Genomic DNA, 72089 nt, shown 5'->3' with positions numbered 1-72089 from the left:
AGTGAAGTGCCCTACTGCATGCCACATACCTCATCTCTCTTAGTCTTCTTTGGTGTGTTACCGCCCTTATCACCACCTTTAGAAGGATGTTTTGGAGCCGTGATGGGATTTTACGAGCACAAAACACACGGGTCGCAGCGAGATGTATACTGTATACAGTATGGCAAGGGACACGAGTGAAACGGGAAGCTACGCAGTTTCTTGCAGAAACTCATTCTCACGCACAATCAACCGCATATGAAATCAGTAACACCTGTGCAATAAAAATACATGTAATGAAAATCTGCAAATAGGCAAAATCGTAAATAAAAAATCCATGAAAAATGAGGGTGCACTGTACCAGTAAAATGTATAGAGACAACCCCCTGTACATTAATAGATGATGTACCTACAGTGGCAGACAGTACAGCACAGTATACAGGATCTGCTATACAACAGTACACTGAAGATGACATACCTGTTCTGTAAGAGACCATCCTGAAGTCTGACTGTGAGTTCTCAACATTGTAGATTTTTCATTCTTTGGAGAAAAGTTGCTTTCAATTAGATGTGCCCACAGGCGACGAGCAGCTCTCATCTTGGCAACTTCCTGTAAAATAATACAATTATAAGCAAAGGAAGTCACTCGGCATTTTACAAAGCACTGATTACTAAAGAAAGTGTAATAAATAAACAATGAATGACAGTAAATATTACAACCAGAATAACAAGAGTTAGGGACCACCAGGGCTCACATTACTATTTAAGACACAGATTTGTGTGTTAAATATACAGTGCCACTAGGTCTAAATGTCAGAACATACACACTGAAAATTGTAAAAACAATAACTAAAAATGGTATGACACTAAATAGGACTAAATGATTTTATTCTATAAAAAAAAATACAGGTCATATACACTACAGATGAGTTAAAAGTGAGAAAATTACAGGTCTGACTTAAAGTGAAGCAGTCACTAACTGCCGTGGTCCAGGCTATTGCAGTCCCTTACATTAACTACCAATCCGCTGCAATTTGTTTAAATCGGGTGCAGCGGCTTTCAACCATGTTAAAGCATCATTACCCATTGTTGTCCAGATAAATGATAATTAGGTGGTGCCTCATTATTCTGTGGCTCATTTTGTCAAGACACATTATTGGGTGCCTCCACTCTACTTTATACCTGAGTAAAATAACGTTAATTTAATAATAATAAAAAATTGAGAAGGTTATCAACAATTTTCTATGACAAAGAACTAATATAAATCACAATAGTTTTCTATGACAAGTTTCTTTCCCGGAAGCCTCCAAATGCCGCCAAGTGTGACAAATCGTTGCCACAAACAGCTGTCCCCATGCCTCCACCAAGAAATCAACAGCCTTCTTCACGTTAAACAGCTTCCAGAACTGTTTGACCCGCACTTCATGGTCCGCCCAATCTTGTTCGTGTTCCTCGTCCTCGCTCTCACTATCGGTGCCACTCTCTAGGTTCTGCAGTTCATCCTTGGTGTTGGTGAAGTCGTTCAGGAGTGGAATAAGTGTTAAAGAAGTTCGTTATTGTGAGAAGAGAATTTGTGAGGTCAGCCTGTAGCACTGTGCATTGTAGGAGTTATTGGGGGATCCTAAGAGTGAGGATCACCCAACCAGAAAACCTCTTTATCCGCCACCTCTCTAAATTTTTTAAAGAAATAATTACTTATCAACACAACTTTTGACATAAATACCTGTTCTAACTCCCCAGGAGCAAATTATATATGACACATCACTCACCATATAAAAATTCATTCCAACGCCCCAGAAGAAGGAGAGACGTGGAGCAAACTGGTCAATAGCAAGACCAGCAGACAAGCCGGTGCGGCAATATTCTAAGCCATCAGCCAAAGTGAAGGCCATCTCCAGCACAGCATTTGCACCAGCCTCCTGCATGTGGTATCCACTGATGCTGATGCTGTTGAACTTAGGCATGTGCTGAAATGATTTTTGTAAGTAAATACAGGCTTTAAAAAATCCACAAAATAATAACACCTGTTTATTAACCCCTACGCCCCGGGATAGAGTGGCGCTAGCCGTACCCCCGTCGCAGGGGTAAAACAAGAAAAATCAACTTTTCCAAAAATAATTTTTGACCTTTATAAATAATAAAACAATAAAAAAGACGTAAGAAAAACTGTGTACAGCAATATCTCCGTTAGCCGGAATCCCTCAAACCCGGAAATCTCCAATAGCCGGAATTGAAATTTGCTCAGAAAATCATTCCCAAAGCCGGAATTTTCCAAAAATTTCCGGCTTTAGGAACAAATTTTCGAGGTTGAAAATCGAGAGAATTTTCTGAAAATGTCTTGAATAAAGACAAAAGTTAACGTATTGTCGGGGGGGGGGGACCTGACCTGACTCAATGTCAGGTGGAGGTAGGGGATTAGTGGTCTCATATTACTGACCTTCTGATAGAATGTCAGGTCACCCTTTCATGGGTGGGGATTAGTGTGTCTCATGACCTGAAGATGTCTTGAAGAAACACAAAACCTAAGTATTTTTAGGGAGATTGTGATAAGTATAAGTATAAATGAGCAAAGTTGTATCCCTTCAACATTACATTACATAACATTTTAAAATATGGAGTGAGAAAGCAGGAAGGTGTGGGTGATTAGAGAGATGGATGCTTGTTGTCTTAATTCCGGTGTGTGTGTGTGAATGTGTTAGCTTGCCCTTGCACATTGTAGGATTTGAAGAAGTTGATGAAGAGTTTGTTCAGGAGTCAGGTGGTGAGGTGACATGCCAAGACTCTTACACAGCACATACAATAACAGCACTACTAAACCATTGTCTTGTAACATTTTACATTATAATTTCTATTTTAAAATTAATTGATACATAAGGGCTCGACTGGGCGACATTTGCACTTAGACAACTGATCAATGAAAAACCGGGGCATATTTCATATTTTTCAGGCTGGGGTCTGCCCCAATTAATCCAATTTATCATGGTTCTATTCTTTTCTTTATTAATTTATTTATTATTATTATTATTATTATTATTATGCATTCTTCACATTTACTGGTACAGTATATTTTATCATTATTATGTACGAAGAATAGTTTCATCCACATGCAAACCATCATCTGGGCGATGTGACGCGTTCAACTGCTTAGCGTGGCAATCACCGGGAAGGGCAGAACTTTCCACACATCCCGTGGGTCAGATGTGTTATGCCATTCCAAGATTGTGTCATCATATCTCGGAATGTTGCGAGTTACTGCACATCACCTCTTCATAGCAGTGACATTATAATTTAAAACCATTCAGGTAGCGAACACTGTAAAATTTACGTTTAGCCCTCGCATAGTGGTAAATGGTGCTAATTTTTTTGCATCATAAAACTGATCAAGCACATATTGATACATTGTATAGCGGCCATTGCCTGTATAGCACAGATTAACAGATATGAATACAATTATAGCACAGGATAACAGAAATACAAATCTTATTACACCTTTCTCTCACAGACCTTTGCTGTATAGCTGAAGATATCTCCAATAATCCGCATTGATGGTGATGGTGGGAAGATGTATGTGTTGCGTACCATGAACTCCTTCAAAATGTCATTCTGAATTGTCCCAGAGAGTTGTTCTTGTTTAACATTCTGTAAGAAAAATTAAGACAAAATAAATACAGTACAAGGTATTGTTTAAGTTATTGACATTATACTCGTCCACTTTTGAGCACTTGTCACACATTAAAGAAAAATAATAAAACATTTACGTACCTCAATAAATTCTACGTAAAATTTGTTCCTTAATGAGTACAGGTACAAAATATTTTGGGTAAAAAAATTATCTTATAGGGATTTCTGAAAATACCACCGCTTATTTGTGTTGTGAAAGCTTCCCTCGTTTATACAAATTTGAGTCCCGGTAAAAATTCAAATCGCGCGGCCCCGGGAGTCAGCTGAGGCAGCCACATCCCCCGAGCACTCTCCCCACAAGGCTGAAGTAGAAGTTGTGTTATGGTTACTTTTTCAACTTGTAATTTTGGGTTTACAGTACTGTATAAACTTAACTTTCTTCATAATTTTTTTATTCAGTTTACAAGCACACACAATCCTACATTCAGATTGTGCACGCACACACACACAAAAAATAAATAAATAATAAATAAATAAATAATAAAAAAAAATTACTGTGTGTGTGTGTGTGTGTGTGTGCTCACAATCTGAATGTTGGATTGTGTGCTTGTAAACTGAATAAAAAATTATGAAGAAAGGTTTATACAGTACTGTAAACCCAAAATTACAAGTTGAAAACTAACCTCGTTAACTAACACAATTGCTCCACAGAGTCGCTCATTAACCGGATACCATTGTTTCAATGGGATATTGGGCAATAGGGTCCAGCTCAGAAAAGTACATACAAAGTAAAGCCAAAAATGCATAAAAGTCAGAAACACTCCTAAAATTTAAATTGTCAATATATATATATATATATATATATATATATATATATATATATATATATATATATATATATATATATATATATATATATATATATATATATATATATATATATATATATATATATATATATATATATATATATAAACTCTTACTCTTAAATCACAACTGTAATGTGATACAGGTGATTAATTTTATCTCTTGTGCAAAAATATATGACGTTTATATTCAAATTATTCACTGTCCTGCAAGGATTCCAGTAATGCAAATTATATTCTAACTTTAGTCTGTGATATTATATAATATAAAAACTTAAAGCTTACTATAAAATCACCAAACCTTTGCTGGGAGGGAGGGAGGGACGAGGGAGGAGGGTAACATGACATGTTTGACAGTTGGCTCAAGGTCTAGGGAAGTATTTATTTGCTTATTTATGTCCTTTAGATTGAGTTTTTGTTTTTTGCTTATAAAATTTCATAGAAGTGACCAGAAAGAATATAATTTACATTGCTGGAATTCTTACAAGATAGTGATTAATTTGAATGTAAACATGCAATAGTTTGCACTAGACTAAAATTTTAGTATTCATTTTGCACAAATATTAAAGAGCACAATTTTCTTGATATTTACTCCACTGGAAACGAATGTAAGCATAGAACAGATTACTGAATTACTGAATTGGCAGACTAGCCCATCAGCTGATGCTCACAACAAAACGTCATGTTCGTAGGGATTTCATTAATCAAATTTTTATTCGTTAACCGAATTGAAGATTCTTATGGGAGGTAATTCGTCAACCGAAATTTCATTAACCGAACCATTCGTTAACCAAGGGACCACTGTATACCATATTACTCATTAATGAGTAATCCATCATGCCACAAGTTGACTTTTGTTTCATGAACTATACACGTATATGTAGTGATCTCTTGGTGAGGGGGGGTAGGGTGCAGTCGGTATCTCCTACAATACCATAAAGACTGGACTGATTCCCATCAGCTTACAGTTGCCATTTAGGGATTTTTCCAAAAAAATTATCCAACAGTATCTGGGATGAAATGAGTGGGTATTAGAGCTTATTGTATCAATCTTTGTGTACAGGTAACTCGCATTTTACGCGCGTTTGATTTAAGCGTTTTTGGAATAACGTGAATGGAGAGCGTTTTCCCAGAATTTTTTCAGCAGAAAATAAATTCTGGCTATTAGAAGTGAAATTAGTTCATGAACAGCAAAGAACCCAACTACTGTAGTTTAGAACCTAACTATTATAAAGTTATTGTTAAACTAAATAAAATACATTATACAGTTGGTAAATTACCTTACAGAAGGGTAGAGAGCTGTCAGGGCTCACCACAGGGGGTGATTTGGATTTTTAATTAGACCATCTTTCAGATATGTGAAGATCATTTTCGGATCATGAAAAAATGTGTAACCAAATTTTCAGATTCAGCACATTCAGAAAACAAAGAATTACCTGTAGTTGCATTTAAAAAGAACTTAGTTTGAGGTATACAGTGAAAGGTATAAGTTAAATAATATTAATATATCTCTTTACCTGTTCTTCTGCAGCAACAATAAACATAGCCATTGTTGGGATAACAGCTCCATTCATTGTCATGGACACAGACATCTTGTCAAGAGGAATGCCACTGAAAAGGGTTTTCATATCCTCAACAGTATCAATAGCAACTCCTGCCATGCCAACATCTCCATGAACTCGAGGGTTGTCGGAGTCATACCTGTTAAAGAATTATACAAGAAGATGAAACAGACAATATGAGGCACCAAGTTAAAATTCTTACCTTACCTTAATATTTGTTCTTACATTCCTCTATATTTGTAGCATCTATACATTTTTTCTTTATATATCCAGTGCATTTACAGTACGTATACTGTACAGTACAGTACAGTACTACAAGAATTGGCCATGTCTGTAAAGTCAAGCCTGCTCACAAAACAAGCATAGATCTTAACCCAAAACTTGCCAGAGCCATATAATCTTTGCAGTACACTTGAGTATTAGAAATACAAAATTGGAAATTATAAGTTTTCAAAGTAGACTACGGGTATTTTCAATTTCAAAACTCCCACCAAATCTCATCAGCTGACCTCAGCTTGGTCAGTCAGTTGATGGCACAGTCCTTACATGTTTCCTAGGCATTGGTTAAGAGTTGTGGATTCTAACCAGGTGTGCTGTCTTTAAAATGTCTGAAAACAGAAGCAAGAGTTACGGTACTGAGAGCAGTCAAGTATACCTGTAATATGCAAGAAGAAAACATACAGTGGTTAGTGTTAAATAAAAGTGGAAATTGTACAAAAAAATTCAAGTAAACCCCATGACCAAGATCTTTGCTTTTTCTGTTTTCATTATGTTCTTATCACTCACAGTCTGTGACACTTTAGCACTTGTAGGAGCACTCACTGCAACAGAGTCATGAATCACTTGTTCTATCTTCATAATGTACCGCACCATGGATTCATTCACAACTAGCCAACTGCAGCGGTGCTCATGACTTCCTTTAACTTATTTAATAATTCAACTTTCTTTGTCAGGGTCACCACTGATTTTTGCCTTCTATGTTTCACTGCACTAGCATCACTAGCACTAGGCAGTTTTTTAGGGCCACTTGAGCTCAACACGAGAGATGCTGTGAACAATGGTTGAGCACAAACAAGACACAAGGGAGAGGAGACGCTGTCAGCATGTGGTGGTGGCTCGCAGTGCTCCTGCACAGGCTCGGAGTTAGCCACCATCTACTTACCATGAATAGTCAAAACTGCAAGTGGTAAACCCGCAAATAACAAGGGTTTACTGTACTATATATATGGGTTCCTGGAGTATTTACATCAAGCTTCTGAAATTATCTATTTGCATTTTGGATTCTTGATATTCAAGTGTACCGTATTTGTATTTAACTTACCCTCGATGAGTCGCTAAATCGAAGGCAACAGAGAGTCCTTGTTGTCCGGCTTTGATGTTATCAAGATAGAACTTATTGCTCTCCTCTACAGTACTGAAGCCAGCATACTGTCGAATGGTCCAGGGACGATTGGCATACATAGTTGGGTAAGGTCCACGGGTGTAGGGAAACTTCCCTGGTATTTCTGGTGTTTGACTGAAAAAATGACAATGGACTTAGTAAAAACTAAACATACAATATTCATATTACACATACTGTACACCTAATGCATTACGCTTTACTTTTATAGCAACATGCAAGTGGTTAGCCATTTATCACAGCAAAACATGAGATAACAATAAGAATGATTGTGATGTCCATTTTGTATGTTTTTCAGTAAACCTATTAGTCTTTCATTGAGAATAACATAGTAATAATAACAAGTACCTGAGCTAAATCTGATAAAACAATGAAAAATAAATTTGATCTTTCAGAATATAATCCCGATGTCAATTTTATTTATAAATACATTGACCTGTGGATTATTTTCAAGACCACCCACGTTAAGATCAAAGTTCTGTACAGGCATAGAAGTGAGCACCTCTAGTTATGTTGGTTTTATTACAAGTGGTTAGAAATGGGATTACACAACAGAAACAGTGAGTAGTACAGTATGTCCACAAACTTTTTAACATCATCAGGAGTGTAGAGAGGCTTAATTGTGATGCCCTCTGGAGTGTGCCACATCAATTGCTTTGCAGGGTCAATCCCCTTGAGCTGTTTCTTAGCCAGCTTAGTCCATTCTGCATTCAGGCCAGCCTCAGTGTGGCAGAATGCTGACAGGCATGCTGGCCCTGCTGCTACTCGACCATTCTGTAAATGATACCTACAGTAGAATCACACAGGGGCATAGTCATAGGGGAGGGGGGGGCAGGGCCGTTTCCTCGGGGCCCGGACTAGGCCCTTTTATATATTATAAATAAGCCAAAAACCCAAAATTATGTAAATATAATATATATGGAAAAGCTGTCATATCTGTAAAATTCTGTAAACCTAAATAAACTCATAATAATCTGTAAAACGCTGTAATAAATCTTTGAATTTGGGAATGATTCACTTGTAAGAGTTGGCAACCCTGCCTTGGTGAGCACCATGAACCTATATATTGTGGGGTTTTTTTTAATCTCTGAATCTAAAACTTTATCATTTAAGAGTTGTGATCAGCAATACACATTCAAAAATTTTTCATTTTATTTTTGTTTCAATAGAAGAAGAAATTGTAAGGACACTGTTGATGTTTTTTATTAATTTACCTTCACTCTGCTCCTCATATAACGTCGCCTTGCTTAACGTTGTTTCTGTACTACGTCGCTACTCTTTAGATACCAATAATTCGTTTAACGTCCCGACGACTCAATTTAATGTCGTTTTTGCGTCGTCACGGACTACTTTTTATGGCGCATCACCCTCTCTCATCTGGCAGTGGAACGCATCTCTCGGCTCAGCGCGCTACCTCTCACTAGCGGAACGTCACAGCATCCCCAAGCGATTTCAAACCAGTCTCTGTTATGCTTCCACATCATTCATGTGTGCTTAAGTGTTTTTGCTCTAGACACTTTACTCTAACCATTTGAAATAGCTTCCAAACACCCATCAAGTGCTACTGATGATGGTGTTGTGAAGAAGCAGCATAAGACCACTAGTCTTGCTACGAAAATGGAGGTTTTAAACCGGGAGGAGGAGCCACCCACCGAGTCTCCGTGACTCGCCACTCTCCTCCTCCTCTCCCACCCTCCTCCTCCGCACCACTACCCACCACACACTCGCTCTACCACCTCTACCCACCAATAAGTTCAATACAAAATTATTTTGTTTATTTATATACTGTATATACTATTTTCTATAAAAAATGCCATTGAATTTCTGTTTATGTAATGTATTTCATGGGGCAAAGGGAGGCTCAGGAACATAACTCCAGTATGTTATCAATTACTTATGGGGAAAATTGATCTGCTTAACGCTGTTTCATATAACATTGCGTTTTAAGGAACGTAACCCCGACATTAAGCGAGGACTTACTGTACCAAAAAAATTATTAAAAATTACAGGTAATTTTAGTTTCAGTCATCCCTGTTTTTCCAACGGTTTTTGATGGGTTTTGAATGATTTTTATCTTACCTACCCTACCCTACCATAACCAACCTAACCTAACCTAGCCATAGAACCCAGAAACTAAATCTAACCTAACCGAAATTCATAAGATTTCCAGGATGACCAAAACTAAAATTTACCATCAATAAAAACCCTATTTAACATGCCAGGAGGTCTGGGGGGCAGCCACACAGCTAGGAAATTAGGTAAAGTTAAGTAGGTTTCTTTGGTTAGGTTGGTGCAATCTTCTAACAATGCTTCAGCTGCTTGCATTTATCACCTAAGGTTAGGTTAAGTTTAATTTAGAAATAATTACTTTTTTAGACATTTGCCCAAACTAAGATAGTGTTCGTTGCAAAACACGAGAGAAATTGCACTACTTTTAAATTAACTGTTCATGAAAAATTGACAATAGATGTCTCCATCTATTACTGCAGACACTTCACAGTACAACATATAAGAGCAGACACTTCACAGTACAACATATAAGAGCAGACACTTTACAGTACAACATATAAGAGCAGACACTTCACAGTACAACATATAAGAGCAGACACTTCACAGTACAACATATAAGAGCAGACACTTCACAGTACATTTATATAAGCGATAAAAGTAAGAATTATGATGTGATATTATAAACAAAGTATAATACGAAGAAATATTTACTGCATGAATACCAAAAGGTACTTATCCAAGAATGACATGACTTACTCGTAGAAGACACTGTTTAGCAAATATTAAGGCCATCTTCCTTCGTCAGCAGAGTCTGTGGTGACCAAACCCTGAGTCTGAGGTAAGGCAGCAGACCTACAGGTGCTGAGATGAGGTGAGGCAAGCAGACCTACAGGTGGTGAGAGTCTCCTAAGCCACAACCGTAGAAACAATAGTGACGTAATAAGATAATATTATGATGTAATTATGTACAGTCTTGTGGTTGATTAATTTTAGTTTTTAGTTTTTTTAGTTTTATCCTCTTCACTGATCAGCTCGTAAGCCGTTTGGGAGGTCGGTCACTTATACTTTACTTCCACTTTATCCTATTATCTTCGCCAGTGGTCGGCTCGTATAATTTCACTCTTTCTTTGCCAGTTTTGTATAGTATCTTCATAGTAACATAGATGATATATGAATAAAAACGAGTTAAGTAGAGAAATACAATTTAAAAAATACAAAGGTAAGAAAGGACGTTATTAAGTAAACGTGCAGATTACAGCAACCCCAAAAAATCCGGAAATTCACTTCAGTTAATCGAAAGAATCATTTTTTATATTATCAATTTCTTTCATACACTTCCATCACAAATTTATAATAATGAAGTTATTGAATTATAAAATGAATAAAATCAGAGTACCTATCCCTGACTCAAGAGTATGGTAAGAAACACTGTAGCGGCTATTTATATTATTGTGAAGGCTGACCACGCTAATCTGGGTTATTTCCTAGCATATGGCCCTTGGACCACCGGAGGCTCCCCTTGTTAGGTGGTCAGGTAAGGTGTATAAGCGTCCATTATAAGAAGGTCGTTCAGATATCTAGATGGTCCGTCCCTCATAACGATCAAGGGTGGACCTCATCCCTACCACCTCATGCTCGGAGTTTTATTCGTTGGTGCAAATCATCTTCGTTTCTTCTGTATTTTTGTTTATTTACCAATATTTTAATCGTTTTCTTTATTAAATAATTAATATTAATGTATAAGAATAATACATCTCGAGTCGTCTGTATACATGTCATTTCTATTCGTGTAAATTAATAACTTACAATTTGCCACTAATACCAGCGACTGTTAGTGGTGACGAAACGGATTTGATATTAGCAAGGAAAAGGAGTTTGGTGACGAAATGGATTGGTGACGAAATGGGATGTATCCATCTCCAACTATGGCTTAGGATTAAAGTTAATACCAGATATCTAGCAGTGTTTTTGTAATGGTGAGAAATGCAGTTTCATAGTCATTCCATCGGATTTATTCAGTGACAAATCTGGAAGCTGTTCACTTGAATCACTTCCAACCCAAATTGACCAATGGGCGTTCGTAATGACACTAGTAAACAAATCCATTTCCTTGTTCCCTGACGTCATCAGTGTAGTTTATGGTTTATATGAACGTTTCACCAGTTGGAGTATCATTTAATTACATAAAATAAATATCTTCTTATTCAAGTACTGTTCCTTCATCAACATAAACTAGAATTAGATTTTGGTCGTAGATAAGAATTCAAGTGAGACCTTAACTACCAATCAAACACTCATATATCTTAATATTACCGGCAAATAACTAAATATCAATCTCGGGAAGAATATCAGTGTTTACAATAAAAACTTTTATATTAATTAATTTGAGGTTCACTAAAATATTTCTGTATTATGAGATATATATTTTGTAGTAAAAGATCGTTCAGCAGAGGCCCTCAGCAGTGTAGTGTAGTCATTAGCGTGTGAGCTGAGGAGGAGGCCAACCCACCCAAACAAACTGTGCTACAGGTTATTTACTTTAAATATTTTATTTATATTGATAATATTTCGTCTTACAAGTCTTTATATTATTTGTTATTCTCGTAGGATATTTATAAATGCAAAACCAGTTACTGTGAGAGTGTGTGAAACATTTGGGTCTTTTGTTCTCTAAATTGATAATTTTGTAAAAGGATAAACTCCAAAAAGTCATCTATGGTCTACAAGGACGAGTTTGGTCAACTGGCCGACGTGACTTTACTACCTACATGCCTTCAATGCTGTGACTAATTAAAAAACTTATCTGTCAGTTTGGTCAAAAGTACATCTGTTTACAATCGTAATTTTTGGTAATGTCTGGATGAACAGCTCTATACCACCAGAAGGAGTTGTTTGATTTCGTTCATTTTTACAGTTTTTTCTTATCATTATAGTAAGTATTTTACAGGAGGCGACATTTACTAGAACCTAATAAACCCTGACCTAACCAACCTAAGAAACCTACCTAATCTAACTTCCTAGTTTGGGGGAAGGACCCCCTGCCATATTAAATAGAAAGTATTTATTTTGATATCTAATATGGTGAATTTTCGATCTTGCACCGGCATTTCTCCCGCTGTTATTAATATGTTTTCGTAATGTTTAGACAATTCTAAAAACCCTTTTAGAATTGAATGAACTGAATGACCTACTGGAATTGATGGAAGTGCATTCTCATTGTGAAGCAACACGGCCTTAAGACTATTTGTTGAGCTGTCAATAAACAGATGCCAATCAGAAGGGTTGTACTCAGTGCCTATTTGCCCAAAAAGGCCATTGACATCAGAGCAGTAACACAGCAAATTGAGTTCCAAAACTTTGAAGAAAGGTTGTAAATCTTAGATGCCTTTTCCTGTACATACTAATCTTGCAACTAGGATCTAGTAAATTCCACTCCTTTAGACGAGATGTCAAAACCTCAGCGTTTTCCTTGGTAAGACCTAAATCCCTGATTAAGTCATCCAGTTCGTGCTGATTAGGAAAATGTGGGGATATGCTTGAGTCTGCTACATTAAAGTCAACATCCTCGCCCTCTTCAGAAGATGAGAAGTCAGCATTTGAAATCTCCTCTAAGGAAGGTGGACTGGGAATTGGTAAATCTTCACAGTGGGACATGGGAGCAATAGATGATGGTATGCTCGGATACACAACAGTTCTTTGATCTTTACACTTCTTGTACTTAAGATATGTTGACCGTGCGAAAGTAACAATTATCATGGTGATTGGCTTTGGCTTGTTCTTTCCAAATTCGAGGTATTGCAAATGGCTTACACTTCTGGTTACCACGTAACCACCCTTCTAATGTCGATCGACAGCTTCCACAGCAGAAATGAGGTGCCCAGGGTTTGTCTTGGTCACCCATAGGCATACCGAAATAAGCATGATATACAATGAAAAACTTAATGCCATGTGCAGTGCTGTGTTTAATCTGACTGGGACCGATGTAATATCCGCAGACATAGCAGAACGAGTCTGTGAAGACAGGTGACAAACACGACTGATAGCCATAACTCTCTGTTTGATTTAATATTGTCCACGGACTGTGTTCCCATACACTAAGTGAGCTGCTTCCACTCTTTGTTTCAGTCATACAGTATTTTGGAAAGTTCCTTACAAGAGCTTTACGCTGCTGTAGAAGTGGGGGAAAATCCAGATTATTAATGAGTTGGGTGATGTGTGCTAATGCAAACATTGATTTTCAGTTATATATTGGTGTGATAGAAGCAAAATATAATAGAAAATAAAGAGTATATTAATGTAGTGAACCTAATGGTAATGGCAGCGCTGTCAAACTTTTGATAACAAATTTGACGAGCAGCATTCTACCTATTGATTTTTTACGCATTGTATATTTTGTAATCACGGGTAAGTGCGCTTGTCAAAACTTTATCTGATTTATTGTTTTGATAGTAAACATTAATATATGGTTTAAGAATATTATTATGTAATACGGGATTTAGGGGATATAGGGATTATAATTATTATATTTGCCATGAAATTAATACTGTATTAGGCTTAGCAAATCTCAATATTGTTTAATTTAATGCTCATGTAAGGTTAGTATTGTGTAGGACAGCTTCCCACCAAAAGTCTGATGAATACCTTCCCCAGACCCAACAACAAGTACTGTACTTACTAGCATATTCCCCTACCGAGGGAGTCCCGACACAGCCTGCCTAGATGACGGCCCGTCAACACTCCAGACATCAAGGAGAATAGACAATACAGTACAGTGTCTGTTAAACTTATTGGTACCGAGTAAACTATAGCACATGACTAAATATACAAGGTGAGCTGTGTCTTGATACACCTTATTGTCATTCATTGTTCTCCTTATAAATAATGATAACTGTATTCATGGTACTTTACTTTCAAAGTATAATGTTTTTTATTTTGAATTATTGAAAAATTGGTGCTCAGGAGGTGCAAGGGCCTACAGGTGCACTAATGTAGTTGAAAATGGGATCAGGTAGAGCAGGATGGGTGTCCTCACCCAGAGGATAAAAGCAAAGATTGTTATTGTGGGTGGATATTGTAGCTGAACAAGCACCTGGGGAAATGGGCATTGCTTATGTGGCAGTCACTCCACTAGTTCTCTGCTTTAGTTCATAACTTGTGCCTGTAAACTTCATTTTAGGCATTGGTCTTAAAGGGAAAGTTGCTGATCTTTCAGTTATGTTGTAGCTTTGGGGCTTCGTCTGGCTGGCTGAATAACATGGAGTCAAAGGATGTTCATTGGTTATAAAATGCTCATGGGTATTTTTTTAAATAAGTAGAACTACAGTCACTCTTATGGGTAATGAGAAGATTCTATAAAAGTTTATGAACATAATATATATTTTCTAGGGGATCAGATTTAGAGAATAGAGCTCCTGCTCTCCATTTGTGTTTATGAGACAGCCACAATGCGAGTTACTGCTAGGGAATGTTACAGTACCTCTGAATACAATGTACTGTACTGTAGTGTACTGTATAGAGAGAAATTACAAATCTACTTACTATAGGGTTTTTCTATTCCTATTGCTGGCAGTGTAATAGTTTTTCTTTTAGAATTAGAGTTAAAGATTTTTATGTATTACAGGAAGGCAGTGGACAATGGATTCGGAAGCAGAATCTTCAGATGTTGTAAGTGATGCCGTGGAGGTAATTGTTGTTGGTTTAAGCTTATTGTAATTGGTAAAATTAACATTATGACATGAATTTAATCTACATCTGTCATTTTTTTGTAAAACATTACGAGTATTTACATGCATATTTATTGTGTATGCTCATGAAATAACTATAGGGTACTCTGATCATTTCATTATAGAGCAAGATAGAAAGATAATCGTTTGATTGCTAAAAGCTTCTCAGAATTTGTTATCATATTAGTTGCTTCATTTGTTGGTGTTTAGTTTGCAGAAGTGATAGTAAGCTGTTTATAATCAATTGGTCATCAAGAAATGACTTGTGTAATACCTTCATTAGAATACCCTTTGCTAGTCCCTGCCATGATCTGGTGACTTAAGGTGTTTCGTGGACAGGCTACACTGGATCACTGTAGATACTGCAAAACAACTCCTTACCCATTGAAGTACAGTAGTACTTCAAATTCCTAGCCATACTATGGTTTTCATAAGGATAGACAAAATAAAAACTGTGGCAGGAGTTTTTAATACCCAAAGACAACATCCAAGCTATAGCGACAATTTAAAACAGATAAATTTTAAGTCTTGGGAGTAAAAATCATGGGAACTGGTGAAGATTATGTTCAAGATTCCTCCTACTGTAATTATAAGCCCAAAAAACCAAGTTAGGGGAAATTAGGGAAAACATATGACCATTAAAACAAGCAGATAACATCACTGTACAAAGTGGTGAAGCATCTGTCCTGTGGAGCCATTCATCTTGAGAGAAATTTAGACACTGAAGGGGGTGTTTTTCTCAGGATAACTAGATGGTCCTCTTGCCCATTTTTGTCCTGGGTCTTAGTGTGCATTTCTTCCCAGCTGAGAAGAGATGTCCCGCCCCCTCCTCAAGAGTTATAGATAGCTGATTGGCTATTGCAAATCTATCCGATTTCGTCCTGAAGTAATGATGTATTTCTAAATGAGTTTGTTTCATAATCGTTGGGATGACCTTTTCTGAAGAGAAAGATATTCAGCAAAATTATATTCACATACATACATTCATTATTTCAAACATGAGCACCTAGGAAGTTTATCAGAAATCTTATACATGAATTAACTGTTAAACTCTGGTAGCAAATTGACGCTTTCAGAGGACGCATTTAGTATATACAGTAGTTATTTTTACCCACAATAAGGCATGCTAAGACAAATTACGTATCAGTAATACTACATTACCGGGTATGGAAAAACTGACATTTTAAAAGATCAGAATCACATTGAAATATTACATGGCCATCAGCAGAGGCAAGAAATATGACTGCGAGCAACTTCATATTTCCCGCCTCTGCTGACGGCTGAGCAGCCAAGCTCCCAATCTGTCACACTCATCCACCAACCTTCAGGAGCCGTGTCATAGTTCAGTGTGATTCTGATCTTTTAAAATGATAGTTTTGCATACTGTAGATTTACTATACGTAATTTGTCTTAGTATGCCTTATTGTGGGTAAAAATGAATATACGGTATATTAAATGTGTCCTCCGAAAGCGTGAATCGGTCAGATTTGCAACAGCCACATCATCACTACCTCACACCACCCCCCTCCCACTCCCCCACACCATCTCTACCTCACCACCCCCCTCCTGCTCCCCCACACTTTCACTACCTCACACTGCCCCCCTGCCCCCCACACCACCACTACTTCACACCACCCTCCTCCTGCCCCCTGCACCATCACCACCTCACACCACCCCCTCCTGCCCCTCACACCATCACTACCTCACATCACCCTTCCTCCTCCTAGGTACAGTACTCATAAAGCACCGGGTGATGAGATGACCATCTTAATCATCACCTTTGAGAAAATATTTGGCGAGTAATATTTTGATGAATGCAAATGACAACAGACTCATGTGATTAATTAAGAAGGACATGGTTGACATCCCAACAGAAGGTGAGCGGTGGAGGTGGTGAGAGTAATGGAGAGACCTCAGCTAAGAGACCAAGGGTTGATGTGTCATCATTACCTACACGCCAATACCTTGACCAGACTGTGGTGCCCATCCTCTTACAAGCCGTCACACAGCTCAACAAGGAAAGGTTAGTGTTGCTTAGTATGTTAGATTTGTATGTTATTAAAGTGTTGTGTTGATTTAATGTGGCTGTGAATGAAGTCAGATAGATAGGTTTGTGTAATTAATTATGTAATAGTTACAATTAATATTGTGAAACACCAAGACAGGATTAGCACAGTTGGTATTGCAGAGGTTCAGAGTGAATTCGGGGCTGTTGTTAGAACAGTATTACAGTACTGCATACAAACTGGACCCCATATCTTTTTCTTTTTTTCTCCTTTATTTTTGTTCTTTTTTTTTTTTTTTTTTTCAGGATTAGCCCACCTGGGCACAGGTCACTGACACACATCAGGGCCTGAGGGGCGAAAATGTAATAATAATACAGTAATTCATAGTAAATAAAATTTATAATAAAAAATAATAATAATAATGATAGCAATAATAATAATAACAACACTGTAATAATAATAATAAAGAAATACAAAGAAATACAAAAATTAAAAAAATAAATTAAATAGTGAGAAGCGCTGTAGTATGTATGTTATGTTACCAAGTAAGAGAAACAATCTAGATCCTGCAATTGTGTGTAAATGAGGCAGAAAGTCAGATCAGCAGCCTGGGACTTGGTCACAATATTCGTGATGCCATATAGCAACAGGGTCTACCGTTAGACAACACATTATGCTTCCAATATCTTCCCAGGCAGTAGTACCTCCCTGTTTGGTAGCTGCCTACTACCTGCAAAAATTCATGAATACAACACCATAACAGGGTGTGGATCCAGAAATATCAAAAGGGGGAGAGGGGGTTGTCGAAGAAGTTGTGGGCAGGGGAACATGGCGATCACAGCAAGCCCACCCAGCTGGGGTGTTTTGGCGATGCTGTAAGGCCACCACCTCCTTCCCCCGATTTTTTTTTTTTTTACCTATATCATGGGCATTTTGAAGCCATGTGCACTTGATATTAGGAGATATTCTGAGGGCAGTAATAATTACTTTTTACTATACACAAATGCCAGAGTAGAATACTGCATTAAAAAAAAAAGTATTAGAATTTTCTGATGAAAAGGGGGGGGGGGTCTGGATCCCAGAATCCCCCACAGGATCCTCCCCTGCATACAGTATTTATTTTTGCCATCTGTGTGTCGGCATAATGAGTAATTTCTTGTGCATAATTTTAATGCAGTTTCACTAAACTATTCAAAGTAAAAAATTACAATATATTCATTAAGTTGAATCCCTTAATGAAGAGCAAGTGATAAACAGCTTTTACAGGTCATCTCTTGTGTTTCAGACCGGGGGATCCAATAGAGTGGCTGGCAAATTACCTTCTTAAGAATAAGCCACAATTCACTAATGGCAACACATAACAGGTGTAAGGAAGGATGTTAAAAGACCTGCAGTACCTCACTTGGGTATATAGATTTTTCTCGCAGACATCTCAAGTTCAAATCATCTACCTAAAGAACATTACCCCTTGTAATAGCATGCTGCCTTTACTCAATCAAACTCTCTTAAGTGTTACCATCAGTATCCTAATAAGCTGTCTCTTTGTAGTGGGAATTACCAAATAAGTCCTATATAAAGTTAAAAAGACATAGGTTAAATTAATACATGAGACCTGTTGTGGTATTTCTTTGATCCCTTTACTGTATAACCTAAATTTCCTTCACTTGTTGACTTTTGTAAAGCATTCACTACCGTAAATCAACAGAATCGAGACCCAGGGTACCACTCACATTATTGGTTAGACTTAACTATACAATTAGTCTTTAACTTCCAGTTGCATCAGTATCCCATAAAAGTAAGACTTTGGGGCAACAGTCATCATTAAGTTTACCGGTACAGTATATATAATTGCACTGGAATGTATGCACTGCATCTTCGTCTGTTACAGGATGGCCTACTGAACTAGAGTTAGGTGTGTTTCCCTTAGTTTATTAACTCTTTCAGTGGTGCAACATAAACTTGCTTCAAGGCCCTGTACCTAAGTAGCACCCATGAGGTGTTCACTTGGGAGACATTTCCCATTAGGTCTTAATGAGTTCCTATAGCTTATTTTCTTTTGGAATGTGACTTATGTTTTGGTAAGTGAATTGCAGTCCCATTAATTATGAGTCCTTGTGAACATTTTGGGGAAAAAGTTGAAATGGCTAAAAACACAATATGATTGTGTGGACCAAGTCTGCTTATAGGTCTGTCAACACTCCAACCTCGGGATTGTCATTGTGTTGTCATGTTCATGATTTTTTGTGTTCATTTGCATTCCTTTGATCCAAACAAATGCCAAGTTTGGGGTAAAATACATGATTATGTGTTATGTATTAGACCAAAGTCCAATTTTGTCTCGGTACATGTTTGTTGTGATTTTGACTCGGGGAAATGTTCCCAGGTAAGGATAAGCTTTTGTTTTTTGACTTGAATGTAGTGCTAGATAATGTTGTTGTGGGGTACATATGCTGTCCTGTGACCCAGATCCCATTGTAGTTCATGAATAGCTTTGTAAGATATTATCGTTGTTAAGGGTGTTTTGAGATTTTAGACTGACTTAAGATATGGTGACTAGGGCCTTGAAATCATCCTTTTAAAATCTCTTGTCTCTCTTTGGTGAATAAAATAATCTGGCATTACCCAAATAAAATATTAAAAGTCATGTCCCAAAGTGAAGGGGATTGAGGGAGATGATTTCATTGGGGGAGCTTAAACAAATTGTATAAGTTAAATCACTGCCACTAACGTTTTGGGTAACCTACATCCCGACCTCACTGACTCATTGAGCACTTTACAGGAGTTGCTAAGGGAAAGGCTGTTAATATGAATTCCTCATTTATATTAATTTAAATTTAGTTTTAATTAAATTGCACAAGTTTTAATTGAAGGTGTGGTATTGACTTTAAAATTTGCACTAGTTTAGTACCACATTGTATACACATTGATTAACTTTAAACCAGCCTAAAAATTTTTTAATTTAATCAAGCTGTTATTTTTGTCAGCGATATATATAGCACTTGGAGAAGATGTGAATTTAAAGAAGACCTCTTTACTGAATCATCTGTTGTGTATTATATGCTCTTTACTGAATCATCTGTTGTGTATTATATGCTCTTTACTGAATCATTTGTTGTATATTCCTGGCCTTTGTTCCACCACTCATCTTTCTAAGGTTTTAATTTATATTAATTTTAATGGGGCCATATACAGTAGAACGTCGATATAAAATGAGATATGCTCCGAGAGAGGTCGCTTTAAACCGAATTCGCACTAAATTAAAGTGTTGTTTCAATGGAATAATTTAGTTTGGTACTTTAAAGAAACACAAAATTCTAAAAAGACTGAGAGCCTACCCAGATGCACCTCAGCCCATCTCCTAGAATAAACAAAACATTATTTTTTGTAGTATTATGCTAAAACAAACACTCATAAATCAACACGGCTAAAATTACGGGATGCGAAAAGGTCTGTTTACTAGCAATCGGCTGATGTGAGAGGGTGGTCTTACTGGCGCCGCGCATCACCAGCCTCTCGTCTGACTCGCCAAGCACTTTCACTTTCCTGTCAACTTAGTTTTTTATTACTTTATGCTGGCCCTCCCCTTGCCCCGACTAAGAGAGTACCCAGATACACTAGAACCCATAAATCACTACTGTAATGTAATACAGGTCCACAATCCCTTATCCCTCATTTGAGGTGTGTAATGTCTACATTCAAATTATTCGCTATCTTGCAAGGATTCCAGCAATGCAAATTATATAGTCTCCTAACTTTAGTCTGTGACATTTTATAAGAGAAAAATTTTAAACCTAAAACTACCTTCACCCCTGGGATGGGGGAGGTGATGTGTTGACAGCCAGGCAGGGGGGGAGGAGGGGGGGGGTGAGGTGAGGGATTGACCAGCCGGCGGGGAGATTACCCAGTGAGTAGTTATCAGTTACATTAAGGGAGTTTAAGTTTTTTTGTTTATAAAATGTCACTGAACTGACCTTGGAGAATATTACTTACATAGCTGGGATTTTTGTAAGATAGTAATTAATTTGAATATAAACATGCTATAGTTTGCACTAGACATAAAAAATGTAGTAATTATTTAGTACATTTGCGTACATGTACAATACAGAGTTGGCTTGTGTTTGGGCATTATGAATGAGTATGAGAGAGGTTTAAGCTCACTAAATTGACACACGAGAGGCAGCTGTTACTCCGACAATACCCATGCAGCAACTGAAGACAGAGAAGTGGGATGGCGGGGGTGGAGCGTTTGGGGTGCTTAAGACCCATTTTGGAAATTTTGAGCTTCAAATTTGAAATTGTAACTTAATCCCCGGGGTAATCCGCACAAATTAGGAAAGATTCGCTTTAAATTGATAAGGTGTCCTTAATTGTGGATGTCGCTTTAAATCAATAATTTTAAATTGATTCGCTTTAAATCGACGTTCTACCGTAATTGTTAGGTTTCTATATAGTAATATCTCCGTTATCCGGTGTCCCTCAAACCTGGAACTCTCCTATAGCCGAAATTTTTATTTTCTCGGTAAATCATTCCTAAAACCGTAATTTTCTGGAAAATTCCGGCTTTGGGAACGATTTTTCTAGGGGCACATCTTCTGGAAAATTCCAGGGATGGGGGAGTTTTGTCCGAGTTTGAGAGAGAAAATCAGGCACATTTTCCATAAGTTCCGAGAAAAATTTTCTGGTAGCCGGAAAATTCCAGGGATGGGGGATATTTTTCCAGGCCTGAGAGATGATGTAATGCAGAATTTCTGGAACTCCCGGGAAAATTTTTCCGTTTCCTGGAAAATTCCGGAGACGAGATTTTTTTCCATCTTTGAGAGAATCATCTCGCTACCCTGAAATCTCTCATTCCCAGAAGTGCACTGCACCAATTGTTACGACTAACCTAGATATCACTACAAGGTTATTTAAAATTAGTAAACACTTAATAACAGTTATTAAGAGCAACCCTTGTTTGTGTATTGGGAATGGAATACATACTAAATAATAGAGAAAAAACTCCAAATTCTGATTTTTAATTGACACCAGAAGGTACTTATCAATTTTAACACCAGAGGCTCTATCAAAGTTAAAATGACGTCTCCTTGAGAGAAAGCACTCTTATCCAATATGCAAAGAAAAATTCAGTGACGAGAGTTCAACTTACGTTCGTAGGAAGTATGGGAGAGAACCACTACAACGGGAATCAATAAGTGCTTGGTTTTGGCAATTTGAAAACAAGGGTGCATCTCTTAACGAAAAGAGCCCTGGCTGGCTGCCCAAGAGTCAGTGAGGAAATATTGATGGACTATAGATCTAACTGTCATAAAAAAAATTAAGGGAATCAAGATAATAAAAAACTTAAGGGTTTCCCTATAGTGTAGGGTTGGGATATATAGCGAGATAGGGTCCAACGATGTTCGCTATATACTAAATAACGTTATATAATTAAATGTAATCAATGTGGAAAATAGGGTTAGGTTCTGGAGGCCCAAAAAAGTGACTAAACTTGACTTAACGGGTTAATTTTCTTACTAACTTAAGCTCCAATGAACACTAAGACTCGGGAACAACAGGCTATCTCAATATCAGTATCAAGGAACAACAGACTCGGCAGCTGACACACCATCTTGGGAACACCAGACCCGGCAGTAGACTCCACACTGCCACCCTCACTTCTACATAAACGAACACCAAAAATATTAGTTACAGTATTAAATCTTTTCCATTAAGCTTTCCATTATCCTCACTTCACTTTTCACGTCACTAGCAACCCAATTACACTCACCTTAGAAGTCGTAATCTGCAGCAGAGTCGGCTGCTTACTCGTCACTCACTCAGAAAGACTGAGCGGCTGAGCGTGAATGTATGAGTGAGCAGCCATGGTGGCGCTTCTGGTGAGCAAATAACGCATTTGTTTACCATGGCGGTACATTTGAAATATTTCCTGCCCGATTTCCCTCGCGAAATAAAAAAACTTATCGCTATACTATATTGAAAAATTTTGTTAATTTTGGTAGCCATGATATAAAAAAATTGTTATATAAAGTCGCAATATATCCCGACCCTACTGTAATAAAATACTGAGGGTTTCCCTATAATAAAAAACTTAAGGGTTTCTTTATAATAAAACACTTAGGGTTCCCTATAATAAAAAAATTTGGGTTCCCTTTAATAAAAACCTCAGGGGTCCCTATAATAAAGAACTTAGGGATCCCTATAATAAAAAACTTAGGGTTCCCTATAATAAAAAACTCAGGGGTCCCTATAATAAAAAACTTAGGGATCCCTATAATAAAAAACTTAGGGTTCCCTATAATAAAAAACTCAGGGTTCCCTATAATAAAAAACTCAGGGTTCCCTATCATAAAAAAATTGGGTTCCCTATAATATAAAAACTTAGGGTTTCTCTAATAAAAAACTTGAAGGTTTCTCTAAAAAAAAAATTTGACAGTTTTCTCTATAAAAAAATTTGACAGGTTTCTCTATAAAATTTTTGTTTACGGTGTCTTTAATAAAAAGATGGCAGCTTTCTCTATTACAGCAGTTAATACACATTCCTCTCCAATACAAACAAGGGTTACCTTTTATGACTGTTTAAAAGTGTTTACTGTACTTCTTTTTTAATAGCCCTGTACTGTATTACCTTCACTCCTCTGTTTTGTAGTCTAAAATGTTTGGCATATGCATAATTGTAAAATTTTGTGAGAAGGTGAAATTTAAATCTGGTTTCCTGTACAGTATGAGTTACGCTATCCACTGCAGAAGACTCCTTTGCTACAAATGATAAATGTCATTGATGAATTTAAAGGATTTGTAATAGTGTGATGGTATTCACAGTTCAGTCATATTTATTTTTATAGTGACTCATCATTACAGTTTCAGAAAATCCTAACAGAACTATATCATTTTTTTACTTTGTTGACTTAATAGCCCTCATCTTATGGGTATACAGTACTGTACACAGACTGCCCTCACAAGCATTGTACCTGCTCAAAGTGATAATAAAACAATTTGATATGTACAAGCCTTTCTTTTTCATGGAAGGGGGGGTGGGGATATCAGAAAATGTGCTATCTATGAGTATATTTTTTTGTCTTCGTGTTTCCTACTGACGAAATTGGAAGAAAACTTGAAGTCAACATCAATTCTTTCATTTATCAGAAGTGTATTAACTACTGGTATGAGTATACTCTATATTGATGTGGATTACTTCTTCCTCAGGCATCCCCTGGGTTCAAGGGCATAGCTACCTGTTTTGTGGGCTAGTGAGCGTAATATCAATCGTTTGATTTTACGTTAACAAACACGTATGACCGTGGTCAGTACAAAATTCATTTGATGTGCAATTTTTTTTTTTATGTATGTGAAAATTCTGTAACATATGTATGTTGTACAGTATGTATTCTGACAAATAACCAAGTATTTCAGTATATTTTGTTTTGGAAGATCATGTAATTACTGTAAATGTTTAATTGCCTATACTGCATAATATAAATCTTTGAGGAGGGGAAAGCAATGTAATGACCAGTCATACATGTTAGTTAACATAAAATTAAATTATTCATATTACCCTCAATAGCCCATAAAACAGGTAGCTATGCTTTCTTTATTGAGTCCCCCATCTGAGGCGTCTGTTTTCTTATCGCTTCAGGACGTCTGAGCCCTCAGTTTTCTCTCAATTTCATGTATCTCCGAGACTATGTTATTTCTTCAGAGCTCATACCATGTTCGTAGATTTGAAATTGAGTAAGAACCCAGTGATATTATATTGTGTCAGATATGTCTGATTACAGATGAAACATTCAAGATCTCTTGTGAGTGATGTTGAAAGCTTCAACTGTATTTATTGTTAGTAAAACTAGTCAAATAAGTGAGTGTTGAGTCTGCCAGTAAGAATGTCGAAGTACGAATATTGCCCTTGGTGGATGCCTGAGTTTCCAATTGCTACTGAAGTTAGATCTTTGTGATGCCCAAACCTCAGAGAATCTGATGTTTGTGGTTTAATGATTGTCAGTTACAGTCATCCCTTGGTTAGCACGCCTAATTGGGACCGCGCCGAGTGCATGATAACAAAAAACGAGATAACGAAAGTACAGAACCTATGGGATTTATTCTAACTGGTTCCAGGCACCCAACCCCAATGTTCTCATTTTATGACCATTTAGACCCACTAAATATATAGATAATGTTATGGTAAGTATCAGAAACACACACACAGGCATGGCTAGGTTTATTACAAAGTGATGAAAAGGGTACGCTCTATACTGTAGTCCACAAAACATGTAGCTATGCTTTCTTTATTTGAGTCCCCCGTCTGAGGAGTCCGTTTTCTTATCGCTTCAGGACGCCTGAGTCCTCCGTTTTCTCTCAATCTTAGAGTGCACCCGAGACTTCCTTACTCCTTAGTAATGACTCAGAATTTGAAATTGCAACTGGGGTTGCAATTGAGGCAACTTAGATATGTCTGATTACAGCAAATGTGTTATTGTCAATTTGTAGGTGAAAGATTTTATCCTCAATAGATGTTGGTGAAGCAAATGGGTAAAAACACCTGGAGGCAACTGCTTGATAAAATAATTCTCGGCTTAAAAAATGCGCTATAACAGCAGGTGTGCAGATATTGATGGAGGCGTGATAACAAAAATCCCGATAACCAAGTGCACTATAACCAAGGGATGACTGTATCTAGTTTTAAAAGCCATTAATCTCCTGAAAAGAACATGTCAACCTCCTTATCTTCAAGATCTCAACGTATACCCATAGATTCATAGAGGGTCCTTGTCTGACATTACGCTGATGTGAGAATGACGTTAACAGTGTGTGTATTTGATGTCCAGTTCACTTTTTCCTGGCAAGCTCAACCTAACCTATGATTTGATTGTAACAATACTGTAGATGTATGAAATTCACCTGACCCATGACACTGAGTTTCATAGTCAAATGTACAGCAATTGATTTATATGGAAATTCTGTCATTTACGAGACTAGCCCTTCTGGCATGTTCGGCACAGGCCTGAGTTGCCAGTTAGCCGTACATAAACCCATGTATGAGGAACTGCGTCACATCTCTGACGCTGCTCCTCGCATTTCTCAGGTATGTGGGTATGTTTCTCACGCCGCCATGTTAAGTCAGTTTAACTCGGTTGAATTTTGTGAATATCAGTGTCATGTTTTAATATAGTGAAATTATCATGTGCACAGTAAAAGAATTAACGTAACGTAAATATCGTCTGCCATTGCCAGACGAACGATTGTTTGTGATCGAGTTATTTTTGTGAGACATCTCTGACGCTGCTCCTCGCATTTCTCAGGCACAGAATGGGTGTTAGCTGAATAACCGGCAGCGACCGGAAGACCGGTAGCGGTATACCAGCTGGCTGTCTTGGAGGATGTCTTTAATTCGGCACAATTACACCAACATCGTGCTGATCTACAGCATCGAGTCTACCCGGCGCTACTAGCGTCTAGTGATCGAGCCTCAGCAGCTTGGGTGTAAACAAACACCAGTTATATGTACAAAGAAATATTGTTGTACATGATTAGGGATAATGAACAGAAACATAGTTATCCCACGTTGAGTATTGTAACCACAAATGGTGATATTACTAAGTTCTAGTAAATGTTCCATGTTGTTCATTCCAAAATAACATGAGGTTATGAGTGATGGGTTAATATGTGTAGTTGACAAGTGTGTAAAATAACCATCTTATTTGTCAAAGAAATAATATAACAGTTGTTTAATGTTGTAACAAATAATTGAAGATCTGTTTTGTTAATTGTAAAGTAAGACCTTAGGGTCTAGTCTTATCTGAGTTGTGTTAAATTGACTTCTTATTCACTCTTAATCTAATAAATATTGATTAAGTAAACTACAAGTATCACCCCACTATCCCTTCTAACAATTGGTTCTAAGAAAATAACTACTGTAACTCACGTGCCAGAAGCTCGAGTCTACCAGGCTACCTAACAGTTGATGATATCAGATATGTTCTAATAAAAGTCTGGGTGGTGGCAGTCTACCTGTGTAAGTATACGAGGTCTGTCCAAAAACAAACCGAACTTTTTAAAAAACTAATTTATTGCTTTACTTACAACTTAATCAGACTTGTCTCCTTTAAAGTATTCCCCTCCACTGTTGATACACCGCTCCCAACGTTTTTTTCCAGTTTTGGAATGCGTTTTGAGGGATGGTGTGCAGATCTCGTAGCGAATTTTCTTCTATCCCTTCTATCGTTTGAAATCGGCGACCTCTCAGGGTGGATTTCAACTTTTGGAAAAAAAAGTCCGCAGGGGCCAAATCCGGAGAGTAGGGCGGCTGGGGGACGATAGTCGTCTCGTGCTTCACCAAAAAGTAACAGATAAGGAGCGACGCGTGAGCAGGTGCATTGTCATTGTGCAGCATCCAGGTCTTGTTTGTCCACACCTTAGGCCTCTTCCTTCGCACTGCCTCCCTCAAACACTTCAGGACCTCCAAGTAAAACTCTTTATTGACTGTCTGACCACATGGAACAAACTCATGATGAACGACGCCCTTCCGATCAAAAAAGACGATCAATTTCACCTCCACATTTGAGCAACTCTGACGTCTAGATTTGGGATCGTCTTCGGTGGATGTTCTTCCCCTTTTGAAAGGCTGGTACCACACGTGACATTGTGTACGGCTCAAACAATCCTCCACATAAGCCTGTTGCAACATTTGAAAAGTCTCCTTAAAAGTTTTTCCCAATTTGAAACAGAATTTCACGCAAACACATTGCTCTTCAAGATCCTTCATTGTTCAACTTGCAACAAATCGCCAAATGCACCAAGCACACGTTCACTCTAGCGGGTGAAGTTCGATGACTAATTGACGTGGCGTGATGCAACTAGTGTTAGACTAAAGGTCAAGGTCACCGCTACACAGTGCTCCCATCACGAGCACGCTGCACCAGCTCATTGGCGCTTTATTTAAAAAGTAAGGTTTCTTTTTGGACATATCTCGTAGTAATTATTTTACTAGGTGATGTTAAAGAATGAAATGGTTTTCCCAGGTTAATCCATTGTATAGAATTAACTAAACCATGATAAGAAATTGAGAGAAAGAAGTAAGAGGAAAATATGAGAAATAAATACTGACATTGAAAGAAGTAAACAATAAGTAAGAAAAGTAAAGTATAGAAAACAACCAGATAGAAAAATATAAAGACATAGATAAATATAGAAATGAAATACGTAGATAAAGACTTAGAAAAGATAATAAAATAGAAAACATAAATTTAGAAATAATATTAGAAAATAGAAAATAGAAAAGTATAGAAAATAATATTACCGTATAGTCTCGTTTTACGCGTTCAATTAAACCCATGGAGGTCCGTGTATAACGCAAAATGCTGAAGCGAAATAACAACATATGGAATTAATTGAAATAGAGACTGGGCCAACCCCTAGACTACCCTTTTTCCGACACAATACGTATGTTGTAGTAAAAATAACATCTTAATTTTATGATGGTATGGACACACAATTAATATATAAGAGAAATATCAATAATAATAGGTTTTTTAACACTTTCGTTAGTAGAAGAGATGGCTGGGCACACAGGGATGGGGGGCTGGTTCCGAGGCAGACGGCAGGGCCTCTGTGTCAAACCCCTCAAAGTCCATATCCTTACTATCACTATCACTATCACTGACTTGGGCTGGCTGTGGCTGCGGTGGGTTGCGGGTGAAGAACTCGGTAATGTTTCGTTGACAGCTAAACTAATCTCTCTTACACAGCTATAGATAAAAGTACAGTAAATTTAAATGCCATAAACCCCTCCTATTACACCCTGGGTTCAAGGGCATAGCCAGCCAACGAGGGTCCCAGGACTAGGCACATTGTCGGGCCCCCTCTACCCAAAATAAAAAATAAAGTGTATCACATTTACAAGGAGCAGAGTGAAGGTAAATTAATAAAAAACATCAACAGTGTCCTTACAATTTCTTCTTTTATTGAAACAAAAATAAAATGCAAAAAATTTTCGAATGTGAATTGCTAATCACAACACTTAAATGATAGTTTTAGATTCAGAGATTAAAAAAAAAACACAGAATACAGTATATAGCAAATAATGTGCCAACAGTGCATGTTATTGTGACATGAGCAAAAGATGGACACAGCAGAAGACTTGAAATTCGTAAGTAATGGTTTATCAACCATTCAAAATACATTCTTTGGACTTTACGACTAACAAACAACTCAATAATACTATAAAAATTAAGTTTTCTTCCCAAACGAACTTCCAGTGGCAAAATACTTAAACTGTATGTTTTACTCTTCCCAGAATACTGAAGGAGCATTCTGCCTCTGCAACCATAACTGGAAAAGTGAAAAATATTGTGAGAGCAATGCATACATTTAAAAATAAGGCATTACCAGCGGCCAAGTCGTATATACAAAAGCAGCAGGTACATCACAAGTGTTGTCGAATTACCGCTGGCTGTCCTGCCAGTCTCCGGTAATTTCCCGACGAACTGGTGTTAGTGTACAGACAAACAACAGGCAGGTAGATTTCCACCAGGTCACAAAAACACACTTGTTTACTGTACAGTACTCTTCTTAAATAATCACTAGATCTTCACAAAACTGTTCACAGGGTATGTCTTTACCACTAGACTTCTCACTTCGAATATATACAATCAGCACACTACCAGTGTACAATTCCTTAGTCTTTTCACTTTATATCGCTCACAATAATTCCACAATAATTGAACAACAATTAGCTTCAGCTCTCACTAGGCTTGTACTTCACACACTGAGCAGAAATGGGTGACTACTACCCTAGGCAGCTCGGTGGTGCTTAGATATATCTCTTCAGATGTCTAGAGCATTGACTGATCAATGATCAGTTAATTCATGCTAGAACAAACACGCTAGTCAACACGCAACATGCACTCCAACTTATAGAAGAGGATTGCAACAGACTTGGACTCAAGATAAATCCAGCCAAGTCGAAAGTGATGGCCATCTGCACAGACACAACAGACATGACGCTCTCCATACAAAACACGCCAGTAGTCTGGACCAACACCCACCAGTGTCTTGGAATCTGGTTCGACCAGAAACTCACCTTCAAGCCACAACTCGAGTATCTCAGGCACAGGACGAAGAGCAGACACAATATAATGAGGTCGCTCACCAGCACAACCGCAGGAGCGAACATGCATGTGCTCAAAGCCTACTACACGGCCGCCATCCAATCGCTGGTAGATTACAGTGCTCCAGCACTCATTGGACTGAGAGAAGATCAGATAGTTAGAAGTTATCCAAAATAATGCCCTCGGGGCCATGCTCGGAGCACCCATGTGGACCAAAATTTGCAATTGCAAATGGAAACTGAACTACCACCCCTGGAAGTACGAGTCAAGCAGGTGACAGCCTGATTCCTCGCATAAATCTGTAGATCAGATAAGCCCACAGCTGCCAAAATGCGAATCACCTCGACCACAGAGCTCGAGGGGCCTCCTGGTCGCACGAGGCAAGCAAGGTCATCGGGCCCCTGCAAGCAGAAACACTCGTCAAGAACATCCAAGACATACGAGACAGGGATTATGTAGTTCCTCCACCATGGAGCCCTCCACCAGCCACATTCAAAATCACCGAACTAGGTGGTAGCAGAGCCAACCTCCAGAAAGAGGACCTCAAAAGAATAACTAAGGAAGCCATAGCCACCAAGACACCGGCTGATGCAGCATCATACTTCACAGACGGCTCGGTGGACCCAAAACATCAAAGATCTGGAGCGGCCTTCTACACCCAAGGTCAGACCCTCCTATGGAGACTTTCCAATGACTGTTCCACCCTACAAACAGAGTTGGTAGCAATCTTAAAGGCCCTACAACACGCTGCAACAGAACACAACAAATCCATCATAATTCACAAGGACTCGAAAACTGCCATGCAGGCGCTGCAACACAGTCAACCAAGAGACAACGTCCACATCATAACCTCGATCCTTGCACAGCTACAGGACTTCCAAAGACAAAATCGTCCAGTCATCTTACACTGGATTCCCAGTCATGTAGGGGTTGGGGGAAATGACATGGCAGACGAAGCAGCCAAGGCAGCCACACGTCTTAGAAGCGTACACATTCAAGTTCCAGCAAGTGTGCAACATCAAGAACCACCTCAGAAAGACTACCAAGCTTCACATCCAAAAGAGCTTCCTTGACGCATTCAATGCTGGTTCCTAATCTGCCAAATGGTACCTGGTGGCTACAAAAGGGGAACCACCTTTCGCGGACAAGAAAACACCAAGATAAACCCAAGTTAGCCTTCATCGACTACGACTAGGGTATAAGTGCACCTGGCAAACGATCGGAAATGTCGTCAGGGAATGCACCTACTGTCAGGAGCCAGCGGCCAACCCACTGGAACACTATCTCTTCGACTGCGAAGTCACTCGAAGTCTCCGAAACAGAATTCGAATCTTCCAAGAAGAACACTCAACACCAGCCGCCACTCTAACTCGAAAGGCCCAAACAAACCACATTCACCACCTTCTCCGGGTCATCACACGATACCCACCACCCAGATAGCTTAGGAAGTATCCTCCCCCAGCAAGTGCGGACCCCAGTTCGGGGGGCACGCCACTCCGAAACCACGTCCAAAAGTGAGGGTTGATGGTAAGTGCTTAGTGACTGAGGGTCTGCTCACACTTGCAAACCTGCAGTATCCGTTCATATCTGCAGGTAGGACAACCTCCATCCCCAAATCCCAATTCCGGTCTCGCTGCTCCAAGAGCTCCAGCCGGAACCACCAAAAGGGCTGCCTACAGGCAAAGGCCTATGTCGGACTACGGTCCGACAATCTCAACAACAACAACAACAACGTCTCGGAGGCTGAAGCGAAGGCGTGGACGAGGTGCTTGTTATCAGCGAAGATGGTGAACTGACGAGCCTCGAGGAAGTACCGGAACTGCTTGACAGCAAGATATATGGCCAGGAGCTCTCGATCGAAGGCGCTGTACTTGAGTTGAGGTGGTTGAAGCCACTGTGAAAAGAAGGCAACCGGCATGAGAGTTTTGTTGATCTCTTGTTGTAAGACGGCGCCCACGGCAGTAAAGGAAGCGTCTGTTGTGAGAGTGGTCCGGGCGTTGGGAGCAGGGTGCGCCAGTAGGGTAAGGATGCTGCTTGATATTGTTAAATGCTGCAAAAGCCTCTTGAGTCCATATGTGATGCTTGTGAGATGTCTTGGGGAGTCCCTTGAGACGATCGTGGAGAGGAACGAGGATGTTAGCAGCCTGGGCTATGAAGCGGTGGTAGTAGTTGACTAAACCCAGGTATTCTCGGAGCTTCTTTGCTGCCTCAGGTTTGGGGAACTCCTTGATGGCAGTTACTTTTTGTGGGAGAGGTTGGATTCCGTTCGGCGAGACTCTGTGACCGGGGAAGTCAAAAGAAGATGCTCCGAAGATGCACTTGGCAAGACGAACTTTGATGTTGTTGTTCTGCAGGCATTGGAGAAGGAGCCGTAGGTGGTGATGATGCTCGGCAGGCGTCGGAGATGCGACGAGAATGTCGTATATATAGACAGTGACAAAGTCGAGGTCGCGAAGCATGTGGTCCATGTACCTCTGGCAGGTTTGAGCTGCATTGCGTAGTCCAAAATTCATGTAGGCATACTCAAAGAGACCGAATGAAGTGGTGATGGCAGTCTTCTGGATATCTGCAGGTGCCACTGGAATCTGGTGAAAGGCACGCTCGAATTCGATCTTCGAGAAGATGGTCATGCCATGGAGTTTGTGGTGGAAGTCCTGGATTGCGGGATAGGGTACCTGTCTGGTTTGGTGACGAGGTTCAGAGCTCTGTAGTCGCCACATACCCTTCAGTCATCGGATGATGGCTTTGAAACCATGTGAAGAGGAGATGCCCAGGGACTCTTTGAAGGTCGAATGATGCCGTCTTGCTGGAGTCTGTTGAATTCCGCCTTGGCTGTATTCAGGAGCTCAGGGCGAAGGCGGCTAGGGCTTGAGAAGATTGGAGGTCCTGTAGTCTCGATGTGATGGAAGATTCCCGATGTAGATGGTGGCGGAGAGACTCGGGGTGAGAAGAGTCCATTGAACTCCTTGAGCAGGGAGGAGAACTCATTGAACGGCTAGAGGCAGGTGATGGTGTCGGTGACCGCAGCACGTGTACCCTGGATCATATGTGATGTAGGCTCGTGGATGACGAGCTTGTGGAAGGTGAGGAAGTCGAAGCCAAGGATGGGTTGAGAGACGTCTGCCACCACGAAGGACCAGAGCATAATCTTTTGAAGACCAAGGTCTAAGGCGAGGATGTGTGTGCTGTTGGAGGCAATGGGGGTACCGTTGGCAGCAAACAGGTCATATGAGGGTTGCTTTGTGTGTTTTGCAGTGAGGGAGGGATGATGCTGACCGATGCCCCTGTGTCAACAAGAAATTTCCTGCCGGAAATGCGGTCGGTGATATGCAGCAGTGGGACGCCTGAAGTGACGGAGGTTGTGGTGTCTACCAATTCCAGTCGACACTGTTTCCTCGAGTAGTTGCAGGGAGCCTCACAACATCTAGCGTTGACACCGAAGCGTTGATGGTACCGGAGCTAGGTGATGGCGTGGTCACTGAGTTGCCCGCGGCTGCATGGCACACAGCAGTGTATTCATGGAATGCTCTGCCGTGACTGCGTAGGTCGCCGGGGTTGTAGAGTAGTCCAGTGCCGACAGGGTGAGACGAACTTCTGCAGGGAGCTTCTGAGCATGAAGTTGGTGCAGGACAATGTCAGGGAGCCTGTGTGTGTGGCGGGAATTCAGTCTCGGCAGGCGTTGAGTTGCTGAGGGAGAGTTTGATAGGTCTTGCAGGAGACTGGCGCCAGGCCGCTGGTATCGCCTCTTGAGAACATCTCATAGAGTTGTCAATTTGTTGTCATCTGGGAACTTAGTGTTGACTTTTGAGACTTACGTGGTGACTTCTGTGGGCAAAGAACAGGCCAGGGTGACGTACTTCTGCTCATCTGTAGCTGCTGAGCCGGTGAGAGCTGCCTCCACATGAATTATCCAGTCCTCGATGTTGTGGTTGATGACTGGGAGAGAGATCCGTTTCTCATCCATCCTGTGTGAGTGCCTCACTCCGTGGGTCACCATTTGTAGCGTGAGTATGTGGCGCAGTTAGTAAAATTTCTCTTTGTGTCAACTTTCTCTTTCTTCAGGACCACTTACACACGTACATAAAGGAGATCTCGCACTCAGAATGGAGGTGAGGAAGGAAACTCAGAGTAGCTTTAACTCCACGTTTATTGTATGTACAATGCAGTAGGATTTTGTGTTGTGGAGGAGCTTATTGGGAGGAGGTCTTGTCGGCTTGAGAGCGTGGTGTAGAATGACCTTCTTGACTTGAATTGACTTGACGTTTGTAGATAAGGCAGAGAGCTATTGCTTGTAATGCTGGGTGTGAGGGCAGGAATTAGGATTGGAAGTACTTTGGTGGCAATTGGGGGGAGGGAGGGGACTGGTTTAGGATTGAGGTAAAAGAGGGAGAAAAATTGAAGGAAAGTTAGAGATTAACAGTGTCCGGGCTCAACCAGATATGCTGAGGTTATAATAATTATATTTGAACTTACATCTTGCATGATTAGGTTCTAGCTCTCAAGCCTTTTTCATTTAGTTAAAAATATGTTTATTTTTGCAGTAGCCATTGTTCCAAGGAAGAGGTGACGACCTCTAACCAGGCTATTGTGGAGCTGGCTGAGGAACGTGTCTTTTGTTTTAATAAAAGTGGAAGGAAGGGGCCTGAAGACAAGTGTTGGAGAGGCCAAGGATAGGTCCTTTGGTCACTCTTATCTTCTTAATGAAACATTTTTCTGTTTTAGAGAATTGAAGCTTTTTGTTTATAGTAGGGAGGTTTAATTTCTAAGAAGAGGTGTAGGATCCAACTTGCTACTTTTGTTCACAAGGAGGTGGTCCTATTGTAGGGGAGGTATCCACTACATCTTTTTGGTTTAATTGAAAGATTGAAGCTTGACTTGAAGGTACAGTATTTATTGGCTATACATTTGTTTTTGTATTAAATTTGATAATTTTTATATGTATTTTGGTATTGGTGGTAGATTGTTGACTCTTATTCTGCTTAATCTGAACCAAGCGTGTTCTTCTCTTGCTCTTCTTACTGGTTCGTTGTCGAGCTAGTTAGCTGCAGTTTCTGAGTCTAACTCCCGTACTTGTTCCCATGTTCTTTTGGCTTGGATGTAGATGTCTACGTTTACTGCGTTGGTGTTGGGTCTTCTATGGAGTTCTTCGTTTGTTACTCTTTCTTCGTAACTGATGTTATATATGAATCTTAGGCTTTTATTTTGTACCATTTGAAGTTTCTTGATTCTCGTTGCACTGAATGAGTTGGTTGGTACAGGCGGGTAGTGTGGGGTTCGTGATGTTGTCTCGCACTCAGGATGGGTTGGAGAAAGGAAGCTCACTTTCTGTATATAAATATATTGAATGTACGTACAGTGCAGTGCTGAGGAGTTGCTGCTTGGTTAGGAGCTTGCTCAGAAGTCCTGTTGGGTGAGGAATTTGCTGAGGAAGCTGGTTGGTGAGGTGTTGCGTGTTGCGGGGCTGTAGGTAGAAGAAGGGAGTTCACGGCGAGGTTGAGAGCTTATATAGCGGAGGAAAGCGTGGCTTGATAGCCAACCTCGCTTTGTTAGACCACGAGGCTTTGGCTGGGGAGCTCGACAAGGGATCGGCTGGTCAGCGACAAACGGCAGTTGTAGTTGTAGGGGAAATATTCACTACAGTAGCACATTACTGATTTTATTAGTGCCGTGTATAATTTCCTTTTGTTTGGTATGATCAGGTTTTTTAATCTTCTTGTTTTTGAGAGTTTGCTACGTAGTTTGTGGACTTTTTCGTTGATGAAGCTCTGGTAACCATTTTTGGTGATTTTCAGTCCCAGGATGCTGCCTTCGTTGGTGTATGGGTAAATTTCTCCATCTACTATTACTGGTTCGACCTTTTACTTAGCAAATGGTATGATTTTAAGTTTGTTGATGTTTGTCCGTATTTTCCATTTCTTTTCCTGGTCATTTATGTTTTTTATTGCTAGGGCCGTATGGCATGCCATCATTGCTTCTGATTTTCCGGGACATGATATGATTTGTGTGATGTCTTCGGCAAAGATAATGAATTCGCTATGTTGTGAGGCAGGTGGGGTATTTATGCAATCCTGCCTACTCAAGAATCGAGGTGTGAAATGGAAGGCGTCGCTGATTGGCTGGGCGAAGAGGTTGTAGTGAGAGTAAGCCACTACAGTACTACTATAGTATGCGGTCTACCGAGCTGGAGCTACTATAGTATGCAGTTTACCCAGCTGGAGCTACTATAGTATGCGGTCTACCGAGCTGGAGCTACTATAGTATGCGGTCTACCCAGCTGGAGCTACTATAGTATGCAGTCTACCGAGCTGGAGCTACTAGTATGCTAGCTGCGTAGCTACCCAGCTGGAGCTACTAGTATGCAGTCTATGAGCTGGAGCTACTATTGTTGCAGTCTAGAGCTGGAGCTACTATTGTTTGCAGTCTGCTGGAGCTACTATTGTTTGCAGTCCAGCTGGAGCTACGTGTCTCTACCGGCTGGATACTTATGCACTGGAGCTACTATTGTATGCAGTACCCAGCTGGAGCTACTATAGTATGCAGTCTACCCAGCTGGAGCTAGGCAGTACCCAGCTGGAGCTACTATAGTATGCAGTCTACCCAGCTGGAGCTATAGTATGCAGTCTACCGAGCTGGAGCTACTATTGTATGCAGTCTACCCAGCTGGAGTCGTGTCTTCCGGGATACTTACACTGTAGCATACTAGGTTAGGTTAGGTTAATAGACACTAAAAGGTAAATATCACGGTAGACCAACTCGGTAGACCACATACTACAGTAGCACCCAAGATTTATTATGACAATAAATAAATGGCCTTCACTCTTCTTAACAACTTATCATATGTAATTCCGGCTTTATATTTTCACACCATTGTAATATTTTTTATTATTTTCAGCATACATTTGATAAAAATAGTATCTCCATGAGCGGGATCGGACACCTAAACAAAAGAACAAGCTAATTAGGTATTTAACGGAGGAAACAAAATTCACGTGTTGGTCCCCACCTTTATTTATTTTTTTACTGAAAATGAAATCATAGAACATGTATCCATTACATGGCGCTGTATAAGATAATTTGAAGTCATTTTTTGTAGTATAAACAGGGGTAGCTCACAGGTTGGATGGGAGGTCAATGACATGTTACACGAGGTATAATCTTCTTTAGTGAAATATATCCTGGACAAATTTGATGGAATTGCGATCTTTATCTTCAACAAATATTTGGTATATCACTAATATGCAATAAATTCATCACTGTCAATGAGGTCATATATATCAAGAAATAAAATATATACTCGTATTGTTTTCAATTGTGGTCATTAAGGTTAACATGAACGAGACTTAATATTTCAGATACATTTAATATGTGCTATTGTAATAATCACAAAAGTGAATGTTGGAGATCGGTCATCTGAGCAGTCAGTAATGTTTCATTGTATAATACTAAATTTGTTTTATATATCCATCCAACACTTCAAACAGACCGCCTCTCAACACTGCCATCTGTTGGCCATCTAGGAGGCACTTATTTACAAGGTATAAAATGATTTTGTTTTATTACGTTCACCTTAGTCAAATTCTATACTTGAATTTATCTGAAATTAAGACAAATTCTGCAAAAATGTGCGCATATAAAACATTTTTTTTAAATTAGTTATATACTTTAGATAATACACTCAAATTATTTTTCTAATGAAAATTTTTTTTTTAATATATTTGGATCGGCGAAACTTGAGGGTGAACGATAATATATGAGAAACCTCCAACAGTGGGCCAGTTCTCCCCGTGGTCGCCATTTTCTCGTCGGGAAAGAGAGCGACAACTCGCGCCGAGCTGTCATCTACCCCAGTTGTATTTTTTTTTCGTAGTTCTTCCACATTTCACTTCCATGCCAGGAATAAGATCCTATTGAGATTATCATGGCGTGTTTAAACACCCTCAAGCAGGAAATACGGGTATTGGAGAACGCTTTTCCCAAAACAGACGAGCTGTTCCAAGTGGTGGCGGCCAGTGTTGACGAATTAACCTGTCGATTTATTTCCAAAACGGGCAAGAAATATGACATTCACGCCAATATCACAGTGAGTATAATGATGTGTGGTCGCTCTCGCAGGTAGGGATTTCGAAAATTCAGGTGTTTAGGATAATATTGGGTAAAATCAATGTAACATGTCAGTGCGAAGGTCGGACCACAGTCCTGGCTTTGTTTACAGAGGTCCAAGGCCAACTCTGCCACCAAGGCCTCGGCTCACACTTGGCCTCTCCAACCATGACAACCCGCTGGTCACCTCACTACATTATTCTAGTTATTAGAAGGTTTTAACTCGCCCTAACTGCTACCCGTTGGCAAACAACCTGCGACGGAGGGTTGGCAACTCTGGCAACTAATCAAACTAGTTTTAGGGTATTTAAGTTGTTTTAACACATAGGTTTACACAGTACCACGTAAGATGGTCTCTCATTGGTGGTTTAGACCACATTTGCTAAAGAATTCCGTTGATCACTACACAGTTGTTTCCAGTGACTCGGGTAATTTTTGAAAGATGTATTTAATTTATTCACCAAAATATTTGGGATTAGAGCAAGGTGAACTAGTTTCATGATTTATGTTCTGAGTACAGCATGTGAACATGGTACAAAACTGTGACTTAGGCCTATTTTTGGATATTATTGAGTGAAAAATGAATTAAAAAATTACAGATTGGAGGCAACACAACCTTCAGGAGTTTCTTATCCTCACATTTATACAAGTTAGCTCTTCAGGTAAATATTCGCTTAATGGTTGTGGCCCCTTTTTTATTAGAATACACCAAAAAAGCCTATTATCATAACAATTTCGGCTTCCAAATCACTGTTGAAACCAAACCCAACTTAACCAAACCTAAGTAACCAAGTATACGAAAATCTTACCACAGCTATTAAACAAATGTTAACTGTTCGTGAATGTGAAACTTATAGAAGTGTATTAAACTTTGGTAAATTTTTACAATTGGACTCTGCATTTCAAGGTTTTTAGCACATGCAATAGATACAGTATATCTCATCATTCTGAGTAACCTTCCTCACTTCTGTTGCAAATGAAGGTATTATTTTACTTTTGGACATAGCGCCCTCGAAAGTTATAAACTACTAAAACATTTAGATCTCACTATTCTGAGCATTTTGAACCCCATATATACATGGCGGAAATGGATAATAGTGACACAATTGAATTTAATTGATTTTAAGTACTTTTAAGTCTTCGTCTCAGGAGATGTTATCTGCGCATCATGCATGCGCAATGTTGACTGATGTCATCCAGTCGTGACCAATAAGGTATCGATTTCAACACGCAAATTTTTTTAACCAATCACATTTGATTTTTCTCAAAGGAAACAGCCTGTGTATTATTTTAATTTCATTGACCAGTTTCACAATGGCTGTGGTGGAGGATGGTTGTCGTTTGTGCTCCTACAATTATTTTAAGTTTGTAGCCGAGTTTTACAAGAAAGACGATTATTCTATCCAATTCTTACATATCCCTGGTCCTTCCACTTCTAACTTAGGTATTGTACTTTTGGACGTGGCGTGCCCCAAAGTTTTTAACTACTGAAGCCTTTATGTTAGTTTAAGCTAGGCCTACCGGGGGCCCGTCCCTGGCCAGGGGTCAGGTTAGTCCTACCCCCACGGCTAGGAGTTAGGTTAAGTTTTGTTAGGTCAGATGACTCCTTTTCTTTTTCTCCCCTACCCAAAAAACCTGATTTCCCAGGCTCTTCCCCATTATTGTTGGGGGCAAGAACTAGTAATTTCTGCCAAAAATGAAGGTCAAATTCATTTAAAACACACCAAAATACACTGGAAAAACGTGTCAACCACTAGGGACTCAAGTCCTAAGGTAAAAATTTATCCAAATGAATAATAATGAACCTAATAGAACCTGACCTAACCAACCAAAGAAACTATGGTATCTAATCTTACCTAACTTCCTTGGACCCCCTTGCCATATTAAACAGAAGGTGTTATTTTGATATCTGGTACCAATGAAAACAGCTTTGGTAAAGTGTCGTAGTCTAATTGTAATTTTTTTGTGAACATGAGAGTACTCTTGGACCAAGCAGGTTGGTTGTAAACAGACATGTGACTGCAGATTTTTCGGAGAGGTATTTACGGTAAATAACCAAAAATGTTAAATATTTAGCTTCCATGTAATTTGTGATATAAATGCCACAAGGAAAAGTGATAGTGGTGGGTGCGATCCACCTATAGCAACTATTCACTTTTGCTCTCGTAATTAACTCATTTAGTGCAGACATGCAGTGCCACATATGTAAAGGTCTTCCTTTGACAGTTGACTGCATCTATGTAAAAAACAATGGATACCTGTTATGTGTCAAAGGTGCTGCATTGGACATCTACTTGAAATTCAGACCAGCCACCTTGAATGGATTGAACAAGCTTAATAATTTTGTTATACACTACTATAATGAATAGCTTTGAATTCATAACAGTATGAGAATGATCTGGCAAATAATAAGATTTTTTTCTTTTTAATGAGAAACTTGGGTTGAAGGTAAATATTAAGTAGTTGCCAATACCTAGTTAACTTTTGAAAATGAGTTTTTATGGTGTAAATCAGTGTTAAATGCAAATATGACCTTCATTGCCATCAGAAATGAGCCGTTGTTGAGATCTTGACAAAATTGGAAGGTCAAAAGATGCAAAAACCTAACCTAACCCCTAGTGTGTAAGAAACTTACCTTAAGTAAGAGTTACAGGAGGATAGTGATGCCACTTGAATTAGGATGTGGTGTCTTTGTCAGTGTCCGTCTCTTACCACTGTACCATGTATGGTGATATACACGGTTCTGACACACTGACTTGCATCTCGGACACTTTACAGATGAAACAAGAACAATGTGAGCCAAAAAATGTCAACGGCTGCTGCTTTATTGTCCAAACCGCACTGAATAACGAGCCAGTCAGCCAATGTACTGTACATCCTTCTCACGCAGACACCATCTTCCAACCGCTCAAGAATCAAGACTTGCGCTAATTGGCTCGTGTGTATTACATCACATCGGCACACAGTGATTAGCCCACTTGACTATGGCGTCACATCAACACTCATGCTGATTGGCCGAATATTATAAAATAAAAGTTACAATAACTAGAACATAAGAATAGAGGAAGCTGCAGCGGGCTATTGGCCCATACTGGGCAGTCCCATTTACACCCAACCCCTATTGCTCATATATCCATCCAACCTATGCTTGAAGCTATCCAGCGTATTCGTGTTAATGATGATATTTGATAAGTTGTTCCACTCGTCCGCAAACATAAAATTATTTTATTTTATTTTTTATTTCATACACAGATTTGGGTACGAAAACCCTAAAGCGATACTGTAATTTAGATCACATGCAAATTTGGCATATGAAAACCCCAAGAGTGTTAATTGTATGAATCGAGGCATGTCTCGGCAAAGTTCAAAGAGAAAGGGAGAGTACAGAGAAAAGTCTGGTGAAGGTGTAGAAATACTAGGAAGTGAAGTACCTACTGCAGGAACAAGCATGGATTGTATTTCCTTGAATCTGCCAAATCTTTTGTGACAGTAGGTGCCCTCGTGATGCAAGTAATCTTAGGCTTAGCAGCTGCTCCTCATCTGTGACCAAGTGCACTTATGTCAACTTCTAGACATACACTCAAAAGTGAAAAGACAGAAGTTAATGGACAGCTTTACAATATGAGCAAATACTGGTCAAAGAAAATTTTGATTTGCAAGTTGCTCATTTTTCTTTGGAGTAAGCTTGCTTAAATAGAGTTTTCAAGGAATACCATAAAGAAAATTATCTGTACAGGCTATATTATGTTTTTATTCATAATGGTAATTATTAAATGGCAGAAATTAAACATTTTGACACTTTTCTTTAGGTAGGTCACTTGGTCTTCCTTCTGAAAGAATTCATATTGAAGAAATTCACAACTGTGCAGGCAAATATTGTTTTCTTTGGACAACTTTTGTTAAAAATTTTATGATCCTTATTGACTTTCCAACATGACCGATGTCATAAAACCTTGTAGAAAGGTACATGTTTGTGATTACTGTAACATTCCATCACAATTGTTTTGCTGTAAAAATATTGCTTGACTGCCATACTTCTATATGTAGGACTCAAATACTGTACAGTACAGGCTAAAAAGTGGCAAGGGCATTCATCTCATCTTCTTATCTCACATCTAATGTATGTTTACATTTTCAGGAAACTTACCCACACTCCCCTCCAGTCTGGTTTGCAGAGACTGAAGACACAAATGTTACCAATGCTATTGAGCGACTCAGTAACACCAGCGGTAGAGATAATCACGTGAGTACAAGTATAATACCACTACAGTATTTGGTAACTGTTTAACTGCCTTTCACAGTTCATACATACTGTAGCTACTTGAATTTTGAGATTAGTACTAGTAAAACCCAGATAAAACAGACTTCAATACAGGCATCCCCATTTTTCCCAAATACAGGTACTCCTCGACTTACGACCACCTGGACATACGACCGCCACAGTCGTACAATTTTTTCTTCAAATTACGTATTTTTGAGTCCCAATGTCAGTGATTGCACTGTGTACTGACAAAAAAATTTTTTGTAATTCACTTTAAAATGACTGGCAAGCTTAAAAGTGAGAGTTTTGTGGTGCTGAGGAGAAAAAGAGAGACTAATTTTTTATTTTCTATGTATTATTTAAGCATTTTCGACTTACGACCTGGATTTGGGTCCCCAACCCGGTCGTAAGTCGGGGAGGAGCTGTACATTATCAATATGTTAACTAAGTTTTAGAATGACCAATAATTTCAATGAAAAATGCAAAAAATATTCAAGATACCAACAAAATAGATGTTCACTCCACTGTTTTCAAAGCCCAACTGATGCCTTGTGACTGAGTCAAGCTGCTGATGGTTGCACAAAAACTAGTTCCCTGTACTGCATATATTATCAATATGTTAAATAAATGTTAAAATTACTAATAATTTTAATATAAAAAATGCAAAAATATTAACGAGCACAACTTTATTGATATTTACTCCACTGGAAACGAATGTAAACATAGAACAGATTACTGAATTGGCAGACTAGCCCATGAGTTGATGCTTACAACAAAACGTGATATTTGTAAGGATGTCGTTAATCAAATTTTTGGTCGTTAACCGAATTAAAGATTCTAATGGAAGGTAATTCGTTAACCGAACCGTTCGTTAACCGAGGGACCACTATTTTTTTTATATAACCAATGTTCTGTTATTTAATCACTTATATTTTTTTTAACTTGTATTATTTTATTTCAGTCTTTTAAGCTTTTATTTTAATTAAGCAACATATCACCAGGAATGTAGTTAGTCGTGTCGCATCTTACGCACATTCAACTTTACGTGCTTGGCTTACGGGGGAAAAATGACAGTGAGTGTTGAGCATATGGCTGGGGGAGATAATGGCAATAAGATGCACCCCTGTTTCAGCAGGGACTATTCAAGAAAAAACTTTAGTGTGTGTTTTCCTCCCATAGCTATAGTTTTCTTAAAATAATATATACAAGTAATATCTCCATTAACCAGAATCCCTCAAACCCAAAACTCTCCGATTGCCGGAATTGAAATTTTCTCAGATTATAGTAACCAAAGCAGGGATTTTCCGGAAAATTCCGGGTTTCTGATCGATTTTCCAAGGGGCACATTTTTCAGAAAATTCCGAGAAAATTTTCCTGATGCCCGGAAAATTCTGGGGATAGAGTTTTTTCCAGGTTTGAGAGTTGAAAATCAGGGGCAACCAGAAATACTATATAAGGGGAGCTCGTTACACGAGTATTCTTTATACGAGAATTTGTTGATACGAGGTTAAGGAATTTGCACCTTATATTCGCTATATGAGCGATATTGTTCGATGATACGAGAAGCGAGTACAGTGACCACCGGGGTTGGTTATACTAAAGACTTTTCCTGTGAAAAAGCCATAATTTTGAACAACATATTACTGCACTACTCACTTTGTGCTCAAATGTACTACACTAACGGACTACAAATTTCGTCTCTTGTGCAAACTATGATGTTTATACTCAAATTATTCGCTATCTTACAAGGTTCCAGCAATGCAAGTTATATGCTGCTAAGTTTAGTCTGTAACATTTTATAAGATAAAAACTTTAAGCCTAAAACTACCTTCACCCTGGACATACGACCGCCGCAGTCGTATAAAATATTTTTTGAATTACGTATTTTCGAGTTCCGACGTTAGTGATCGCACTGTGTACTGACAAAATTTTCATTTGTAGTTCCCTTTAAAATGGCTGGCAACGTAAAAATGAGAGTTCTCGTGGTGCTGAGAAGAAAAACAGACACCCATTTTAGATTTTCTATATATTTTTTTCGCATTTTCGACTTACGACCTGGTCGTCGGTCCCTAACCCCGTCGTAAGTCGAGGACTGACTGTATTTCCAAACCAGTAAATAAAAGCCAAATGAAAATTTAACACAGTCGTCAATCGCATACACTCCGTTTCACCATAGCAATGCTGGCTACAATGGTGCCAGCAATGTTAACAGACAAATGTGAAAAGAAAGTTACTGTATCTGTAAAACTTTATTCATATCAGGTACCTATTTGTAGATATAAAAAATAAATGTTGCAGGTATAACATTGATAGTACAGTAGTGCTTTTAAGAGTTCAGAAATGGTTACTGCTTAGTTCTGAAGAGTTGGGTGCCTACTGTATGGATGGTAATTGTCTCGAGGCTATCATCAGTACAGTAGTTATAGATCCAGCTTTTATATTTAGAATAACTATTTTTTTTAATTTCAGTAAAATATTGATAAATTGGCCTTCAATAATTATCGGAATTTGCTTTTTTCGGACTGAGGTCACCAGAAATACTAATAAAGGTTAAAAAAAAATCTTATGAAAAGAACAACACTTGCTAACTGAATACTGTACAGTGGTCTAATCAGATTTGCCCTAAGCCTGCCCAAAACTAAGACAATGAGTATGTAAGGAGGCTGGGTGGGGGGGGGGGGAGCTGATCGGGTGTTGCCGCAATCGTTGGGTTTAGTTTTTATTTATTTATTGATTGATTCAGTATTATATTTTCATACGATTGGCCTCTTATGGTTTATGGTTCATCATGATTAATATAACGTCTTCAGTAACAGAGAAAAAATACAATACTGTATGTAATTTATAATATTACTTGAAAATAAAAGGATAAGCTGTATCAGAAGGTTATTTACTCAGATGTGTTTCTGTGAGCTTTAGTAGAAGACCAGTTTACAACAGTGGTCACTATAACACACTGTATAGTATTTGATATGCATATTCATTCCTAACAACATTATTTATTAACTTTGAGTGGTACATGATGGCTCAATTTGGCTACTTGTACACTTAGACAACTGATTAATGAATAAACCAGGGTATATGCAAATGTATAATACTGTACATACAATATAACTTAAGGGATGATATAAACTATGCCATAGAATTTATTAAATGAAGGTAAATTTACTACAATAGTATTTATTAAGTGATGAAGACAGACATTGGGGTAAGCATGAGTGGTGAAGGAGCTATCAGCTGTTTGCTCTTTTGTAAACAAATGACTCATGGTGTTCAGTGTGGGAATCTATTTTTTTTCAGGAAAGTTGATTTTTTTAGGATAATATTTTATCAACCTGGCACCAAATGATCCTAATTGATTAGAGAATTATGGTGAAAATGCATAAAGACGTGTGTGCAATACCTTGTATAATTTTAGCTTTTTTATGCTTTCATTATTTTTCCTAAATATTCTCTGCTGAAATCATCTTGACAATCAGTGGCAAAGAGGACAAAATAAACTTACAACAGAGGTAGTTGTGTGGTGCACATTTAAACTGAAATAGGCCTCCCACACAGAATGCACACCTATGCTCTTAATCTGAACCTTTCTTATTTTACAGTTTTATATTATATTTTCTTTATTTCCAAGTCACATTAGAGTATTGAAATGATTTTTCCACCTTCATAGTTTCATTATATGTAAGAATGGCAACATGCATTACCATCTCTCTAGGCCACAGCTGACTCTTGGCGCACGTCTCAGAAAACGGACTACTTATCAGTTATTCTACCCTATAAACGATATGGCTTAGAAATAAAGAAAGTATAATATAAATCTATAAAATAAGAAAAACGGTGAGCGTGTATGGAGACGGTTCTCGCCAAGGCCTTGGCTATAAAGTACTGTATATGGTCGACTCCCCGGCCCAGCCTCCTCGTATATTGTTGCTTGTAATGAAACTGTAAAAGTTGTGAAAAAGGCATTACAATATTCTAATGTGGCTTAGAAATAAAGAAAATATAATATAAAACCTTAAAATAAGTAAAATAAAGAACACAGGTGGGAAGTAAATGTACAGTGGTCCCTCGGTTAACGAACACAATTCGTTCCAGAAGGTCGTTCTTTAACCGAATCCATTGTTTCAATGGGATATTGGGTAATTGGTTCCAACTCACAGAAAAGTACATACAAAGTAAAAAGAAAATGCAGTAAAGTACACTTACTTTGAGGTGTGTATGTAGAAGGTTCCTGGTTGATGATGATGATGGGAATTAGAAGTGGGGGGGTGGAGGAGGAGAAGGGAGAAGAGAAGGAAGTGGGGATGGAGGAGAAATCACCTTTCAGGGGACCAATGCTTGATACAGTTATTTCACCAATAAAATTTTAAGTTCACTAGGTGTAATTCAAGAATATTTTCTTTAAAATCAACACTGCACTGTGCTATATATTATCAATATGTTAACTAAAGTTCAGAATGACCAATAATTTCAATGAAAAATGCAAAAATAATCAAGACACCAACAAAATAGATGCTCTCTCCACTGTTTTCAAAGCTCAACTGACGCCTTGTGGCTGACTCACGCATCTGATGGGTGCACAAAAAACTAGTTCCCTGTACTGCATATATTATCAATATGTTAAATAAATGTTAAAATTACTAATAATTTTAATATAAAAAATAAAAAAAAATATTAAAGAGCACAACTTTCTTGATTTTTTTCCACTGGAAATGAATGTAAACAGAACAGATTACTCAATTGGCAGACTAGCCCATCAGCTGAGCAGCTGATGCTCACAACAAAATGTGTTGTTCGTAAGGATTTCGTTAATTGAATTTTTGTTTGTTAACCGAATTGAAGATTCTTATGGAAGGTAATTCCTTAACCGAACCGTTCGTTAACCGAGGGACCACTGTATTATGAGGCAGTGGGTTACTGGGTTTTAAATGTATCACGGAATACACACCCCACCACGGTCGCTGCCACACATCTGTGAGTCGGCTGAGCTGAAGGATTGCCTGAACTGTGTCGTGTGCTGGATATTTGAGAGGTAAGTGTGTGGACGAACTTATTCTTTGTACATAAAATAATATATACTGTACCAGTAAATGTGAGAAATAAAAAGAAAAAATACTGCATTGCCATTTCTCAGCAGATGGTGAGACAGCGGAGCAGTGAGTGAGAAAATGCTACCTGTTGCTTTTTCCCTCCCTCCCTCAGTGTTTGCTTCTGTACACATAATGATTAATCCCTTTATGGTCTTGATCTTATGATAATTTTTTAATAATTGTTTTTGGCACATACTGTGTGTGGTGCACATTTAAATCTGAAATAGGCCTAACCAGTCAAGTCGCCAGATGTGCTATTGACAGGTATATACTGTATAACCATGTACATTATGGGTGATTTAATGGATTTTCAAGAGTAATTTTAACGATGCATTTTTGGTTTTATATACCCTCTTCAGAACGTAACTCCGACGTAAGATGCGACAAGACTGTGCCACGATCAGTCGTACTAGAAACGATGTTGAGTATTGAGTTAGGTGAGGTGGTGCAATTGGAGTTACTGGGAGGGAGACAGTGGGTCACTCTCCCTGTGGATCATCATCATCATCGGCTGTGGTCTTGTGAGAAAGAACTTTTCCAGTGTGGTCTGTCGTTGACGGCGCATTTTTTCAGTATACTCCTCCTTATATCCCATCATCAGGTTCTTCCAATCCTTTTGTAAACTTGAGGCTACAACCAGAGGGCTCTGCACACTGCCTCTGGCTCATTCCCGTCATCTTTGCGCTTGTTTACACTTTGTATGTGTCTCTGGCTGTTTTTTTTTATTTCCGACTTAGTGTGTTATGCAATCATGCCTAAACACAGAGCTTAGAAATAAAGCTGTGAATCATAATTGTACATGTGAGTGTTTTTCCAATGACCCCTTACGCACCCTGAATGTGGGGGTCAGCGATTAAGTACCCGGCTTCAAGCCAGTCTGTACCTGTCTCTCACCCACTTCAAACGTGTGTTCATGAAGCGTATTACACATACGCTTCATCTATATTAATGCTCGCAGCTCATAGCATTAATTAAGGTGATATCCTAATTATTTTGCAATAGTTTATTTTCTTAATAAATGGAGAAAAGATCATTAGGGTTTGAAAACTTAACCCATAAACATTTATTTATGTTACTTCTAATGTACCTTTAATACAGAATCGTCATCAGTGATTATGACAGGTAAATGGAAGGTAACCATAAAACTATAAAATAAGAAAAATGAAGAGTAGATATGTGTGAGAAGTAAACATATTTATTGAGGTGGTGAGCTGTAACTGTGGCCAGCAGCACTCCCCTATGTGATGTCACAGCATACAGGCAGCAGCTACGCACGTGTCTTGAGTCAGCTTGGTGACTGCCTGGATGAACTGTTGTGTGTATACTGTACTAGTAAATATGAGGATTAAATATTAATAATTAATATAATTAAAAATAAAAATATATTGCATTGCCATTTGGCAATCATTTCACAGTAAAAATTATTTATATGTACTGTATCTACTCAAAATTACAAGATGAACAATAACATAACTTCCTGTAAAATGAAAGATTTGGCTTTGGAAATCTTGAAAACCTGTCTTGTGTGAACCCTGGTATATTATCAATTGTTTTGGAAACTTACTTGCCTTACCTATTACAGGTGTTACAGCAGGTGAAGCTGCTTCTGCGGGAGTTATGTGCAGCATATGGAATGGAGGAACCACCCGACCTGGAAGAGAGACTGGATTTAGTTTCAGTTCCGCAGGTCATCAACGGCAGTGACGTTATTGACCATGTGAGTACTATACTGTGGTCAGCTACCCCCTATTCTTTTTTTTATTAAGAAAACATTAATATTAATTTTAACACTTATCAATAGCTATTCGAGTTGTTGGTCTGCTAATTTTGACTTTACGACCTTTATTATCCAATGTTAGTACAGGAGGAAACTGGAGTATGCGTAAAAACCCTGCCATGATTAATAGGCTCACTTTGACTACCTTCCCACATCTGTCCTTGGTTGGGAATGGATGAGTTGACGGTCACCATTTTTTATAATGACACTTCAACAAGTAATAATCATGCTAAATTTCACTGTGGTAAGCATAATTTATAATAAAATATGCTAGAAAGTATAAAAAATAAGGGTTCAATTTGCTCAACAGTCACGTGACAGCAAAATGTCCAATAATTGGCTGTGATGTCACTAGCTTGTAGTGAAACTGAGGACTGGAGTCAGCTAGTTGATTTGCAAGCTTTGACAGCCACCTTTGACCAAAAATATTGTTCAAAGAAAAGGACATCGTTGGTGCTTCTTTCCAATGTGTAAAAGTACAGACAGAGCCACACCAGGAAAAATATTTGTCACAGTACCGAGGGAAATGAAGATATGTTTCCCATATCAGAGCACTGCTTCTACTGTTGTGAAGATGAATTTAATGTGCATATCAAGTTAATATATGCTGTCATATCTTTATTGTAAGTATAATTAAATTATTTATCTGATGTCATATGTATTTGATTGCTGGGTACCGAAAAGAAGCATAGAAATCTGAGAACCTTTGACAGTGGAAATTAAAGTTTTCATCACTTGTTTTAGCTGTGTTATGATATCGAACTATCTCACTTGTTAACACACTTGCCTGAATGAGTGTAGGGTAGTGGCTGGTACCTTTGATGAAGCTGGGTGAGATATTAGGTAATCTCACGGCGTGTCACCGGTTTGTTAGCAATAGAAGTAGCTAACCACTAATGGCAAAGAAAAAAAGAGATGGATTGGGAACGCCAACATATACGTGCGCATTTAAGGAAACTGCGTCATTTATTTTTTTAAGAATATGTACAAAAGAATCATTATTGTTTATTACTGAATATGTATTTGATTGAATTAATGTTTATATACTGTATGTGAAATGAACAATGCAATTCATTAATAATACGTAGAATATTAAAACACTCAAGAGGATAAGAGACAGCATTGTTGTCAGTGTTTACACCCATAATGTCAGTTATCCACCTGAAACTGAAGAAATAAGACCCTGGTTGTTGTTGTAGTAAAATTAATGTAAAACACTATATATGTTTTAATTAATGTTGTTTAACGTACAGTAGAAGTAACCACTGATATTAAGGGAAAAGTAAGACTGATAGTGGAACGCCAATGTATACGTGCGCACTCAAGGAAACGGTCATTTATCTTAAGAATATGTACAAAAGATTCATTATTGTTTATTACTGCATATGTATTTGCTTGAATTAATGTTTACAGTACTACAGTATTTCTCATTAGTTATGTTGTTTTTCTTGTTTGTGGAACCAATTTAGTGTTTTTGGGAATTATGTTGGGGTATTTTTGTCATTGGGAAACCAAACCTTATTTTCCTATTTGTTCTTTTAGCTATTTGAGATACATTTGTTCTTTTTAACCTAACCCATTCATATATCGAGGGACACCTGTGTACTAATACATTTGTTTTTACAAGCAGCATGAAGAATATGAAGACTCAGAGATGGAAGAAGAGGAAGAAGACATGGAAGAAGATATCCATTTAGAAATGGAGGACAATTCTTCATCACATGCTGCTCAGAAAGATGAAGGCATTGACCCAGGCAACCTAGCCACTCTGGACCGGTTGAAGGCAAACCAGCGGCAAGATTATCTCCGGGGGTCTATATCTGGTAGTGTGCAGGCTACTGACCGCCTCATGAAGGAGCTCAGGGACATTTACCGCTCAGATAGCTTCAAGAAAGGTGAATAAGGAATGTTGTTGTATATATATAATTTACTCCAGCAAATTTTATCTTGTAATGGTATAAGATGGTTGGAATCAATAATATAAATCTTTTCTTCCTATTTTGGCACATCCTCTTAACTGTTGTAACAGATGTGTTCTGTTATGATGATTCCCTTCCACAAGACGTCCTTAAGATTTCTATGTTGCTCTGCTTCATACAGCCCAGAATCACACATCAGTAGCAAACTTGTCCATCCCAGTAAATACAAACACACACACCCACACCAACAGAACTACTACTACTACTTTTACTAAATTTTTTTTTATGGCCTCCAGCCTCCTCCGATAGCCACACCTTCGCCACCATTTTATTACCTTAAAATTAACTATGCTTATACATAAGTAGCTATCCTAGCTGTGTTGAGTTAGTTGAGCTGCAGATCTATGCGGCATTCAGTGACTGTTGCCTCGTAGTCAATATTTGCAACTGTTGTCGACTTTGGGGCCGATGCTCTTGTTCCCCTGAGGCAGAGCAAAGCAGACCTAAGGAGAGAGAAGGACAATCGACCTCTCAAACAGGTTGTAACATAACTTCTGGGCTGCTGCTTCTGTTCGGATAGCACCTCCGCAAGTCTGGCATAGAAGCATCTTGGCAAGGGTCAACTGTACAGGTATTGTTTAGTGAAGTAGCAGGCAACTTGGGCTTTGACAGGTGTTATCCATGGCCATGGAACTTAACCCCATTTCCCATAAGCCTTTAGTGTTGCCAGCCTCAGATTTGCTAACCACTGGAGTTTTAAGGATCCTAACCCCAGCGGTTGGTGAGGGACTACTGTACAAAATATTGTGTTGTTGTGTGTAGCAAGAATACACTAGTTCAACAACAATAAAAAATTGAGAGAACACTGTTTGTTGTTACTTTTATAATAGTAATTCATGGAAACTGTTGCAGGAGTGTACAGCGTGGAATTAGTAAACGACAGTCTTTATGAATGGAATGTGAAGCTTCTGATAGTGGACTCAGATTCACCACTCCACAATGACATGGTGCTGCTCAAGGAGAAAGAAGGGACAGATCACATTCTCTTCAACTTCCATTTCAAGGTAAGTCAGAGACGGTACAGGCATCAAGGACTGGTGTGGAAATATCACTGATGTGCCCTCGATGTAGCTGTCACATAGAGATAATTGTCCAGTTAAGTCGTAAACTGTGACTTTTTTATGGAATATGGATAACCTTTTTTTTTATTGCTATAATTAAATGAAAATTAGTTGATACAGTAAAGCCTCCGATAAGAATGGTTCGGCCAACAACTTTTCATATTTAAAACCCCAGTTAATTTAGGACCCATTTCAATTTACGTCCTTATTTCATTCGTATTTACGACCAAAATATAATAAAAATCAAATAAAATTACAGTTTCATATAAATAATAACTAAATCCCAATATGTATTATAAAAAATAATTACTGAAAAAAAAAATTAAGAACGCCTTGCGCAAAGAAGCTGCCTGGCTAATGAGTGGTAAACAACAGTTGGAGCTTGGTGGGCCTTTTGTTTTCACGCATCTGGAACAGGAAAAGTAGAAAAACTTTCTCAGGTTTCTTAAAGCATTTTTGCATCCCTATTCAACATGAGCAAGAGAGTAGGTGATGGTAGTGTTGGTTATGGTAGTGTTGGTTATGGTAGTGTTGGTTCAAAAGCTAATAGAAAGTGTATAAGCTTAGCCGAGAAAGTAGATGTGTTAAAACGATATGAAAAAGGTGAGAGGTCTGTGGATATTATATGGAGCAATCAATGAACATATTTTCTGAAGTGGATCCATTAACAGAACCAAAGTAACCATTGTGCAACCTCATCCTAAATGCTAGGTTAGCTTAGTTAGCCAACAAACTCTGTAATATGTAAAATAAGGGGTGTCGTCCCCCTCTGTTTAACTCATTAAACTTCTTTACCAACCTTTTCTCCTACAACTATATGTTGTGACTTCTGTATCCCTCATGTCTGGCTGTGCCTTGAGCCCCAGCATACCTTCCATCCTTTCCCCACCTTAACCTTACAAAAAAAAAAAAAAGACAACACCCTCGTTCTTCCATGCAACGAATACTCTGACATTAGATCGGTGATTCAAAAACTCTTCCTCTTCAGCTAGCTCCATTCCATCTTTGGCTTAGACTCTCAAAAACTGTACTTTCACCGGTCACCAAATAGCTGTACTTCTAACATACAGTAATATCTCCGTTAGCCGGAATCCCATAAACCCGGAAATCTCTGATAGCCGGAATTGAAATTTGACCGGAAAATCATTCCCAAAGCCGGAATTTTAAAAAAATTTACGGGTTTAGGAACAAATTTTCCGAGGTTGAAAATCAAGATAATTGTAAAAAAGTCTTGAATAAAGATGAAAGTTAATTTTTTTTTTGGGGGGGCAGGGGGACCTGACTTGACTTGACTTGACTCAATGTTAGGTGGAGGATTACTGACATTCTAATGGAATGTCATGTCATCCTTTCTTGGGTGGGGGATTAGTGGGTCTCATGACCTGAAGATGTCTTGATTGAACACAAAACCTAAAGTATTTTTTAGAGAGATTGTGATAAATATAAGTATAAATGAGCAAAGTTGCATCCCTTCAACATTACATTACATAACATTTTAAAATATGGAGTGAGAAAGCAGAAAGCTGTGGGTAATTAGTGAGATGCAGTGGAAAGGAGTGTAACATGCACCAGTGTTGCCAAGCAATAAGCTCCTCAACAGCTGATCTTTTAATTCGCCTCCGTGCAGTAACACAACAAGACCCTCACTGGATGCTTATTGTCTTAATTCCCATGTGTGTGTGTTTAGTTTGCCAATGTAGGATTTGAAGTTGTTGAAAAGTTTGTTCAGGAGTCAGGTGGTGAGGTGACATGCCAAGACACTTACACAGCACACATTAACAGCACTACTAAACCATTGTCTTATAACATTTTACATTAGAATAACATTTTACATTAGATTTTTATTTTAAAATTAATTGATACATGATAGCTCGACATGGCATATGGAGACTCCGTATACATTAGTGATCTCACAAAGCTTTGAAACTGCAACCCAGAAATTATCACAACCTGTACTCAATCGTAATAAGTTAATTACTAAAATTGTCTCAAATTAATCGCTATCTTACAAGAATTTCATTAATGCAAGTTATATTCTCCTAAGTCAAGTCAGTGATATTTTATAAGCAAAACAATAAAACCCCTGTGCCTTTAGCCTGAAGTCCAGTTTGTGGTCTATAGTTACACCCAGGAGTTTGGCAGACTGCACTAACTGGAGAGGATGGGCACCCACTTTAACTGCTAGAGCTTGCACTGGAATGGTGGCGGTATTGATGTGCATGACTACGGTTTTGGTGTGATTGATCGTGACCTTGTTCTCTGTAGTCCATGCCTGTATCCTGTCCAGGGTGCTTATAGCGATGAGTAGTCTGGTGCGGTGTTGTCTACTGGTAACCCACACAGTGCAGTCATCCACGTACTTCCACCTGTGAGGAGTGTCTGATAGAGCGTTGTTGATCAGGATTAGGAAGCACAGTGGTCCTAACTCGGTCCCCTGGGGAACACCGCAGGTGAGGTGTTTGAATGTGGAGACAGAGCCCTGGTACCTCACTGCCTGACAACATTCACTCAGGAAATCAGTGAGCCATGAGACCAGGTTGGTGAGCAGCCCTAGTGCAATGGCCTTGTTTATAACAGTGCAGTGATCAACAAGGTCAAATGCCCACTCAAAAACAAAGTCTTCACAGAGTAGACTGGGTGTGGGGGTAATGGCAACTGGCCTGAGGTCACCAGGGAACTGTGGGGTGGGGACCTTGGAGTTAGGGGTGACAAATACGGTTTTCCATTCATAAGGGCATTTGCTTTGTCTGAGGGATGCATTAATAATGGAACAGAGGGGGGTGGCAAGGTCGACTGCAAACTCCTTGTAAACTTTATTGGGAGGTAAATTGGGGCTGTAGAGCATTCGGATTTAAATTTCAGGAGTTTGTTGGCAATTCAAATGGTTGAACATTGGGAGGGGGAAGGTAAGTTGGTCAAGACTGGGTAGGGTATGACATATGGTAGCAAAGTGGTTATTAATTGTCTCGGCTGCCTCCTCACTATGTAAATGAGAGAGAAAAGGAAATGTGGAAGACTGACGGTAAAGACCACAGAGATCTTTTACCTTAGAGTACCACTGACCATGTTGACCTCCTTGAGGCTGTGCACTTTCCTGGGATAATAAGACTTCTTGGCTGACTTGATTTCCCTGATGACTTGGTTACGTAGACTTTTGTACAGGCGGTTGTTAGTGTAGTATGCCCTGTTGCGCTGCTCAGTTAGTCTTTTGATAGGGGGTGTAATCCATGGGACATCAGCGGGGTGGATCCTCAATGTCTTGGCTGGAAAGAAGTGGTTGTAGGCTTTGGTGATAGCGTCCAGGTAATTATCCACTTGTTCTGCACATCTTCTACCATGATCACTTCAGTCCAGGGATACCGGGGCACCCATTGTCCGAAACGCCGCATGGCAGAGTCAGGGGTAGGTCGGTAAGTCCTGGTGACAACTGGCGGTCGTGAGATGGTAGGTGTAGGTGATCACAGCAGCGTCAGGTGGGTGTTGCGCCCCATGGGAGGCAGCGGCTGGGAGGGAAGGTAGTGGTTGCCGAGATCAGTCATGATGAGGTCTAGAGTGGCATTCCCATGTGTAGGAAAATCAACTATCTGGGCAAAAGGTGGAGGTGTTTGGTGATGTTGCTGATGTCTAACTCATTAAAGTCACCGCATATCACTAGCTTAGCACATGGAAATCTGGATCTCAGGGAGTCAGCAGTGTCTATTATATTAGTAACCAGTACATTGGCGGTAGGGGCGTGGGGGATGATAAGCCACACAAACAATGAGGGAGGCAAGCTGGCATGGGTGGGAGGTAATAATTAACGGTTTATTGAAAAAGTTCTGCAACCCAAAGGCTGAAAATATACATTGGACATAAATGTCTTATTATATACATTGGTGGTTTAACAAAAGCCTTCATTAGAGAAAGGTAAAGGAACATACAGATTAATATTTACAGTGGAGGTCACGTAGATCTTGTGTGCTGAGGTGTTGAACAGCAGCCACGTGGTGTAGTAACTCCCTCACAGATGGTGTTATGAGGGGCCTGACGTGGTGTAGTAACTCCCTCACAGATGGTGTTATGAGGGGCCTGATGTGGTGTAGTAATTCCCTCAAAGATGGTGTTATGAGTGGCCTGACGTGGTGTAGTAATTCTCTCACAGATGGTGTTATGAGGGGCCTGATGTGGTGTAGTAATTCCCTCAAGGATGGTGTTATGAGGGACCTGATGTGGTGTAGTAATTCCCTCAAAGATGGTGTTATGAGGGACCTGATGTGGTGTAGTAATTGCCCCACAGATGGTGTTATGGGAGGCCTGACATGGTGCAGTAATTCCCTCACAGATGGTGTTATGAGGGGCCTGATGTGGTGTAGTAATTCCCTCACAGATGGTGTTATGAGGGGCCTAACGTGGTGCAGTAATTCCCTCACAGATGGTGTTATGAGGGGCATCACATGGTGTAGTAATTCCCTCACAGATGGTGTTATGAGGGACCTGCCATGGTGTAGTAATTCCCTCACAGATGGTGTTATGAGGGGCATCGTGTGGTGTAGTAATTCCCTCACAGATGGTGTTATGAGGGCCATCACGTGGTGTAGTAATTCACTCACAGATGGTGTCATGAGGGGCCTGATGTGGTGTAGTAATTCCCACACAGATGGTGTTATGAGAGGCCTGACGTGGTGTAGTAACTTCCTCACAGATGGTGTTATGAGCGGCATCATGTGGTGTAGTAATTCCCTCACAGATGGTGTCATGAGGGGCCTGATGTGGTGTAGTAATTCCCACACAGATGTTTTTATGAGGGGCCTGACATGGTGTAGTAACTCCCTCACAGATGGTGTTATGAGAGGCCTGACGTGGTGTAGTAACTTCCTCACAGATGGTGTTATGAGCGGCATCATGTGGTGTAGTAATTCCCTCACAGATGGTGTTATGAGGGGCTTGATGTGGTGTTGTAATTTCCTCACAGATGGTGTTCTGAGGAACCTCACATGATGCTGTAGCAACTCATTCAATACGTGGTGTCGTAGCATGATTGGTTCCAAAACAGTGATCCGATAGTATATTCCAAGGAAAAACACAGCAGTGTAACACCAGACTTTGGGCACTTTGTCGGTCACCTTCAAAGTGATTGTGACAAGGATCACCGCGGTGTTTACATATACCGTGTCAGCGACCCCTAAGTGCCGGTGAAAAGTACTCGTGATGTTTATGACTAGACAAATATTAACAGATGTCTACCAGTGTCAGTGGCCCTCAAATCACCGCCAGTGAGTTTATGTCCCAAGACTGAATTGACAATCAGTCCTTTAGGGTATCTTTCATTTCTAATCTCCTTTTGTAAAGGTGATTGTTGTAGCTGGAGATTGTATTGATTGTTAATTAGTGCCAACTGTCACTACCAAATGCTGTAAGATGTGGTTGGAACCTATGTACTGATGGGAACAACACTAGAATATTTCTTATCTTAAATCGGCTATAAATTAAGATTTCCAGGATCAGTCATTGATATTTTTAATGGGTTTAAGTGGGTGTAATTTACACATGAAACAGTAGGGTAGTAAATATGTCATGTTTCAGGAGATGTATCCTTTTGAGCCACCATTTGTACGTGTTGTCCACCCAGTCATCAGTGGGGGATACGTGCTGGTTGGTGGTGCCATCTGTATGGAACTTCTCACAAAACAGGTAGAAATTTGATGTCATTGCATTATAATATTATTTCATGTAGAATATATCTATTTTATTTTTTGTTTTGTTTTGTGTTGCATATTGGTGAAAAGGTTTGCACATCATTGAGCAGTAATTTGTTTTTTCCCTTAGGGCTGGAGCTCAGCGTATACCATTGAGGCTGTGATCATGCAGATTGCGGCAACACTGGTTAAGGGTAAAGCAAGAATCCAGTTTGGGGCAAATAAAGCAGGCAAAGTTAGTGTAAGTTGAGGGTATAACTATGTTACTATATACATTTATATTTTTAACGAATCTTAAAAGAGTTTCAACACCTTAGAACAGAAACTTTGTTCCTAGGTCTGCAATGTTTATAAAGTGTTTTGAAATTATTTATGTCACATAAATGCTGTTTGCAGATTATTCTGTTAAGTATGAATGTTTAAACTTTAGTGCAATTTTCTTGTCGTTCTTTAACAGGGTCAGTACAGTTTGGCCCGGGCACAGCAGTCATTCAAGTCACTTGTACAGATTCATGAAAAAAATGGTGAGTAATGTGTGTTTGTGGGTGGGTGGGACGCTGAGTGACTGAGTGGATGTGTGGGTGGGTGGGAGGGACGCTGTGGGTGAGTGCATGTGTGAGTGGGTGTGTGGGACGCTGTGAGTAAGTGGATGTGTGGGGCGCTTTGAGTGAGTGCATGTGTGAGTGGGTGTGTGGGTGGGTGGGAAGCTGTGAGTGAGTGGATGGGTGGGACATTGTGAGTGGGTGGGATGTTGTGAGTGAGTGGATGTGTGGGTGGGTGGGTAGGAAGTTTGGTGAGGGTGAGTGCATGTGTGGGGGAGGGGGGGGGTAGGAAGTTTGGTGTGAGTGAGTGCATGTGTGTGTGGGTGGGTGAGATGTTTGGGTGTGATTGAGCGAGTGCATGTGTGTATGGGTGGGTGGGTAATGCACTTTATGACAGAAGAGGTAAAGAAGAGAGATAGATTGAGCAATTTACTGCTAATGTTTCAGTGGAGTATGTATTACAAGGGACCATTTACTGTATCTATCCACCACAGTGACTATCACTCTTTATTTGAATAATTCCCAGTACAGTATAGTTTAATATAATATTGAAGGGCAACTTTTATCTTTTGCATGTGTTATTTTGATTCCTAACGTACAGTCAAAGACAACGGTCGTGTTGCGGTTTTGTCTGAAGATTAAATATAACTCGTGAAACATTATGAGATCCTCCTACCACAAGGCAGAGCGCACCAAAAGTTTAGCTCTTCGGCATATGTTCGTACCAAATTTCACGACACGACTTTTGTCTTTCATTGTACATGATGGTGTAACTAACTTATTGATTGCTAATGGATGTGCAGTCCCCTCAAAAAGTATTGTTAGCCATGGGGTCAATGTAATTCGAGGCTTCCTGAGCAATGTTCCTCATCTTGTCTATGAACGGTTGGTAGCTCTACATCTGAGACCTTTGAGCATGAATGGGTATATACGTCTTTGAATGATATAAATCCTCCGAGGGTTCAGATCATATATTACATGACGTGGAGTGGATGTCGTAAATGGATACCAACGCCATACCAGTCGTCAACGGGCTTGTACATTGAATGGAACGATGAATTACCGGGAAGACATAGCGAGATGTAAGAGATGCTGTCAATGCCCTTCACAACAAGACTATACGTAACGCTGAGATAGCACGGTGACCTGTGGTGAGCCAACCCACAGTACCACAACGGGTTAGATGCCATGAATCGACTGGTGACATACTGAAACTTACAACCACAAATGTCTTACTTTGGGTTTTAAACTAATGCAATTCACATATGAGGAACATGGTAGATCCCATGTAGACTGATATATTGTATTTTGTTGTAGCTGTTGACTAATATCAAGTAATATTTGCTTAGTCATTTCATAAATCAGGCATATTGTGAACAAGATAATGGTGGAATGTCTGTTTTGTGGTCTGTCGCAGTTATGATCCGAAACACTTCAATTTAATGTATACAGTATTTCAGTTTTATTGTAATCATCAGTCAGGGGCTTGTTCACATATGCGTTGCTTCTACCCAGCATATAGCTTAATGGATTTCATGTTATATTGAAGTATCTAGTATGCCATACAAGAAACGACTCTCCCCCATTCCTCCCCCATCTGTAATTGTTGCTAATATAGCCAGCAGACATACCAACTTATGATGATATACTGGGGATCATATCAGAGCATTTTGTCTAGCTTTTCAAGTTGTAGCGACAGAAAATCTAGCTGTAGGTTTTTGGGGGACTGGACAGCAGACAGTCACTCATTGTAATAGTTAAATGCAAATGATTGATTGTTCCAAACCCTCTGACAAGGGCAAGAATAAGTGAGCTATGCTGTTATCTACTTGGACCTAGAGTACAGTATACAAAAGATAAGGAGGAGTCTAATATTCTATTTGTGTTGGCCTGAATTGTTTATAAAAATTATCAGCCTTCCCTCTAGGCTGTGCACCTGTGTGGAGTGCAACAGTCCAATAAATGTGGTGCACTTAATTTTTCCAGCTGCAACCTATCACCAGGCAATATCTGTCATTATTAAGTATACATATCAACTCTTCAATTACCCTTTATTTTTATATTCTCTCTGCTACTTGCACATGTATGGTAACAACTTGAAAACAAATATATATACAGTACAGTATAGCTTTTTTATTTTACTAGTGGCACACATCCACACATTGCTATGATATGGGTACACATTATGAAAGTCATTATGCTGTGTGATGTAAAAAAGTAGAGGGACCATTGGTAATGATTAAATTGCAACTGCAGTCACCTTGAGTTTGATTTAGAGATAGATAAAGAAGACATGATATATAAATTTCAGATTTTTGTATTTACAAATGGTGTTTCAAATTTTTGTATTTACATATGGTGTTTCAGATTCTGTAATCATACAATAGTATGGTATGTGTGTATGAGATTAAATTAATATCCATATTCTTGACAGGATGGTTCACACCACCAAAAGAGGATGGGTAAGTGAGATGGAAGAATAGTTGGTGTCCCTTTACCCTTGTTCCCCATCCTGTCCACCCCTACCCTAACCCATCCCCTCATCCCACTCTGGCTGTTTAGCAGCCTCTTCCACCACCTCCACCTCTTTTTGACTTCATCTCCACTTCCTCATGGTAACTCGTCTTCGCATCAACACCTGGAAGCTGAGGTCCTGTTTTCTCAACACGCAATGCGACAAGATTAGTGGATGCAAGGTCTGCTTGCTTTGGATTGTGTGTGGGCTCCAATGTAAGACTTATTTGTGTGAAGGGGCTTTCAGAAATTTTCTCGGGTCACTGCTTTCTTTTCTAGGTCCACAAACTTAGCTTTGTTTTCCTAAGGTAAGTTTGGCCTTTGAGATCTCTGAGTAATCCCCCTTTGTTTGGTCAAAAAACTGAGCCATGTAGAGGCAAGCAGGGTTTGCAGTAAGCCATTCATCTCACCCCTGCATTTTGAGTGGTTTATACTTAACATATTATGACATTTATAAAGCATGGTACCATCTGTGGACTGGTATTTGCTAGTTATCTGTAGGTCAAAGGAAGCTAGCAATGTCACACTTACTTTTTATGGGGAAAATTTGTGGTTGGTCTGTGATAAATAAAGGATGGCTTTTTTTTTTCTGCTTAATTTGTTAAATGGTACATCATACCTTTAATACTAAAAAATATATTTCATGAATAATTTGTGAAAACTGACTATTGCAAGATGGGTTTGTGTTTCAAGTTGTGAAAACTAGAGCAAGCTTGAATGTTTATTGTATTTTTTATGAGTTTGCTGCTAGTACTACTGTTAGGTGCGAAATGCAAGTGTGTTTTACATTTCTTATGCAATTTTAATATTTTCTTATTTTCTTTCATTTATCATTCATGAATATCTTCGAAATAGTCATTAAATCATCACAACTGCTTTGTCATAAGTAATTTCTCTCACTTGGCAAAGAGAGTTATATCATCTTTAACTTTTCCTTCTATCATATTATCAGGTTTTATTCAGTTAAGTTCTTAAATTTGTGTGGCATCATTAAAAAATTATTCACAAAAGAGCTATTGGCATTGGTCAAGAGGGCATCAGTGTTAGGTATGTGTACGTGAGGAAGTCTTTGGAGGATAAGGAGCAAATGGTACAAGTTGGAAAGGCACATTTGTAGAAAAATTACAATCAAGAGATGGTTATGAAAGTATATTATATACGCCAGTCTTTTATATAAAGGCGAGCCGGTTCATCATCATCATCCTCTTCCGATGTTCATTAGTAGTAATTTTGCAGTGCATGAAATTAAATCATCTCAGGTTGGCTGTGTAATCAAAATAATGAACTTGCTTGAATTGACTTTTTATTGACGAGTAATTTATTAGGAAGAAGTGAAATTATCAAGCCAATGACTCTTAATAAATATAATAATAACTTGCTTGAACTGACTTTTTATTGAGTAATTTATTAGGAAGAAATGAGATTGTCAATGATTTTTTTTTTTTAAGCTGCTTAAGTACTGTAGTTGCCATTTACACTATGAATTTTCTTAATTTCAAGAAGTATAATAAATGAGGTTGAATTGCAATTGGTAAGGAGAACCAACATCATTTTATAGTTTCGGTGGACTAATTGTGTTTCTTCCTCGGTAAAATAAGCAAGTTGGACACCTGTTCAATGATCTTTTATTTCAAATTGTGTGATGAAAAGTGGTTAGGAAAATAGTATGCTAACAAAATCAGTTTCTGGATGATGCAATAACTTGAAATCAAGGATATATTTTCGGGTTGAAGATTTTTTGAGCATTAAAAAAGTCTTTGTTAGTTTTATGATTCTTGATTCTGACATTAACAAAAGTGTGGTGGGGAAAAAAAATAAACTGGCTCTGCAAGTCTGAATGTACACAGCCTGAAATTATCGTCCATCTGCTCGAACATTATAAGTATCTTGGCTAGTTCTCACCAAGTTTCTATTGATGACTGCAAAATTTTTCAGGTTATTTGTTGTTCCTTCCTTTCCCAACTACAGAAACCAGAGATCAGTATATAATGGGGATAAAAGAAAAACATAAACAGCCCACATAAGAAACATTGTGTTACTTAGAAGATTTTAAAGTTAAGATCAGCCTGTGTTTGAATGGTGAAGTCACACTTGCACAAGAGATGAATTGATTTGTTCTGCCAAGAGAAGTTGTCAAAATATGTTGTTGGTGCAATATCTTTTGGGCTGAAGTCTTTTTCTTGTTGAAGAGAGCCTAAAGTTGTCTGAGGATTGTGAAATTTGCCCTATTCTTCAAGATACACAGCTTCAAGAACTGTTTAAAGATTCCTCACACTGGTATCTCAAGATTAGGATGTTGTAGCCCACATGTTTTTATTGGAAGTGGGATATTTTTTTTTTTATTATTCAGTATGGATAAGTGTTAGGTCATAATAACAATAAAAATGATTCCTAATTAAGACATTTTAAGCTATTTTTTGATAGACAATGTCTGAGTGATCCCAAGTCTTGCATGTAAATACTTAGACAACTTTTGTGTTTAATGTCAGAGGAAACAGTCATGTGGTGGTGCTGTCACTCAAGAAATGCCTGGCTAGTAACTGTAGGCCTTCTGGAAACTGTTGACAAGTTGACAGTATTTGTACAGTGAAAGAACTAATCTGCTACTTGAGCATCTAGCAAGATCCACATTTTTGGATGTAATGAGAAATCCCAAGCCTTGATGTGATTGTCTACAAGTGTTTAATGTTCCCTGAGGGAATTAAGCCATTCTAACATAATACAGAAGGTCCATTATTGCTGTTTTCACCACAGTTATTATCAATTATACGTTGGTGTGTCATTATAATGGACATTCCGGCAAGTGGTAATTAAATGAGCTGATATATATATATATATATATATATATATATATATATATATATATATATATATATATATATATATATATATATATATATATATATATATATATATATATATATATATATATATATATATATACACAGTATTTTTTTTTTTTTTTTTTACAATGTAAAAAACAAAAACAAAAAAAATCCAGGAAGGGACCTAGCGTGAGGATGCTTCTACAAGTGATGTGTATTCAAAGATTAAGATCTGTCATTTTCTGTTAGTCGCATTTTCTGCATGTCTTGTAAACAGGGAAATTACCCTAGTGAAATCTTGCAAGATGGTTGCAGTTGATTATATTTCATACTGACAGCTACATATGGTTAAAACAATTGTTGCATGGTGTAAGATTACAAGCAATGGTACACTGTAGAGTTTGGTCTTTTTGCAATATAAGGAAAGATGTGGTAGGAAAAATTTACTTTTAATTTACTACATACAATAGGTATGAAGTCTAAAGTCTTACTAATAAGCCATTATTTTTAATTGGCTTATCCTACATAATAGATTTACAGCCACTCCTCGACTTACGACTACCCGGACATACGACCGCCCCAGTCGTACCAATTTTTTTTCAAATTGCGTACAGTATTTTCGAGCCCCGACGTTAGTGATTGCGCTGTGTACTGACAAAATTTTTGTTTGTAATTCCCTTTAAAATGGCTGGCATGCTTAAAAGTGAGAGTTTTGTGGTGCTGAGAAGAAAAAGAGACACCCATTTTAGATTTTCTATGTATTATCTTCGCATTTTCGACTTACGACCCGGATTTGGTCCCTAACCCCGTCGTAAGTCGAGGAGTGGCTGTATTCATCTTTGTCATATGTACTGCTAGATTTTGAAACAGACAAGGAAAATATAATCTAGTATCATGGTGCAGATTTTAACTTGGGCAGTTAAAGATTGCTGTAAATTTCAGAACAGTTGTCTGATGGACTTCTCAGGTTTACTTCGATGGATAGCTTGGAGGCTCGTAATCTTTAATCATTCTACAAAATTGTTTTGTACGAGAGGTCTTGGTGCCAACATTCTCCACTCCCACACAACAAGTGTGGCCAGCAAGGGATAACTTGCCATCCTTGGGTTGGGGTTACCTCTTGTGAGAAGTCCACCACTCCTTGTTATAACTCCAATACAGTGATATTTCTCTTTATATTGTGAACTGTCCACCAAAGCAGAAAGAGGTTTCTACTTCGAGGTGGAGGTGCAGTGAGTAATCTAGTGTGTTTTATTATTATGAAAATGTATGAAAGTATTATAAATAAAAAAGGAAGTAAATTGATTTTTTGATTTCATCATTTTCTGTCAGAATACTATGTAAATGTTGATTGTTCAGAGGGGCTATGTGGACTTTATTACCCTCGTGTAATATTTTTCTTTAACCATAAAATCACCAGAAGCATTTTTTGCACTCATAATTCTAATAGTTTGCTGACTTCAGAAAGTGGAAATATTAAATCTTGAATCATTTACTAACATAGTTTATCCTAAAATAATCTTTCATTCATTGCAAGTAAATGTTGAGTTTTGAAAAACTAGAAAGAAGCACAGAAATGTCAGTGAAATTTTATTAATTTGTGATGGCTATGATTTGCATACGAAAAGAGATGGGTGATTAAGACTCAAACTTTTGTCCTCAGTGCAGCAAGTGAACAGTAGGCCAGATAATTACTGTTGGGCAGGTAAGCAGAAATACTGCTTAACTACGGACAATGAAGAAATTGATGTTGAGTTTGTAGAATGTAGTTTGTTCTTTTCTCCAGATTATAAAGAAAAATGGTGATAAACACAGAAATAGGTGTAATGATCTGCCCAATGAGAATTATCAGTTCCCCTAATAATGTATGGACAGCTGCCCTCCACCTCTCTTGAGCCGAATGCCAGACTGATACTATGTACATTTTTTAATCCACATACATTGCCTGTTATAAATGATTGCCTGCTTGTATATTATACGAGAATGTTTAAATAAAATAGCGGTCCAGTAGTTGGAATTTTTGTTTCCCAGGGTGGCTGATATTCCCTCCACAGCCAATATTTGTATATGACACACTATGCATGCTGAACTATTCCCATTCTTTTATTTGTCATATGCACTGCACATGGTATAATAAAAGATCAAATTCTTGAAAATGCCTATAGGAATCCAATTGTAGACCCTGTGCCTTTACATTAGGGTTAGACAGTGTGAGTCACAAGAAAGGTGTGCTTCCTTGGGCATTTTCTAATTTATTATGTTACTCAAAATAATTTTTTTTTAATGTCATGTAATATATAATTACAGTAAGTTTATACAATATAGAGGGTTTTCATACTGAAATAAAAGATATGCAGAATTTTTTAACATTATTCCCCTCAAATATTCAGCAATATATCGAAGTGTAAAATATTTTTATTGAAAGCACAAATATGAATAGATAAATGTTAAGTTATATGCTTCTTCCCATTATGTTAATAGTATTACTATTGGCAGTAAATCATCACTGCCAATCTTAACGGTCAAGCACACATTTAACACATTAACTAGTTAAAGCATTGAGATGAACAGCCACAGCAAATAAAATAATGAATTTTGTAATACAGTCAACCCTCACTTTACACGGTCCCACATTCCGCGTTTCCACGTTACCCTGCCGAAACCCAGGATGCTCACATTCCGCGGTGCGTGTACCCCTTTACGCGGAGAGTGTCCGGCTCGACGCTATTTTTAGATTCGCCCCACCCGCTTGCTCCCGCCTCCTCCGCCTCCGCCTGGGCAAGCCGCGCGGTAAGGTTGCGCAGTGCATGTCTCTGTTGCGTTATCAGTGACGTCATATGACGTATCGGACTGTGATTGGCCATGCATCCCTACCTCCCTCCGCTGCTAGCTGTAATTGGTTTAAAGTAATATGACGTGTCCACCCGGGGGAGGGAGGAAAGACGACACTTGACCTAGCCGCGGCAGTTTCATCCCTCCAGGCCACACCGTGTAGTCGTGCATCCATTGTTCTGTAAAATGGCTTCGCCAGACCACCGCCCCCAGAGAGAAACCTTTCCTTGCCTGGACCCAGCCGCCCTAAGCCCAAGGAGACACGACGTTCCTTAAGCTACGAGGTGAAGTACAAGATCATCCAAGAGTTGGAGAAAGGAACAAGACAGGTTGATTTGGCGCGCCAGCATGGTGTGAACGAATCTACGATCCGGACGATAAAGAAGGATGCAGCCAAGATAAAGGAGCACATGAAGATCACAAAGTCTACAGGTGCTTCTATGATCAAGTATTTCCACAACCAGGTGCTTCTCAAGACGGAAAAATTACTTGTGAGCTACTTGGTGCGTCAGGCGCGACGGAACGTAGCGGTCGACACGCGCTCTGTTAAGGAGTACGCATGTGAACTGTATGCTGCAGTGTCACGAAAGATGGGAATTACAGAGCCCAAACCCTTTAATGCTTCCTCTGGGTGGTTACAGAGGTTTAAGATGCGGAACAAGATCACCAATATAAACATTGGTGGTGAAGAAGCTAGTGCTGACCGTGCTGCGGCTAGGGAATTTCCTCTGTTTTTACGTGAGATTATGGAGGAAGGACAGTACACCGACGACCAGGTGTTTAACATGGACGAATCTGGTCTTTTTTGGAAAAAGCTACCTTCCAAGACCTTCGTTGTGAAGAATGCCAGCAAGATTCGGGGCTGGAAGTTGCAGAAGGAGCTCATCACCGTCCTGTTTACCACCAATGCCTCCGGTACCTGTAAGCTCAAGTTATCGGTGATCCACACAGCCCGCAAGCCGCACGCCTACAAGAGCATGGACATGACCAAGCTAAATGTCCACTGGCTGACCGCACGTAAGGCGTGGATGTTCTCTACACTGTCCCTCTCCTGGTTTGATGACTGTTTCGTTCCCGATGTGAAGAAATTCTGTGAGCAACAGAATGTGCCATTCAAGTTTTTGTTGCTGTTGGACAACGCACCAGGACACTCGCCCCTACTGTTAGATCGTCACCCCAACGTAAAAGTGGTCTTCCCTCCTCCCAACACTACGTCTATATTACAGCCCATGGACCAAGAGTTAATCTGTAATGTAAAAGCTGCATTCTCAACAAAAAAATTCAAGCTACTGAACGACTACACCAACACCAGGGAAGAGTTGTGTAACCTGAGTGACACCACCACCGATAGCAAGAGCGAAGAAGACGAGGATCAACAGTTGGCAGAGCAAAAAATACTTTTCAAACAATTCTGGAGAATATTCAACATCAAGAAAGCTGTGGACTTCTTGGTGGAGGCATGGGATCAGCTGTCTGTAGCAACTGTTCGTCACGCATGGAGACATGTGTTGCAAGGCATTCCGGGCGTTATGCAGAGTCAATCTGTGACTGGTGAGGTTCAGACTGTTGCAGTAGCAGTAGACCTTGCCAGAGAAGCTGCGCAGTGTTACAGCTGCAGGCTTCTCCGAGACCACCAACGACGACATCCTGGAGGTGATAAGGGATCCTGATGCGACTACCGACGAGATGGTAGATGATGATGATGTCAGTGAAGAGGCAGGTGGTGCGTCATCCCAAGAAGAACACCGCTTATCCCATAGTAATGTTAGGGGTGCCATCGAGTGTGTTGAGAAAATCAAGCTCCTCCTCTCCGACGACCCTGGCGCAAACAGGTATGAAATCTTCACTGCCCAGCTGTTACAGACTATGGAGCCCTACTTCAAGGTTTATCACGACAACATAAACACCAGCTGTCGGCAAAGCATAACAGAGTTCTTCGCCCGCAACCCACCACAGCCAGCCCAAGCCAGTGATAGTGACAGAGGTAGAGACAGTGAAGATGACTGAGGGATTTGTCAGGGAGGCCCTGACAAGTGTGGAGCGACAGTGATGGTGACTCACCTGAGGGCCAGTAGCCTGCCCTCTGCCTCGGAACCAGCCTCCATCCCCGTATGCCGACCCATCTCTTCTACTAACGTAAGTGTTCAACCTAACTTTTAGTTTTCCTAACCTAACCTTTATTTTTCCTAACTTAACCTTTATTTTTCCTAACCTAACCTCTTCTATATTAATTGTTTGTGCATACCATCATAAAGTTAAGATAAAATTTTTACTACAACATAGTTGTGTGTCGTCAAAAAGTGGAGTTTGGGGGTCGGCCCGGTCTCTATTTTAATTAATCCCATATGTTATGTTGTTCACTTTACGCGTTTCTCACTTTCCGCGGTACCCTGTGGGTTATATTAACCGCGTAAAGTGAGGGTTGACTGTACAAAACCTTTAAAACAGATCTCACAGATGGGACAGGTTGGCGTAGATGTAAAAAGTAACTTGCCTGTGGTCATTACAAAATACAGTTCTTGTCAGAGGAAATATTATGCATAGAAAATTTGTTGTATCAACTTCATTACAGTGATCCCTCGGTTAACGAGCGCCTCAGTTAACGAATTACTTTCCAAAAGATTCTTAACTTCGGTTAACGAGCAATCCCTCGATTAACGAATTCCTTACGAGTTCCCCTCAACATGTTTTCACTTGCACACTAGCTGTCGTATTAGTCTGCCAATACAGTAATCGGTTCTAGAGCTTAAATTCCTTACTATTTTAGTAAGTATCAAGAAGTTTGTACTATTCAATAATTTTAAAAGTCTTATATTAAATGTTTTAGACATTTTAACAATTGTTTAACATAATTGAAGTGCAGTATAGTCTGCATTTACACGGGTTTTGTTTATGCGTCTGGTCATTTACGCGGTGCCTTGTCAGAATGTAAATGCTTTAATTACGAGGTAAATTTGGTCATTTACGCGGAGAGCGGCTGGAGGTCCAGACACTCCACGCCATTTTTTATTCAAGCGGTCCATTCTCAACCATACACGGGAAGCGGCGTGGCGAGTGGTGCATACTAGGCCGCTCTTACGTTATCGCTGTCGTTATATGTTGTATTGGACTGTGATTGGGCCACGCATCCTTACCACCCACGCATTCCCTCCGCCGCTAGCTGTGTGATTGGTCTAATGTAACATGACGTGCCCTGCCACCAGAGGGTAGAAGTCGCTGACCTAGCAGGGCCTGTCTCATTGTTCTCAGTCCGCGTATACAGTTCTCTCTTGTGCCCGCTATTCCCCTCACAACTCACAATGGCTTCAGTGGGACCCCCACCACCAGAGAAAAACATTGAATTACCTGGACCAAGTCATGATAATGTGAAGGAAATTATCGAGTTGGGGGAGAAAATTAAGCTCATCCTTGACAACGACCCAGACAAGCATCGGTATGAGCGTCTACTAACCATCTGACGAAAGTTATGGAGCCGTATATCCAGATCTATCTCGACAATATCAATGCTAGTCGTCAACGTAGTATTGAGGACTTCCTCGCCCTCAACCCACCACAACCACAGCCAGCCCAAGTCAGTGATAGTGATATTGACAGTGAAGATATGGACTTTGAGAGGTTTGTCTGGGAGGCCCTGCAAACCTCTGCGAGTAGTGAAAGTGAAAGTGATTCACCGGAGGGCAACTAATCTGCCCTCTGCCTCGGAACCAGCTGCCATCCATGTGTGCCGACCCAGCTTTTCTACGAACGTAAGTGTTAAAAAACCTCATGTTATTGATATTTCTCTTAATTATTAATTGTGTATACCATCATAAAATTAAGATGTTATTTTTACTACAACGTAGGTATTGTGTCGGAAAAAGTGGAGTTTGGGGGTCGGCCCAGTCTCTATTTCAATTAATTCCATATGTTCTGTTATTTCATTTTTGCGTTTCTCTTTTTATGCGAGCCTCCATGGGTTCAATTGACCGCGTAAATGCAGACTATACTGTACAGGGAAACTAGTTTTTAGCACGCCAAACAGCCTCTCAACACACCATACAGGCATCAGTCTCTGTGTCTTTTCAGTGGAGGTAACATCTTGCTTCAGACTCTCTTCAACATAAACTAAATTTGAAATTTATTTTGCATATTGATGATATATAGCGCAGTGCAATGTTTATTTAAAGAAAATATTCTTTATTTACAGCAATTAAACTTAAAATTTTAGTGGTGAAATTGTATTGAATCCAGCATGGGTCCAAAGAAATCTAGAAAGGTGATTTCAATCCAGGTTAAACTGGAAATTATTAAGAAACAAGAAGAAGGCATTAGAACAAATGTGCTTAGCAAAGAATATGGCATGTCGACATCAACTGTGTCAACAATTCTTTCACAGAAAGACAAATTCAAGGAAGTGAAAGTGAGAGACAAATCTACCAGAGTGTTTAAAGGTAGATCCCTAATAGCAGAAACAGAGAGGTTACTTCTCATTTGGATTAGGGAAAAACAGATGAAAGGTGATTTAGTTTCGACCGAATTTATTTGTGAAAGAGCCAGGGAGATTTACGAACATTTAAAGGCAGATCAACCTGGTTCTTCAGGCACAGAGTTTGAAGAGTTTAGGGCCAGCAAGGGCTGGTTCGAAAAATTTAAGAAAAGAAGTGACATTTTTAGCGTTGCTAGGCATGGTGTGGCTCCCAGTGCTGATAAGGAAGGAGCAGCAATATTTTTAGTGGAATTTAAAGAACTGGTGGATACAGAAAATTATCTTCCACAGCAAGTGTTCAATGTGGACGAAACTGGGCTGTTCTGGAAAAAGATACCCAAAAGGACATTCATCACCAGAGATGAAGCCTCTTTACCTGGGCATAAACCCATGAAAGACTGTCTCAATCTATTGCTTGGTGTTCAAGCAGCAAAAAGTGGTAAGAGTACGGCTTGGAGTTTATTGGAAGTCCAACCGTAAGGCATGGGTGACAAGACAGCTCTTTAATGAATGGGCTGTTGAGGTGTTTTGCCCTTCTGTGAAGAGCTACCTAACCACCAATAAACTTCCTTTAAAGGCTCTTCTCCTTATTGATAATGCCCCTGGTCATGACCCTCAACTTGCCAGCACTTTGGAGTCTCAGTTTGACTTTGTCAAAGTGTTGTTTTTGCCTCCCAACACAACATCAATCATACAGCCAAT

General features: G+C 39.1%; 3 protein-coding genes across 9 annotated transcripts in view; 2 read left to right on the top strand and 1 right to left on the bottom strand.

The window, feature by feature from the left end:
- LOC121865219 (methylmalonyl-CoA mutase, mitochondrial-like) overlaps positions 1 to 10373 on the bottom strand; it is a 45917-nt gene extending 35544 nt beyond the window's left edge. Inside the window, exons 1-7 of the mRNA XM_042364570.1 lie at positions 10194 to 10373; positions 8014 to 8201; positions 7350 to 7544; positions 5984 to 6167; positions 3484 to 3618; positions 1749 to 1946; positions 458 to 589 (exon numbers count right to left, since the gene is read on the bottom strand). Coding sequence (XP_042220504.1) covers positions 458 to 589; positions 1749 to 1946; positions 3484 to 3618; positions 5984 to 6167; positions 7350 to 7544; positions 8014 to 8201; positions 10194 to 10229 — 1068 coding nt within the window. The 5' untranslated portion in view covers positions 10230 to 10373. The remainder of the gene's footprint in view (positions 1 to 457; positions 590 to 1748; positions 1947 to 3483; positions 3619 to 5983; positions 6168 to 7349; positions 7545 to 8013; positions 8202 to 10193) is intronic.
- A 429-nt stretch (positions 10374 to 10802) lies between these two features.
- On the top strand, positions 10803 to 26999 carry LOC121865223 (protein dpy-30 homolog). 6 transcript variants are annotated; one of them, XM_042364577.1, is made up of 4 exons: positions 10803 to 10971; positions 15058 to 15119; positions 17035 to 17183; positions 26460 to 26999. In XM_042364577.1, the coding sequence occupies exons 1-4, from the start codon at positions 10929 to 10931 to the stop codon at positions 26479 to 26481; spliced, it is 276 nt and encodes a 91-aa protein (XP_042220511.1). In that variant the 5' UTR covers positions 10803 to 10928; the 3' UTR covers positions 26482 to 26999. The 6 variants fall into 6 exon arrangements, with proteins under 6 accessions (XP_042220511.1, XP_042220509.1, XP_042220508.1 ...); XM_042364575.1 differs by lacking the exon at positions 26460 to 26999 and adding an exon at positions 18452 to 20238 and having other exon boundaries at positions 15058 to 15101; XM_042364574.1 differs by lacking the exon at positions 26460 to 26999 and adding an exon at positions 18452 to 20238.
- An 11064-nt stretch (positions 27000 to 38063) lies between these two features.
- On the top strand, positions 38064 to 63674 carry LOC121865218 (ubiquitin-conjugating enzyme E2 Q2-like). Of its 2 annotated transcripts, none has more exons than XM_042364569.1 (9): positions 38064 to 38346; positions 42505 to 42609; positions 49300 to 49434; positions 51125 to 51389; positions 52326 to 52477; positions 58100 to 58204; positions 58340 to 58450; positions 58667 to 58733; positions 61186 to 63674. In XM_042364569.1, the coding sequence occupies exons 1-9, from the start codon at positions 38185 to 38187 to the stop codon at positions 61215 to 61217; spliced, it is 1134 nt and encodes a 377-aa protein (XP_042220503.1). In that variant the 5' UTR covers positions 38064 to 38184; the 3' UTR covers positions 61218 to 63674. The 2 variants fall into 2 exon arrangements, with proteins under 2 accessions (XP_042220503.1, XP_042220502.1); XM_042364568.1 differs by having other exon boundaries at positions 58097 to 58204.
- The last annotated feature ends 8415 nt before the right edge of the window (positions 63675 to 72089 follow it).

This window comes from Homarus americanus, unplaced genomic scaffold, assembly GCF_018991925.1.
Source record: "Homarus americanus isolate GMGI-L3 unplaced genomic scaffold, GMGI_Hamer_2.0 scaffold18547, whole genome shotgun sequence".
Lineage (NCBI taxonomy): Eukaryota > Metazoa > Arthropoda > Malacostraca > Decapoda > Nephropidae > Homarus > Homarus americanus.
Note: the sequence above shows the minus strand (reverse complement) of the source record. Positions and strands in the feature narration are given on the sequence as shown.

Coding starts and splice junctions, on each gene's coding strand:
- LOC121865223 (XM_042364574.1), top strand. CDS start 10,929: ATGGCCCTTGGACCACCGGAGGCTCCCCTTGTTAGGTGGTCAG. Junction 10,972..15,057: donor TCCCCTTGTTAGGTGGTCAG/GTAAGGTGTATA, acceptor TATGTATTACAG/GAAGGCAGTGGACAATGGAT. Junction 15,120..17,034: donor TTGTAAGTGATGCCGTGGAG/GTAATTGTTGTT, acceptor ACATCCCAACAG/AAGGTGAGCGGTGGAGGTGG.
- LOC121865218 (XM_042364568.1), top strand. CDS start 38,185: ATGGCGTGTTTAAACACCCTCAAGCAGGAAATACGGGTATTGGAGAAC. Junction 51,390..52,325: donor CTCAGATAGCTTCAAGAAAG/GTGAATAAGGAA, acceptor AAACTGTTGCAG/GAGTGTACAGCGTGGAATTA. Junction 58,451..58,666: donor ATAAAGCAGGCAAAGTTAGT/GTAAGTTGAGGG, acceptor GTTCTTTAACAG/GGTCAGTACAGTTTGGCCCG.